Genomic DNA, 72,089 nt, shown 5'->3' on the forward strand with positions numbered 1-72,089 from the left:
AGCAACACGATAACGATCGGTCGTTGCGCCGGTGATGATGTCGAGCTGACCACGGCGGAATCGCCACCGGGCTGCTTCTGCACATCCTCGCGGCTATTATCGCCCACGTCCAGGTCGTCCTCTTCCGCAAGGCGTGAATCAGGCCGAGGCTCGTCAACGGTGGTATCTTCGTTGATGTAACCCATGAAGGGATCGTCGTGGACTAGCTCGATCTGGGGATCATTCAATCGCATAATATCGATCGACGAAAGCTCGGTCTACAAGCTGCTGGTCGCCGGGTTCGACGAGGACGACACGATCGGGATGCCAGTGAGATCGTCATGCGCGAGCAGGTGATGCGCGTGCAGTCCCGGATGTCCTGCGTGGTGACCGAGCTGATGGTGATGTTGCTGCTGCTGCTGCTGCTGCTGGTGATGCTGCTGTTGCTGCTGTTGCTGCTGCTGAGCATGGTGGGTGTGGTTCGACGAGCCACTACCGCTTGCGTTCTTTTCTTTCTTGATGCGCTGTTTCAGGTGTACCTTGGCGTGGCGCTTCTTCTCATCCGAGCGGGCGAACTTGCGGCCGCAGATATCGCACGAGAACGGCTTCTCGCCGGTGTGCGTACGAATGTGCGTCGTCAGGTGGTCCGAGCGGCTAAACGAGCGCATGCAGATCCGGCACTGGAACGGCTTCTGGCCCGTATGGATCCTGATATGTCGCGTCAGCTCGTCCGAGCGCGAAAACCGCCGATCGCAGTTTTCCACCGGGCAGGCGTACGGTCGCTCGTGAACGGGCGTCTTGCTCGGTCGGTTCGGGTACTTGCGTGGTTTCACCGGCACCAGCTTCAATGGCATCGTGCTCTGTTGGTACACCTGCGAGAGGATCTCGTGGCCCTTGCTGGTCGCTTGATTGTACTCGGCCAGCTGCACGGCGTACTGTGCCTGTTGAGCGGCCTGAGCTGGCGTAAGTCCGCTGCCGAGCTGACTCGAGTCGGACGTGCATGGGTTGGGCGTTGAATAGGGCTCCTGTTTGGGCACGATCGGACCTACTGAGATAGGTGTAGATGATGGTCCCGGCAGGACGACTGAACCATGCTGTGGACTGCCACCGTACGGATCGACTGGTGAGTCTAGCCACTGATACTTCTGGCTCATTCCGAGCTGGCCTTGTCGCCCATACGGGTGCATATCCTGGCTTTGCTGCATGTCTAGTGAACCAACACAGCTGTTATAGCTCGGCGGTTGCTTCAGGATAATGCTCGCACAGTCCATGTTCAGGCCGAGCAGCTCAGCACCAGCCCCGTGGCCGTGTCCGTGTTGGCTTCGTTCGTCGACAGCACCACCAGCACCATAGTGATGCTGATGGTGTTGCCCGATCGGTGGTGATGTTGCCGACACGCCACCACCCTGAGCTGCAGTGGTAGCTTGCGGTCCAAGCAACCCAAACATGGGCGCTTGGAAGAGACTCTTGTCGGGACTCGGAAGACCCCAGCTGGCCGGACCAAGCCCGCCCGTTGGTGACATCTGACCCGATCCCGGCATGACGCCGGCAGCCTGCAAACCCATGCTGGGACTGGCGCTGGTCGCAAAAATGCCCCGATACGAGATCTTGTTCTCGATCGCGTCCGACGACTGGACACCATCGCTGCCGGCGTGCTGCATGTCGGCGCCACCCGTGACGCTAGCCAGCCCGGCAACGCGGATCTGACCGTGCAGCGAGTGTTGCTGCTGTTGCTGCTGATGATGCTGCTGCTGTTGCTGCTGTTGCTGCTGCTGCTGTTGCTGCTGGGAGCCGGACGATGGGTACATCGTGTTGGTACTGCTGGTATTGCTAGCCTCTTCCTCGTTGGCGATCGATTGCGGCGTGCTACGCTCCTGCTTCGTTGGACTGCTGAGGCTGACGCACGGGCTGGACACGGTTTGTGGTTCCAGCGAGAGATCGTCCGATTCGATCGAGCCTGCGATGCGAAAGAGAAAGAGAAGGAAAAACATTGCGTTAAATGTGTTGCGTGTAAGGAAGGAAAGAGTTCGCTTGCTTTTGGCAGAGAAGGAGTAGAGTCCCCAACCAACAGAAGGGGTCAGTATGGTCAAGCGTTCCGATGACGTTCAAGGTGGTCCCGAGGTTTTATCCTTACCACGATCAACCGGACGCTGGTTCCGAAAACAAATAAAAAAAATCTATTGCTTTTCCACACCCTGTGTTTCGAAAAATGCATCGCTCCTTGCCGTAGGAATTCACTCGTCAGAATTTCCGCCACATCCGCAAACATTAAACGATTCCTTCCAAACACCCAGGTCCAGTTCGGATCGAGTCGATCCGATTGTTGTGTTGTAGAGCACGCGGTTGTCCTCTCCTGTGCTCCGATTTCCCTCGATCGATCCCTCGTTCCGTAAGCTTCAGGCACGCTTCTCTTTCCCTATCGTGGTTTGCATAAATTAACCATAAATTTTAATCGCACCCGCGATCGTTATTGGTGTTGCTGGCGCGTTCGTTTGTGGGGGGTTTCTTTTTATATTGTTTTTCCCTTCACTGATCGCGCTGCTGCCGCTCGAAATCCGGTCGCTCTCGCGGGTTGACTTTTGTTTTAGTGCCGTGGTTTAGGTTGTTCGTCGTTGTCGAAATCTTTAAGGGATATGCTTTCACGGTTTCGTTTGCGTTTCGGCAATCTGTCGCCACAAACTGGAACGCGATCGGTTACCGGTACTGGTGGAAAGGAAATGATTCGCGTGCTTTAGCGGGCAGGTGTAAAATGGCCAAGTAAGGGATGGCAAACAAAAAAAGCTTTGGTTCTGCTCGGTCGGAATGAGGTTTTTTTTATTTCGATCAAAAATATATTGTCTTCGTGCATTTGTTGCTTCAACAAAACTGCCAACAAAAGAACGATGGTTGAGCAAAAAAGATAACAAAATACCACCTCCAAAATGTGTTACAAACTCAGCTCCTCACGCGCCACGAGCGATCTACGCGTCGATCAGTTGGGGTGTTTTAAAAACTTTAAGGCCTTTGCTTAAAGGCCTCCAAAGCGAGCGCCAAAAGATTCTGGTTTCATTCCACCTCGGGTGAGGGTAAATTTTATGATTATGCTTGAGTGGTGTGGTGTGGATTTTATTTTTCTCGAGAATCCAATTTCGCACATTCGCCAGAACTGTGCCAAACGATCGCGTACCGCTGGAACGGGCCGGGCTACCGTATTAACATAAATCAGCCGAAATTGCTAATTAACGCTGGAAGGCTCTAATTAATATTTGCTGCCTTTTTTCTCCGCAGCTCGTTGATTTTTTCTTGTTTTCGTTTAATCTTCTTTTGACCCTACCCGGCCAGTTGCTTTTCGAGCTCTCGGCGATCGCATGCACCCATCGGCATGTAAACCTGCACACGCTGCACTCGAGAGAAAAACGACCGATAAATCGAAAGAACGGTTTCAACGTCCTGCTAGCGGTGGCTCGCCAGCTCGTGGCCCGCTTTCCAGCGCCATCAGGTAACCGTTCATCGAGACCAGGAAGCTTATGACGAGCTTTTCCTGTCGATGAGCATGTGAGCCCACGGCGCGATGATCCAGATGCACGCTCTACTAGCCCGGGCTGATCTACAGCCTCCGATCTCGGATCTCGCGCGATCGAAGCTGGCCTGCAATCAGCCACATCACCATCGACCGAGGCGACGGTTAATTTATGCTGATAGCGTAATTTATGTTTTCGATACTTTCGCCTCAACCGGCACGCTCTCGATCGAAGGAGATCGGGCGGTCCGTGAGCTCGCGTTCCTTCGCGATCAAACTTCCACCCCCCGGGGGTTGCCCAACAGGGGGTGGATCTCCCGTCGATCGCGTCGAGCCCTGGCGTGCAGCCTGCCCGAGGGTCGCATAAGTCAATATTGTGATGATGATGTCGATTTAACGCACGCTCGCACGCACGCCTGCGGTCTCGAGCGCGTTAGCTGAATCCTCGTCCCGGCTCGACCGGAAATAGTGATTAGCGGGATGATTTCGATTTTTTTCCCCTCGAGTTGATCACCTTTGAACTGTGATCGCGATGGGGGCCCGATTTGGGCGTTTGGGCGGTTGGAATCTCACCCCCGGTGTTTGGGGTGCGAGTCACCCTCGTCACGAGGCGTACCGCTAGGGTGTGAGTTTGGTTTCCAGGCGACAGACACACGGGACCGTCGTTAGCGTTTGTTGGGTGGAATTAGTGTCAAATCGAGGCGTGCTTAGCATCGCTGACATGCTCATCGTGAAGCCTCCTGTCAGGGTCCGTGTTCGAGCTGGTGTTTGATCGGCATTTAGGTCGTTTTCTTTTGGCTCGTTTTCTCGGCCTTGCATCCCAGCTCGAAGTTCATTCCGTACGGTGCGTCAATGTCATAGGTGTTGCTATCGCTGATGAACGAAGCGCGGACCCAAAATCGTCTCGAATTGCTGTCAACGGTTCTTTCCACCGTCCAGCGGTAAGGATTGTTCGCCAGCAAATTAATAACAGCACTCACCAGTGGCTTTCCCGTTCCGTAGGTTTCAAAATTTTCATTTCATAAAAGCCCCCGATCGAAGGCGAAAACGTTCAACCCGTTACCCGGTCACGCTGGCCAAACCAAGCCTAGCGATCTGACATAATGCTGATTTATGCTGCCATCTTCGAATGTCGCCCAGCTACCCCCCAAAAAAGACGGTGGTTCGTCCTGACCGCAGCTTCGTTTCGTTTCCGGCGGATTATTATTTATCGCCCGGTGGCTCATCGGCATCGCACCGAACCGGGCGCTCTCCAACGGGCTACTCGCGTGATTGCCGGATTACCTGAAGCCTGCACAGCTCGACCATTCGCGCGGATCTAAACCGGTGAGCTTCGATGGCTTGGTGGGCTCTATTAATTCTCGCTGAAAAAACACAAGCCACAAAAGCGAAGCATGTGCGAAGAAACGCGCACACAAAACCGAGACCTGATCGTCATGGTGCGGATTCGGTCACTACCGTTTTCGGTAGTTCGGACATTTATATAAACGTCCGCTGATTAATCTTGGGCTGTTAATGAGCCTGCGCGCTGATCGAAGGACCACACAGGGCCGATGATGGCGTGGATCGGTCGATTTTCGGTGGACTTAGAATACCAGAGCGCGATACCAGGTGGCGTGTTCGGTGGTCTCGTACGTTGAGTCGGTTTCAGTCTGTTTTCTCTGGATCGCTGCCAATGTCTGCCTCTCTGGACGCTTGGATTTCGTTGAGCCTAGGGATGTGGACTTCTGAAACGAGCCTATCGCGATCGGGACGCTTCTCCTTCACCGTGGATCGATGACTCAAAGCAAAGACTGTGAATGGGTGCTTACCGGTAATGGGTGGCGGCTCCACGACCGTCGATGGTCCAAAGAACGACGGAATATCACCGGAGGTTGTCACGGGTGTGTTGAGATCGCCGGCTTGCGCGTCGGTCTGCGATTGCGAGTGATCGTCGCCAGTGCCGGAGTGCAGGGTCGAGCTGTCGTTCGAGTGATGTCCGGTGCCACCGGACGTACTGCCACCACCGGTTCCACCCGTGCTCAGCAGGCTCAGATGTGGGTGGTTGTGATGATGACCGTGGCCGTGAGGCGCGTGTGAAGCGGTCACACTCGTTGTGGCCGTCGTGTGCGTTGTGATCGCTGTTGAACTGGGAACACTGGCGATCGTCGCTCCGGTGGAAGCTGCTGACGATGAAACGATCGCGCTGGAGGATGAGTTGTGCTGATGTTGCTGCTGCTGTTGTTGCTGGGTTGTCGAATGATGATGATGATGATGTTGCTGATGATGCGCGAGAGCCGTCGCAGTGCTGACGGCCGTCTGATGGTGGTACGGGTGGTACAGGTGATGATGATGATTGTTGTTGGGTGTTGTCGTGCTGTTGTTGTTCAGCCCGAGCGAGGTGGTCGTGGTGCCCGTCTTAAACAGGCCGCACGTGTCGAAGCTCAGCACGTTGAAGTGAGCCGCCGCAGCCGACTCGGTCAGCAGGAATGTGTGATGCGATGGCGCAACCAACGTTTCTAGCCCTTCCATGATCATGGCAGCTGCTGGTGGTCCAGGGGCGACGCCACCTGAAAGCGGGAAAAAGGAACGAAATGAACAAATGAGCAGTGAGTTTGATAAGTTAGCGATCCTGTGCCTTGTGTGGCGTTCGACTGCTGCAGCGGGTTGATATTTTCCCAAACGTCAAATAGGTCAGTACACCGGCTCGGTTCTGAGGGGGGCTCAAAATAGAACACAAACAAGGCTTCCTCCCTTCCAGGGCCACGGTACCCATCCGCCGGCCCCAAACCAAACCCATACGATGGTCGCTTAGTGGAGAAAATTAATTAATTAAATGTCATTAAACAATTGACACCGTGACACTACGCGCAACAAATTCAACCGTGGCCGTGCTGTCTGCGTTGCATTTGTGGTCTCATGCGCAAACACGGACTGGTGATGGTCACCCGGCCACCCCTTTCACCCTGTTCCAAACCCCCTTTCAAACCACCCCCAAACGAGCATTATGATTCGCGCGATCGCGCAGCCAAAACCCATAAATGGGCACCCATTAGTGAGGGGTTGCGTGTGATCGGGAAGCGACATTTGTTTTGTTCATCTAAGGGGTGGTCACCCCCTTTTCTATGTGCCCCTTGCACCCGGCTCTACCCTTTTCCGGCTCTGGGAACCCGTGTCTGTCCTGCGGCATTGCCCGTGGGCTGTCAGAACTGTGGCATTAGGTGCCGTGCGGGTCGACTGGCTTAATCTGTGCCGGGCTAACGCGATCAAGCCGAACGGATGAGGTTGTGTTTTGTAAATCACCATTACAGCTGTCGTCGAGTGGAACGATGGGCTTGGGGTGTGCTAATCGACAAGATGCGCCTCTTCAGATGGGCGGAGGTCGTGGCTTCAGTGCCTTAAAATCGATAAAGCAGACGGGCTTTTTTCGGGGAAGGCGAGCGATCACACTCTCAGGCCCCTCTCGAATGAGCCCTTTTTTTCACACAATAAGAGTTGCTGGAGTGCCTGCTTTGAAGAGGAAAGTTTGCGTACCGAGCGTGTCGGTGGCCCAGCACAATGCGACGAGCGCGCGCTAGTGACCGGGTGATCAAGCGTGAAATTTATAGAAGATAAAGAAAATGTTTATATAATAAAAATAAAATACCTAACCGAATGGGTGACAGGGAGGAATGGGGCTAGCCAGCGAGAGAGAGAGAGAGAGAGAGAGAGGGAGGAATAAAATAGGAAGCTGGAACCAAGGAACAGCCAATAGTTCAAAACCCGACGCACAAAAGCAAACGGCGCGCACGACAACCCAACCAAACACGGGCCAGGGATCCAGAAACAAGCACCCAAGCAAAAGGTGTCCGCAGATAGGCAGAGAACGCAAGAAACAGCGGTCTCGAACAGCGCGTGCGCGCGCGCCCTCGCGCCATAGAAGTGTCAAAATAAACGTATTAAATTTATAGATTTTATTCCGCCTTGCGTTCACGAGCGCGCGCTCTCGCCCGTCTTGTCGAAGGACAACTCGACGATGATGGTGTTGATGCTGGAGACACCGGGATTCTCCTTGCTCGGAAGGGGGCCTAGGTGTGTTGCGACGCCCATCGGTTCTTTTTATCGGTCACTGCGACCCGCGGTGTTTGGTTCGCCGGCATCATTTCACCCTTGTCCCGGGGTTTCTGGTATTTCATATCCTCTCGCCTGGCATTCTTCGCCGGAAACCTCTGTGCGGTTGGGCCTGTGGCAAATGAAATCATCAACCCGCGTGTGGAGACCTGGTGGACCTCGAGCGTTCTTCCTGTTATTGTTTAATAATAGGTGACAGCCGCGAGCCGCGGTGCCAGGCGGGTGCGGCTTAAAGCCAGTCGGAATCGGCCTGCCAGACTCCGGGCCAGGGTTATGGATGAGATTTTCGACCCGAGATTAAGATAAGATTTAAGTGAAACAGATTGACTCACTTCTCGCCCGCTCGCTCTTGTGCCGCTTTCGTACGTGCCCTCACTTGAGCCCTCTCTTGGGAGGGTCCTGGCGGGACCGGGAAAACCGAGAAGGGTGAGTGTTTAGCCGCAGGTTACAATCAATATTCACACGTCGCGAGGCACCTTTCGTGGGAGACCTCCCTTCGTAGCATGTGATCGTAATCTTATCTGATCCTACGGCGAACCGGTTGAGGTTTTTCCTGGACGCTCATTGTCGGATGAGTTTTCTGAATTTTTCCTCGCATTAGTGCAGGTTTTCAATGGAGCTTATGAAGAGGCGTTCGGTATTGTCCGTAGGTACCTCGTACAGTACGCATTGTTTGTTGTACCAGCGTTGAATGAATTTCGCTGAATCAGCCAGCTACCAAGAGGCATCTAAATCAACCCGTACTGTCGTGTTTTAATACCGTTGATTAAAACAGATTAAAAAACTATTTGTTATAAGTTTTTTTTTTCAACTGCTTCTCCTCCGATTTTACTTAGAAAATTCGTCCATCGGTCAAGAATAACTCAAATTCAAAGTTCTTATTGAACAAAAAAAAATCCATCTTCCAAATGGCACCAAGCAACAGTGGCTGTGAACATGCGCAAAAGTGGCGGTCGGAAAAAAAACGAAGCTGCTACAATAATTGAAAGAGAGGCGCATAATGGCGTCTCCAAGGAGCGGATCTCATCGGATGGGAAGAAAAAGACGGAAAAAAGGCGTACTAAACCATCCTCAGCTACCGACTTGCAGCATTCCAGTGGGCTTCCGATGACGGATGATGGCAGGCTTGGGTTGGGTACAGTACGGAAACCTGTTGCTTCAGGAGGCAACGTGCGGACCGGAAGTTGAATGAAAAACTAAAGACACCAGCAGCAGGAAGAAAAGGAAAACACGTCACCGATAGAGTCAGGGCGCTGGTTGGCGGCATCGGCATCAGAGACCTTCTTATTCTCCTTACCCGGTGATTACTTGCCGGATGGAAATTGAAAGTGCAAACAGGACGGATCTCACGATACGGCGCACAAACAGCGATCAAAGGGAGCATTCCCACTCTGGCCTCAACCGCAACTCTGTCCAACTGCCGGCAAAAAAAGGGTTCCGTCCAATGCGTTTGTTGTTATCCGCCCGCGGAAGGCAAGTGCTCTACCGGCGGCACTTTTCCAGCCCCAACCGTGTCGTTAGTGTTTGTTAATTATCATTAACACGTTCGTTCCAGTGGCTTCCGATGCCGCTTTTCTATGAGGCCTTCTCGGTCGGGACTAAATCAAGCACGGTCTCAAGCACGGCGTGAGAAACGGCGACCGTCGGGAGCGATTCTTAGAGCTGTAAACACCTATGGAAGGTGCGGTTTTTGGCGAATGATGCAAAGTAGTGTGGAGTGTTTACTCATTTTACGAAATCACTCTGTTGGTTTAGCATACGAAATTGAGTTATATCGATGATGGTGTTACAAGGAAGTGGTTTAGAATTTGACACTTTCCCATTGGCTCTTCTTAATATGATTTTCTTTTAAATAAAGCGATAGCACGTGATCTTGTGATTTAGCATCTATGTAAAGGTGTTCACACAAAATAGTATCAGAAACTGAAATTAGCATTCTAAATCCCAAACAATCAACAAAAACCAGCTCTGCCGAAAGAGTATATTCACCAAATAAGCAACTCCACGCACGAATACCAAACGAAACTGCAAAAGAGTTGCGTTTATCGCACAAATCGCGTGCGTTTTCCCGTTCCAACACCACATGATTCATCGTGCGGACGTTTGGCTGTGATTTATTTAGCGTACCCCCGGGAAGGGTTGTTGTGATGCGCCGGGAAGGTGTTGTGAAATTTTCCACCAACACAAACACACGGCGGGGTGAGTTCAGAGGTTACGAACTGGTGGAAAAGCGACGGAAAAGTCGGTGGTTGGCACCGGTCACAGATCCATTCTATTCTTGGACGCCGATGAGGGACGCGAGTTAGCAGAGAGAGATGGGGCCAGAGCCGGGGACGTGGAAAACTTAATCGTTTGTCCAACCACCTCGGCTTTCCGTCAGAAAACGCACACGACCACCGGCAGGGGAATCCGGTTCATTGGCATTTCCTCGCCGGCTGGAACATTCATCTCTGACGTTTCACGGTGGACGTATGTATCCGCCAAAGAAAGGCCGCTCATTTCTCGCGGTTTGCAAATAGAACGCGCCCCGGGCGGGCGTGTACCGCAGGACGTAATATTACCGGCATAAAACAAGCGTCTAATGAGCTGCCAAAAAGGCCTACTCAGCGTTTATGGCCGAGGGCGCATTCCATTATTCCCACCGGGGCCGGCCACTTGATGGCAGGTTGCACGCAAGAACGTTGGGTGGAATATTTTTAGATCATTCCATCTTGGGGCGCAAATATGTCGTGTCTTATTACGTGCAAGTCATCTCCGGACCGGCTGCTGCTAGCAGTATGGGAATAGTGTCATGCTCATTTTTATCTCGGGACTATTGTGCTCTTTTAGACACCAGAAAAAATAATACAAATCCGATGGCACAATTTTCGAGATAATTTTGTTGCAAGAAATCATCGCAACTTATGAATGGAAAAGAGAGCCTATCGTTTCTTCTTACTTTTCCCATCCATTTGTACGATTCGGTGAAACCCCCTATTTCGCATGTCCTTCACAGAAAGGCCTTCCTGGAAAAATTTCTCAAATCCCCTAAGAGAATAGAAAATCGATGCGGGTTCATTTCTTTCTCATTTTTCTTCTTTTTCTTCTGCGAAAAACCCCTTTCGAGAAGGTTGCTTCGTGCAGGCGAGCAGACATCACCGGAACTGAGGAAAATCGAGAGAGAGAAAAAAAAAACCGAAACTGTGACGGCATCCTCCAGGACGTGGAATTGCCGTTTTTCAGCGATGAATGGAACAGCATCACTCCTTTCTGCAAGTCCCACCATAAGCGATAGGTGGGCATTTTCCGGGCTGCCGGTCCCGAGCACGGGAGTGTGTGCGTGGGCGTTTGCACGGGTGTGCGAAAAATGGCGTGAATGCGCAGAACGGTCGACCTTGAGGTTATGTCACGAGCGTCGCTCTCCGTTCGTGGTAAAAATTTTCACCCGAACCTGGCCTCCCATGGACGCCCCTGCGGCTGCGTGCGCTGCGCGTTTTCCAGTGTGCTGGAAAAGCGCACAACAACAAAAAAAGCGATTCGGAACCTTCTGCTCCCCCCCCCCTTGCCAACTCCCCTCCTCAGTTTCGTCCGCCACCCACGCCCAGCGCTCGGATGGGGTGGCTTCACGGTTCGCCAACTCGGCTCAATTTCATTCATAAAGTTCGGTTTCATTCATCGTCCTGCCGGCCTCGAGCCTCGGCTGTGGTTGTGACCGGTTGCTAAGGGCAACCATCGCACCATCATCGTGCGGTTTTCTGGCCGCTTATCCACACACAACGTACCGCCCTAGCAACGGTTCCGGTAGAACGCAGCATGAAGGCATGAAGAGCGAAAGCTCCGAGCCCCACGGGGTGTTGGTGAGGCTCGCAGGAAAATGATTTTTCCCCCTCCTCGAAATGGGTGTGGTGAGATGAGCGCGTTTCGGTGGAGGCGCAATCGATTTACCAGTGGGTAAAAATTTGCCAAAACGTTTTTCCATTACACACTGAAGTTATATCGCTAGCGAGTGCGTGACGTTTGAGAGAATGATTTCAAGCACCATCACAAATTAATGCTTCTCGCAGCGACAAACAAAAAAAGAAACGTGAACAAAATTAACGATGGTTTTTCTTTTTTTCAAACGGCAAATCACAGGCAACTTTGATTCCGCACAAATCCTCTTCGGGAAAAAGGCGTAACGCACTCCGAGCCCTACCTGGAGACGGATCCGGAACGAGAAGAAAATTAGAAACGGATATCCGTTTCAACGTGGAAGCCTGTAGCTTCCGGAGGGAGGATTTCTGATGGTAGCTTTCCTGTTCACTACACGAATCGCACTACACTTTGCGTTGTGGGTCGAAGGCTCTTGTCTGTGGGTGTGTGCGTGTGTGTTTTTTTTGCGTTAGCTTCACTTTCGCCCCAAACTATTCTCACTCACTAGTCTCACTCGATTCAGCTAGCACAAAACTTCTTCGTCACACGGTTGTCTCGCACTGGGTCGCACCATTGCTTCCACGAAGCTTAGGAAATATTGTTTTGAGCTGTTTTTGTGTCGTGCCTTTGGGTTTTCATCTCCTTCAGCCACTTGCGACCAGGTACTGGGAGCAACGAGCACTCTGCTGGGGCACCGGAAAAATGTTTGACAAAATGCTACACCTTCCCGTTCGTTTTGTACTTCACGTAATCAACGCACTTTTTGTACTTCACGTAACCGATTCCGCAAGGGCTTTGCGCTACTGCAAGGTTTTCGGTTTCGTGTTCACTTGCGAAATTTTCGCAGGAATTGTTTTCTTCACGCGGAAGGTTAGTCTCACGAGCACGGACACTCACTTTTCCGACGGGATTGCTTCACGTTCGAGCCACGGCACGCACCTTACGGGCAGCGGGATTTTAGCGCCGATCGCTGCACTTGTATTTTCACCACCCCTAAAAGGGCACGAGGCTACGGTTCACCACGGAACGGCGTCCGATTTCACGAGCCACTATGCACTGGGCCACCGTTGCGAGTGGACTGACGAGCACACGGCGACAACCGCCACGGCGGAGGCACGACAAATCGCGTTTTTCCGCACACGCTTTTCCAGCACGCGACACGGTGCGTTTTCCTCGTCGGTCGGTGGGTGGTGGAGCACGAGAGCGAGAAAGGCGACACGGAACGAAGCGGTCCCTGTTGGCTACACGCGTGTCTGTCTCGAGTTGTTGCGTCTTTGCGTCCTAGCGCGCGGAACGATCGGAAAATACTGAAGCGCGCTGGGCGGCCGCCAGTCGGTTTTATGAATGAAATGCATCGCGCGGCATCAACCCCCTACACACACATACACGCGTGCGCGCAGGCAGGCGGCCATCCGGGTGGAACGTGCGTGTGCGTGTGCCGTGTAGGGCGGGTGGCCCCAGCGCACCAATCGAGGGCGAGCTTTTGGTTCGCTCGCTACTGCGCCGGCTCGCAATTGGTCGGCACGGTATGAATGAACGCTCAAGTGTGTGTCGCTCGCTAAGGGTGCGCGAAGGGTGCAACAATTGGGTAGGGGGTGGCTGTGAGGCGCCAAAACCCACCCTTGCAAACAAACACACATACACACGCGCGCACGATTGCCGCAGAGCAGCGAGGCGTGCTTACACGCGACTCGCACTTGGAGAGTTGTGGAGACTTCTCGGGAGGCTATGTGTGTGTGTGGCTGCGTTCAACCCCTCAACCCCGGGCAACCAACGCACCCCTTTCTGGTGCTTTTCCACTTTCCACGCTTCGTACAGCCCGGGAACGGAGAGCTGTGGTTCTGCAAACCCCCGCTAACAAGCGGCCTCCTGCTGCTCTGGCACAACAAGCTTCGAGTGTATCGGTACGCGCGTGTATGTTTTGTTCGTCTTTCGCTTCTCTCTCTCTCTCTCCGTGGGTCTCTTTCTTTGCTCGCATCCCCCTTTTCGCTGGCCCCCCACTCGTACGTTTGAGGTCATCATCGTCAACACACCAATGACACTCGGCACGCGTCTCCTTTTTGTGTGTGCCCTGTTGTGTTTTGTTTATTATTTCCCTCGTTTTTTTTTTCTTTCTTTTTCTTTCGTTCACCCTTTGCGCTTCGGGCGGCTCTTCCGCGATCGATGCTCGCACTCGGTTTTCCGCCGGTGGGGTTGATGCGTATTGGGGGAAGAAACCGGAACGCTCGTTGGGGGTGAGTTTCTTTTGCCGCAGCCTGTTGCTTTTTCCACCGAATTATTAGCCCTGATGTGGGCACTTTTTTTGCTTCATTTGCTCATGCTAATAAAGCTACTGCAGGTTTATATCATGCTCAAACGATTGCGCTGTGAAAACATAAACCAAAAGGTACGCTTTGTGGAATTGTTGCAATAAAAGCGCAGGCACCATTTACGAAGCTCAACCCACGAACGTAGGGCCACCATAGCCCGAACACATTAAAAACCGCTGTAAAATGCTCAACAGCGTCACATGTAAATCGACCCATGTAGCCGGGCTTGTAAACAGGTAACAGAGGGAGGAAGGATAAAAAAAACACCTCAAACCCGGCACACGAGGCTCAAAACTTTGGAGACCCTAAAGCGAGCGATCAAAAGAAATGCCCGACAATGTTGTCGCGGTGCAGGAATGATCAAAGGAAAGCGGACTCGATGTCCCATTCTTCATGACATAATCGGAAACGGCTCTCGGGGGTGCGTTAGGCGGGCGAGTGTCCGAACCGATGGGAAGGCAGCATAAAGTATCGATCGACGAGTTGATGGTCGGTGTTTTAATTGCCCTTTTTTTCTTCTTCTTTTGGAAACGTTAGAATTAAACGTTCGAGAAAATTAAACAGCGCAGTACTTGCCAACGTCGTGTACCTTTTGTCTCGCTTACTTTAATGTCTCGTTAGTTTTCATTTTAATAAATTGCATGGAAAAATCGCTCCCAAACCTACTGCAGCTTCCACACAAGACAGCTTGTGAGCTGGAAAGCGAGAGTGACATTGACACAACTAGCTAGAGCATCGGCTAGCCTTCGAAGCTCATCTCCGACCGATCGGCTTCCGCGATCGGGAATGCCGTCCCTTTTTGGAACGACCCAAACGCTGCCCAGTTGCTGCAACTCTGCCGGGAACTTCGAGCCGCAAGTGTCCCTTGAAGCGAACCAGCCGGAACCGATCGGTCCAAGGGAGCGATCGAGACGGCGACAATCTCACAACCGGCTTAATCAACCCGGTCCCTCTATCTCTCGTTCGCTCGCTCACGCTCATTCCCCAGCCCATTCGCTAACGGAACGCACCCGGTGCCGGTGGTTTGGCACCAGATGGTACCAAAAAGTGGCAAATTGGATCCTTCCCGTGGGCTTCCGTGCGTTGCGACCACTCCAGATGGGGGCACGTGCGGCAAACAATCGATCCTGTGCCGGTTCAGGACCGTCGGGACGGCCACTCACGCCCAAAAGGACATCGAAAGGACGGCCGGTAGTTTGGCAGTGGTGGCGTTTGAGAGACCGGACTGGCCGGATGCTGAGCTGGCAGACCGATGGCCAACGAACGGGGTGGTTGGACACGGTTGCGGGGAAGGCGATCGCGGGAGGATTTATGCCACGGTGGGGAGAAAAATGGTGCGCTGTTATGTAGATTGGCTTTTGGATCCCGGCGGGTCTCCGCGACGCTGGTGATGGGCGCGAGCGAGCGACGCAACAGCGATTGCTTTTTATCATGCATGGAAAACGATCTGCTTTACTGGGGTCGGAAGGGGTGAGAAGATGAAGAAGGAGGTGGTGGTGGCGAAGGAGGTGTGCATATGAGCACCAGGCCAGCAGCAACATATGGTCCGTGGGGCTTTATTTTTCAGAACGAAGCGAATGGCAAATGTGATTGGATTAATGCCGGGACCATTTTGCGCTTGTGAAACCGTAAAGGTGGCTTCTATTTCGGCGTCCGCTTTATCAGTGCTGCTCTAGGGAGATTAATAAGTGCTTCTAAGCTGGGTGGACCTTTCGGATGGTGTTTTCTTTATTTTTTAATTTCCAAGCATCCTTATAGCCCCATTCACGCCAGACGTGCGCGCTGTCGTGTGTGTGTTTTGAGCTTTTCCGACGCTTTTAAGGCTTGCAACGATATTTGTTTTCTCGAGGCATTATGGCGAATGTGCGACGACTTACAACAGAGGACACAAAAAAAAAACAGGGCAGGATCGATGAAAATAATGATAATTTACTTCCCAATGGATTCGCAACGGGCCACATTATCTGATGCTAACGCTATGCAACAACGGCAGATGGAAAGCGAACAGCCCTTAAAGGGTGGCAACTTTTGCTGCAACCCCATCGCCCGATTGCCGTTGATTTTTATCCCTTCACATATCTTTCCCGTGTGGCCCGAGCGAACTCTACGCGTCGATCGCGGGTGGATCGTGGCCTGGCCGATGGCAGATTTCTTGCTGCAAAATCGCTTCTTTCCGTGGGCTTCGATCGCCGGCTCGCGCACCACATAATGTATGAACTGCAGACCGCAGATAGGAGATGCATTTCCAAGGGCCAACGGACACGCGCGCGTATTCATGCGTGTGCCTTGCGCGAACGAGCCTTATGCGCTTATGCGCCCGGTAAGATATGGAAGTGCGGTGCGATATTTATTGGGGATAGTAATATCATTACCGTAATTGTTGGTGCTTTAAAATATTTGAGCGATAATAGATTTAATGATTTTCCTCGATGCGGCGTTCGATAGCAGGGAACTGGGCGTCCCGTCGTTCGTGCGACTCATTTTTCTCCCCAACTCCCAGCCCGACATGGGCCCGGCTCGGTCACGGGGCGACAGGATTATGAGGTGATAAAATTGGTTGTTTGTTTTCTTACTTTTGCTCCCCACGGCACGCTCTCTCTCTCGCTCTTTCTCACGCGTCTTCCCACCCGTTAGGGGTTGTTCCACCCGCGTTGGTCACCCCAAACGCCCGCCCCTAATTGATCGTTTCCTTCCTCGAATGACAGCGATTGATAAATCTTTTAACACATTTGCGTACAGTGTTGCGCCAGCGGGTTCCATCTCACGCGCGCGATCGGGAATCTGCGCCCGATGCGTGATGTTGGCTTTGCGGTGCGGGGTTTGGTTTTTGATTTTCGGTCAGATTTTGGAGCAGCGTTCGTGAAAAGCGGCGTTTTCGATTGTTTCGAACTCGAGTGTGTGTATGGTTTTTTGCTTTCTTTTTCATTTTTTCCATGGCTCGCAACCTCACAACGTTGGCTCTTTCAGGGACAGCTCTACGATATCGCTCCGGTGCCGGGATTGGCAACGCATTTCTCGCCCTCATCTGGCCCCTTGCGCGACATCCGTGGTTCGGCAGGTTCCATACGGTCGGTTGTAAATAAATATGTTTACTTTTGACACAATGCATTAATTATGCTGGATAGTTTTGGGGGCAGGAGTCGGATCGATATTTTAATGTGGCTGCTACTCGGTCGCCGGTATTTCGAAACTCACGCCTTTTTCCGAGGCCGAGGCGCTAGCGGTCGCGTGAGTGTTGATGTTATCATAATTTAACCGATTTCTCATTCTTCTATCGGTGGCTAGTCCAACGAGAAAGCGTGAGGAAATTATTTATCTGCAAACCGGTACGAGCGCAAGGTCTGGTGCAGCCTAAATGGGCGCGATTGTTTCGAATTCTATCCAATTCTGGGAGACATGTTTTAGGTCATACAGGAGTAATTAAAACTATTGCAAGCGATATGCTCGAAACAATAGCTACTGCTTGCGAACTGATGTTTACTAAGGACGTATGCCGAATGCCCCATTCTCTCTAATAAGAACGAAACTCCTCAACAATGAGACATGCGATCTGAATGGGCCCCCATTTCACGCCAAGTACAGAAGCACGGATTCTGCATAGCCCTACGCGCGTGTATTAGTGCCTATGTCCACTAAACAAACTGCCCACCCCATTGACCTAGCGGGTGGTGATTATGGAAGCACGGAATTAAGCGCTAAAAATAACCCACCAACGTTGTAGGTCGCGATTGCGATGTTCGCTAAATATAAGCCGCATGTGCAACGCCACCGATGTTGCTGTTGTTGCGCCCGGAGTTAATCACCCGTCCACAAACACCGGCCAGGACCGGTCGGTCAATTGCGGACCCCTTTCGTGGAGCCTAAAGTACGCGAGACGCTCGTCCACGCGGGATTCCACTTGATTATGCGTAATCGGGCACGAGCCACTACAGGGAGCTCCAAAATTAACAGAGCACTGACCTGAACAAGGCCCGTGTCGGACGTCAAAAAAAAAAAACAATGGCAGTAATTTTCCACAATTAGCCACTTCCTACTTAAGGGCGTTACTCGACGCACGACCATCGTGGACTCTCGCACGAGTGTGACGTGCTTGCGAAAAATGTGGGGTGTGTGCCAAAATAGGTGGGAAACTTTTCTTGGGAGAGTGAGAGAGAGAGAGAAAAGAAGGAAGCCCTTAGAAGCGAAAAACCGAGGATTGTGGTGTAGTAAACTATGGTTCAGAGAGACGCATCACTCATCAGCAACCTGCTGCTGGCTGGAACAATTTCTAGCCGCTTCTTCACGACGTTCCAGCTGTTTCATCGAGACGACGACGCGCCAACAACGCTGCTGGTATAATTTCGCCAGCCCGAAGTGAATCATGTCCCATACTCGCACAACGCTTCATTTTTGCCGGTTTGTTTACTAAACTGTGGTGGGGTTTTTTTCTTTTCTTCCTAACCCCCGGCTCGAACCCGGCGAACAATTACGTCGGGTGCCGCGTTATAAATAGCCCCCGGTAGTGTTGGAAAGCGCCAGCACCGCGACGCGATCCTCCCGTTATATCCTTTAATGTGCCTTAGTCACGCCACCCAAAACGTACCGATTACGTCCTTCGCCAGCCAAATTCCCATGGGCAACCGTGGGGCAGCTGGTGCTTTTGCCGGTGACGTTTTTGGTGTCGGCGAAACAAAAAAATGCGATCGATGTTTGATTTTATATCTGACGCGCGCCGTGACGTAAACGTTGAACTCGGAACCATTCATTCGGGAGGCGTGCGGCTAATTAGGGAGGCCCGGAAAGCGTAAACGTAAACACTTGCCGTGGTGGTTTGGCCGGGTTTGGTCCATTAAAAGGACCGTGTTTTGTTTTAGCACAACCAACATATGACGTTATTTACGGAATGAGGAAGCCAATTTTGGACCCAGCGCATTTGTTCGGTATGTACGTGCGCGTAAGAGAGGCCAACGCGCGCTGGAATGTTAGTAGCGGTCGCGTGTAATCGTTTCCTGGAGGAGCTAAAATACCCATAGGGCTAAGAAATTCGTGCTAAATGGAATAGCTAGCTAGCTTGCGGTCGATAAGCAACGCCGTCATGCAGATGCCACAGTTTATCGCAGGCGAAGAAACATGCGTCTTGTTGCACGAAATCAGTGACAACCGTTGCCCCATTTATCATTACGAGTTTCCATCAAAACAGCAGCACCCGTAAGGTCCCGCGTGTGCATCTGCTCTGGTTCAGTTCGTTTTACATTCCACCGACCAGCCTTCGCTGAAACGTCCTGCTAGACAACGGTGGCGCGTGCAGTCGAGCCCCCTGGCAGCCAGGGAATTAATCTAAATTGATCAGCTGTTGTTTCAATCTGAAAGCTGCAAGCAAACTAACAAACTAACTCCCACCCATCTTGTGACGGCCGAGCTGTTGGTGGGGTGGGGGAATGTTTTTGGAATTGGAAGTGGAGAATGGCGCGTGAAATGGGGGTGACGGTGCGTGAAGCTATGTTGAGCTGCGACGCGGGTTGCATTTTCCCGCCGGTGCATTCCGGTGGCGCATTTTCCCGGGGCACTGTACCCGATGGAAACGCAACCGACGGATGATTTGTTCAGCCTGCCGAGGATCGGTGGGATGTCACCGCGGGATGCAAGTGAAAAAGAAACACTTTCCGCGGGATGTGTTCAGGTTTAGGTTGTTGTGTATTTGTTTCCCGATCCATTGCGTCGGCTCGCGAACCAAATCGCGCCTATTTGTTGCCGTTGGTGTTTTTATTTATTTTCTCACCGCGCGCGCGCGCGCGCGTCTCGGAATGAAAAAAAAAACACACACTCAAATGGGTCGCACGGGCGCATTCAATAATCCATTTACGTGCCATTTTTTGTCACACCGCGCTGTGGCTGTGTGTTTTTTCCGCTTGAGCAACACGATAATGCGTTTGTTGTAAGCGCGAAAAACAATCGCCCTGGGCCCTCTCTCTTACCGGCGGCTTACCGGCTGTCGGGCAAAGTTGGGAAAGAATTACAAATTCCACCCTGCGACGAGGGAGTTCACTTTTTTTTTCTGTTCGCTTCTTCTCTCTTACTCCCGAACCGTCCCTTTCAATGCCGTGTCACGGAGGACTTTTCTTACGCCGTGCAAGACAAATCGTAGTTTGCTTTCGGTGGCCCCACACAGGCGGATAGTTACGCGCTCGGTTGCGATGAAAAATGGCACACGGCAGTCCTAACGACGGATGCGGGTGGGTTTGAGCACGTTGATGGATTCACCGGCCCCAGATCGAGGTGCGTTCGTGTGTGTGTATGAGTCTGTTAAACGTGAAGTCCTATTAATTGATGATGTGTCAGGATGGAAATGAACTGTGAAGCTGCCGCACACTACATGGCCGTTCCTTGGGCGCGTACAGCCGACCGAGAATAGTTCCCGCGGTTTGAGGACCCGTTAAGCCTCTGTTTGTAGAACAAAACTATTCTGGGACTGATTGAGCTCGCCGAGCGCTTCGTGTGCATGGGCTGCTGGCTTATGAGGTGCTTAATAATAACGCAGCACTGGCTGTGAGCTGGAAAAGGGTTTATAACTCTCTTCCCAGACCGTAAAGGCCGCCATTCTCTCGAGGGATAATTGCCCTCTTTAGACGCGCGTTTGTCGAGCGTTGGTCGAGCGGTTTACTCGAAGGACATGTCGTGTACTAAAAACCCGTCGTAACATTACCGACGAGTTCAGCCGGCGCGAGTCGACAAGATGGCCACCCGCAGGACGCCCGCCGGTGTGAGTGGCCGCTCTGTTAAAAATTATTAATGTGGTGAATAAAGATTTTAATGTATCATGTAATTGCCCCGTCCGGCGCGACTCAACCAGTCGACGGACACCACCGGTCCGAATGCGGGAACGTTCTCGCGAAGGTTTTTCCCATTTTCACGACACGCCGCGTGACAGACGACAGCGGGAATCGCTGTGTTCTCGCTTTACGCGCCGCGATTTCATCGAAGCAACCCGGGAAACAGGAACCACGCGGCAATTAAATGACATTAGCGCCAAGTAGCCGTACGGTTTCTAGTAGCAACGGCCCCTGGGATGGGAAGCGTTTCGTCGGTGTGCGGTTGGGTTTTGCTTGATGGCGCGCTGGGTCGACATTCCGAACGCTAGAGGGTGTGAATTAAATTGGAGCCACTTTACGACAGCGTGCCGTCAGCGTGAGTAGCGCTGCTTTTTAAAAAGCACCCAACGGAAGAAAATGCTAATATTTTCTGCTCGCTTCATCCGATCCACACGCCGTTCACGCACATTACCGTCTCGTTATCGGATGACTTGTGTGTGCGATCCGTGCCGGTTCGGGATGGGGGTGATGAATTTGTGCCCATGCGAACCGGAGAAAATGGAGGAAATTTCGACTGACACCGCAGACGGGTCGCCACCGGCGAAGGTCAATGGTTTGTTAACTTTGCGCTCGTTGCAGTGAAAGGGAGTGAAAGGAGAAATAAATTTTTTAAAACCGCGTCCACCGTTTCCGATGGTCACCCGGTGCGGTTACCGAGTTCGAGGATGGTTTGCTCTCTTCGCGCTAGATCAAAGCGCGGGGAAATTAAGTCCAAGGAGAATGAAATTTATATGTACGAGAATTTATGGAACCGTTACACGGGCGAGAGAAAGAGAGCATGCTCATTAGCGATGTTGGTCCGCTTGCCCAGTCGAGGCTAAGGGAACGTGTATTTTGTCCAAAATCTTTTCCATCTCTATGGTCCTTGAAACATCCTTAGCTTGCTTGGTTTTGCCACCGAATAAGGGCCCCCAATCGGATCGCTCAACAGGTGCTTTCCGGTGGGATTTCTAGCAATGTTTTATTTTGTGTTTTTTTGAATCAAAATGTAACTGTCCCAAAGCTTTCCACCCGAAATGATCACGATTGGCAATGAGTCCGGCCCCAAATGAGCACCTTATGGCTTTGCTCTTACGTAACGCGTTGGGCACAAACAAGCGTCACTTCCGGTGGTTCCAGTCGTTCGGGAGATTAGATTGTGAAATCGTGTTTCCGCACCACTGACGTGTGCTGAGTCGGGACGGCAACGTAGATAAGATCGATGTTTGATAAATTACCCGCGAAATGTGCTGCCAACGAAAACGCCACAGACGGCAGCATAAAAAAAAGCTTGCCCGAGAATCGATTGGGCAGTTGGTTGCTGGAAAATCAGCCTGCCTGGTGCCGGGTGCGGAAAAATCGATACTGCCTCACCGGGGCCCGAAAGAAATAAGAATTGCAACGTCACAAAATGACCCCGTCAGGCAGGCGGCAGCTCGTTAGGGCAGCTGACTGAGGTGGACGCCTGGTGCCTGGTACGGGAGGTGTATTATTGATTTTCTCCAGCACTTCACCACGCACCGGTTGGCCTGGGTTCGACGGGTATGCGCCAGCGCTTTCCCGATTGACGTCATTTCATTCATGAAATTTTTACGCCTCAGGCACACGGGCCAAGCGGACGGTGGCGCGGTACTGCAACGAAACCAGCCGGGGAGACAATTTTCAGGGATTGTACCTTCCACAGGGCGCTAGGAGAAGAAGTCAGAGTCGCTTCGGAAGCGGTCGAAGTGCGCATGAGTACGCTATCGGTTCTCGTTACCCCCATGTTTGGTGAGAGGGTAGTGAGCTAGGGTGCAATCGACAGCATGCCAGTGTTGCCAGCTGGGGTGTGGCAATTGAAAGAACGCGAAAAAAAAACACAACATAAGTCAGGCTTGTACCAGATGCACCACATTGAATGGAAGAATCTTTCTCCCTTTCAAAGAATTCGAGCATAAATGGGTCCAAAAGGGCCTAGACCTTTGAGGAAAAGGATTCCAAGCAATGACCTTGAGCAAGCGAGTACTTGTCACGCATTGTGTTGGCAACCGGGCCAGAAAGCAACAGTTCAGCAAGGGTTGATGGGGTAGCTGGGTGCGATGGGTTCATTCATAACTTTCGGTTCCAATGCTGCTACGGTGCTAGCAGGCTTCATTTCCTTTTTTTTCATGCGCCGTATGCGGTGGTGTGAGTAAGTGAGCCCATGCTAGGTCCTGCGTGTTTTGCGACGCCCGATACGACGGACACGATTCGAGGAGAAATGTTTTCCGCACTGCCACATTTGTGTGCGGTGCGTATTTGCTTGTGGGGAAGCATTTATCAATATTCCAGGAATCGGCTCTCTTGCCAGAGCCTGCGAAGAGCCTTACAAATTTTCTTATCCTATTTGTAGCCACCTAATCGTATCGCTGAAAGGCATGTTTCGTGCGTAGGTTGCACGGTTGCCAACATTTATGATGAATGAAACCCTGCTGCACACCTGCTGGAACGGTTTCGACATCCAGACGGGCGTTCTCATGACGGGATATTTGCAAAAATAAACATTCTTTTGGTGTCCCGCTGCGCTACCAGTCGTCACAGAGCCCGCACATTATCGCGATACTTTCTCCATTGTCCCTGCTCGGTTTCAGTGGGCGCCGGAATTCTACCGTCCCGGCCTTGGGTCACGAGTTTCCCTGTTCTTTTACGGGTAAATTCAAGAGCCTGCGGGCGTAGGAGTCGCTTTGATCTCGTTCCATTTCGACACCCACCAACGTGATGGCTGGGCGGGAAAATCGCCGTCAATGAACATTTGATACACTCCGCTGGTTGGCGTTCGAGATGATTCGTTCGTCGGCATGCTGCTATCGTTTGAAGAAGAGCGTTACGCAATATTATGGTCAGGTTCGATTCGAGGCACCCACAGGCACGTGAGAACGAAGCGTATCGAACCGTTGCGGGATGGGAAATAAATCCCATCCTATCGAACAATGGGTTGTGGACCATTTTCCAGCCTTTTCGAGAATTCCAAACAGAAGTTCGACAGCCACGCAGATCTTCACGGGGCTTAAGCTGAAAGTTGAACGTGTGCAAAAAGTTCAAAGAAAAGAGTGTGCCGAATATTTTTCCTCTGTTTATGTTGGTGCATTTGGTGCATTTCGGTAGCGTGTGGGATCGATTCGATTGACGACGGCATTGGACCACCGGCGTGATGCATGCACTTTTCATGCATTGAGTTTTTCCTCATTTTACAGAGTCTGGCCGTAGGAGTGTAGGTGCACATACATAGCGCTCGCCTGAAATTAGGAAAACAATGCCCAGATTTTCAGATGCTAGCGTGCGGTAGGTCGTGTAGGTGATGCATTCTTGCAACGGTCTAGTTACGCCAATAATGTCAATACCGTCTCGTCTCGGTTAGCTGTTTTGATCCTGGGCAAATGGGTGTACGAGCGATACCACCCAGTAACCGCATGAAATAACATCTATGAGCCGCGGTTTGATCAAGTCGACGAGACGACTGAGGGAGTTTCCCGAAATACATTTGCATTGTGGAATGCAATTCGTCGCCGGTGGTCGAAAATATCCCACAATATCCATCGAAGTCGGGTGAAACGCTGACACTTTACCAAGCCTTTGACTCAGTTCTTGAAGGAATAAGCTAAATCAATAGGCGTTTTTGAACTATTTTAGGAGTACATCATAGGAAGCAAAGGAAAGCGGATAGTAGGCGTTGGATCTTCTATTTTTCTTCGAACAATGCAAAAACCGGTACAACTCAAGTGACTTGTTTTGAGTGATCTTGGACATTTGCCTGTACAAGATTCCTTTTACAACTGTCCGTACATTTTCACGCCTCGAAGCACTAGAGAGATATTGAAAAAAAAAACGTTTAATTTCTGTCCCCGAAACCCAAACCAACGCGAACCACGTTCACGGTAGCCAAGCCGCCCTTAATCCGGCGGATAATTAATTGGTCCTTTTTATGCGGCCTGTTATGACACCGCTATGAGCGTCGGGGCCGTAACTGGAGACATTCGTGTCCTCAAACACGGACGCACTCGCACGCGTCGTTCGCGGTAGGGGTTTCGTGGAATTAAGAAAAACAAATCCTATTATATTTCACCGGTTCAGCGGCACCGCGATTACGGGCGCATCAGTCGTGGCCGGGCGCATCATAAATTAGTGTTGTTTTCATTTCGCGCATAGCCGACCGAAAGCACGGCGGGGTCCTGGGGTCCTGGGATGGGCGGTCAGACAGAAAAAAAAGGCCATCGGAAGATGAAGTACCCGCAGGTTCACGCCGCACCGCGAGATGCTCGCGAGATGAAAGGGAACGTGTGCGCGATGCCCCATGACAGATGCCTTTATCGCACATAAATTTCCAAGATATTTTGTTTTTTGTTCTCCACCTTTCCCTGCGGTCGGTTACGCCAGCACGATCGGTAGCATTGTGTTGGGCCGACCGGGACGGCGTGTCACGCGTGTCACGAGAATATTATTGCACGATCAGGCGACAAATCTAGCGCGGCGGGCCGTTTTGGAGGAGGGTGCGTTTTTCCGAGCGATTAGAACCGAGGGGCCCGGGGCCTTGTCGGGGCCATATTTTAGGGGATTTTGTTTATTGTTTGAAAGCTCTAAATTCTGGAAGCGCTCTAGTACCCGCGTGACCCTTGCGGGCAGTCGATCGTGGCCTCGAGGTGCGTCCGCTCGAGGACGTCGTCGATCAACGGGCCACGACAGCCGGTGGACGATTGTCTATACTTTTCCGAAATTTATCGGCAACATAACCGCCAACCAGAAGCCGCCACAACAGCCCCAAGGGTTCGGGTGCAAGGTGTCACGCACTGGTCACCCGTTTGTTGGCCGGGGTGGCGTATTGTTCGACGACGCGTGCCCAACATTTGGCCACCGAGCGGGTCGAGAGTTTTCACTCCCTCCGGAACCGGCGGATTGAGGATCGTTTTCCCTCAAGCCGAAACCGAAGTCTGGTAAATTATGGGCCGATTATTGGTTTTAATCGTTCCATTTCGCCCGCTACTAATTATACCGGCTCACGGGCCATTTCCTCAAACTCGGCGCAGCTGATTTACGGACCGGGAGACATAAATAGGAAAGCAATTTTTCGTTCCCGTTCGTTTCTGCTTCACCCCATTGCTGGTTGGTTGAACAACACCTCCGGGAGCTCTAAAGGACTAAGCTTTCGTCCGGGCGTGTTCCTTTGATTAAGCATTACCCAACGGGCTGAGCTGCTAGAAAATGGATCATAATTTCTGCCTCTGCCCGTTTAGATGCCCGCGTTTATAGATCAAACAGTGGAACTTTATTATCTTCCCATATATCATGTAACACTTTTATCTGCGACGTTGTCCCTCGCTGTCCGCGGCTACCGAGGGTAAGCACGGGAGCATAAATTGTTGCTACATGCTAAATCATTCCCGATCGGTTGCGGTGTTCACTTTCAAAGCGAACGCGACCGCTCGAACATCGTTTTGCTTCCCTTGCCCCGTTTGGGAGATGGGAACCGATTTTGGGGTTTGTTTATTGCCTTCTACCGGCGTGGCTGGTGAAAACGTTAATAATCTAGCATCGTGTTGTCGTAAATCTTTTAGGAACCGTGTATCAATTAGAACAATTTCGTACGGGACGATATACGGGGCATACGGTTTGTTGCATTCAGGGAGCGAGAAAAGAGTTATGGTACTGACTGCATGTAAGGTGACGTCGTACAAAACAAGGGACTGCGCTGTCAATAGAGATGTAACGGATAGCACAACGGCTCTTAAACGGGAATTTGGCAACTCTAAACAGCTTCCACGTGTATGAGCTGAGAGTTATATACTGAAAGAACATGAAATAAATTCACACCATAGAATCTGCTGAGGATCATGTGTTGGCTTTTTAGTTTTTTGTGCATTCTTTGGTGTGTGGGATCGATATGATAGACGTGTAGGAGCCATCGGTAAAATGTCTGTACACACACTTTTCATGGGCGAGTTTGTACGGAATCGGTAAAAACCATCCCAAGGTGGTTGGAAATATTACAAAAAATGCATAAGTTCATTGCCTTGGGTGCAGTCGTAGATGCAAGCCTTCAGCCATAAATGAAAGGCGTGTGGAAGTTAACAATCTTTTTGAAGTTTTGTGTGTCCAAATGAAGTATCAATCAGAAAAATGTAAGCTATAAAGTTGTACGCAAAATGTAGAAAGTAGCGGTTGATCGTCAAAAACTTGTATATGATACTAACATTTCAGAAAGTGAAAAATAGAAAAATATAAAGCCAAAGAAGAAAATTTGACTTACGTGTTGACGATGTGGCCTTGTCCCTACCTGAAATGAAAATGCAGACAGAAAGAAAACACCAGTTAGCCGAGTTTGTAGCGCTGCTTGATATACGCCTGATAAATGATGCTAATTATGTTGCTCTTATATACCCATTGCGCAATCTAAGCGTGACAGTTTGCAAGTGGCGAGAACTAGAAAATAATCCACCTCAAACGCATCTTCACCGCGCTTCTACGAGGCGTTGTATACGAGGTCTCCGATCAGCGCGTGCGTTTCATCCGTTACAGAAAATTAACAATTTCACACATTAAAATCTCTTAATTAAATAACGCACCGGGTGTCAGGTTTGGCTTGGCGGCGAGAAAGCAGCAAGAGGACCTATTTTTATGCTTCGCACCCTATGTTGCATTTGCTGCAATGTTGTTGCGCCATCGCCAGCATCGGCGCGCGCTAGGCGGGCTCTAACCCAGGGGACCCTCATGACATGGTGCTTGGCCAAAAGTCGAAGAAAATTCTCCCCATCCCGAACCGTCGCGCTGATGGACGTGTCAATTACGGTGGCCGATGAATTTCCCTCACCGGCCGGTGCACGGTGCCGAAGCGCCGAGATGAAGGGTGCAGATATATAAATATATGTGCGTATAAAAACTCCACCTTCATCAACTTGCACACGCAGCTGTGCCGCCGCGGGTCGATGGTGTGGAAAATTTAATTTTTAGTTTTTCCATCACTTGCTATCAGTTCGAGTTTGAGGTTTCACATGTCTCGCAGGCCAGAACGCCGGCTCGCGTGTGGCGCGTGCCTATTTCCGTGTGCGATCGATGCCGAGGAACCCAGGAACCTGACGCCCTGACAGCGACCTGTCAGATGGTTGACATACGAGCGGGAAAGAAATCATCACCGACAACCCGGCCGGCAGGAGCTGGGCCTCGAGCTCATAAATGTCAATCAGAGCTAAACCGTCTACTTTAACTTGTCGTCGTGGAAGTTTCACCCTGCTGCTTTATTTGTGTCCGAGCCACCGCGAGCCAGCGCTATCCAACGGTCGCGATCGCTGAAGAATGCCAACTGTTGTTCTGTTGTCCCGAACGTGCGATCCCGCGTGTGAAGGAAATGTCGATTGTTTCTTTACCCGCAGTCGTGGTCCCGCTGCCGATACGAAAGCGGTAAAGCAGGCCGCGTCTCGCGAGCGGAAATTAATTATTCAACAGCGTCTTTTCTTTGTGCGGCGTGGTTGCGATGGAGACGCCGCGGTGATCGTGCTTCATCGCACTAATAATTCTTCATTTCCCCATCGCGAGCCGCCGACCAATCGTCACTTTTCTTTTCCCCAACCGGTAAGAGCGGCTCTCAGCTGGCCGTGTAATAAATTTCTAAAATTAAATGATTTTCTAATTTTAGTCATCACCGCAAAACAAGCCACGGTTCTGTGGCGGTTTTAGACCCGCGTGTGTCGCATGTGCTCGCGTGCTAGGCATCGACAACACGGGTACAGGTTTATGGGACCGACTATCGAAGAACAAACAAACTCTTCTTTGGTTGGAAAGATTTTCTAGGAAGAGAGAAAAAATCCTTGCGAACTTATAAAATGATATAGCATGGAATAGTCACTGTTTCATAAAAAGAAAAGCGGTTCTTTTTGCCCCATGGACATTTTTCTTTCGCGTTTTAAACAAAAATAATAAAATGCTACAAGAAATCCTGCTTGGATTGGGAATTTTTAGTTCATGCCTTCTCTCAACCGACCATCATTAAAACACCCTCCATCAAGCGGCCCGTTGCGTGCCAGCACAGTTTAAATCGTTTTCATCTCCTTCACACCACTTTCACTGACAATCAAAAATTTCAATCATCTCCTCTTAAGACAGCGACCAACCAGACCCGTGTGTGAATAAGTAAGTGGTTGATCACGCTGCGAGAAGAACCTTTCGCCCGTCTCTGGCATCTCTTCTACGCAATCGAATCGCAACCCCCAACTCGCGACGACGACTGACGGTTGCAGGACGTGGACGTGTGCTGGTGCCTGTGTTCACTTGTTGATCGTACGCCTCGGACAAGATTAATGTTCCGCAACACTTGTTGATTTTCATTGAGTGCAGGAAAACGCGCCACCACCCGTGCGCCATTGTGCCCGGGCGCGATGGGTTCATATTTTAGCGATGAAGTGCTACAACATTGCGAGCTATTTTTATGGCACGCTTCGGCGGGTTGATTCGCGGCCACAACGCGAACGGTTCTAATCCACCGGCCGTACGATCTCGATGCGGGACGATTTGTGGTGCTGCGTGAGAACCTTCCCGCCAATTGTTTGATCTCAACCACCAACCAGCACGCAGGCGAAGGGGATAAGAGCCGTAATTAACATCACCGGGAGATTAGCTTTTATTTCATCTGAAACGCATCGCGCGCACGATTTATGCGCCAAAAACAGCTCATTCGGGAGTTCAATTTGTCAGCATAATTCACCCTTTTGCCGTGAATCCCGTGGTGCGGTCGTGACATAAAGCGTTATTTATTCGACAGGTCCTCACCCCAGTGAGGATGAGTCACCCGCACCCTCGCCCGCAGGATCATCGGGGGCTTAGGTGGTACGCGAAAAGCAAAGGCGCTAAATTCCACAACCATTCGACTCGACGCCACACGCCCAGGCCACACCCGAATCCAATGACGATGGGTAGTATTTTTATCGCGCCGAAAATTAAACCCGTCAAATTTCACTTCTATTTTCGTGCAATATTTATAAACAACGGTTCACCCTCCCCCCTCCCCACGGTATGGTGAAGCGTTTTTTGTTCGAGCGACGTCACACGGAAGAAATGGCTCCTTTTCCCATCCTGGTCTGCCTGGCGGAAAACCCAGGTGCTTCGTCCAATCCATCCGATCGACAGGCATTTTCGAGGTGGATCGTCACACCGACCCCCCCCATCCTCTGCCACTTCTTCCGCAAACCCCATCACGATCACCACCGAATGTCCTGCAACAAATTCAGCAGTTCCGCTTGGCACCGGCATGCATGGATGATTAATTCGAAAATAATAGACAGACGAAGCAGCGTCCCAGTAAAGGGCGGCGAGTGACCAACGGTACACCGGGACATCATAAACATTCCACCTCCCCTTCATACAGTCCCGCCAGACACTCCCATCGTAGCGTCACGGTCACGGTGACGAAAGGTGGCTGACATTTTCCGATTGCGCGCGGCAGCAGCGAGCCGCGAGTTTGCCATCGATGGATTGCTCGCTGTCACTTCCCTAATTATAGCGCGATGATGCTTCCCGGAGCGGATCGAGCCAGGAAGGTAGGGAATGGTTTGGCTACCGTGACGCTGCTGGTGAATAAATAAACCATCCCGAACGTGTTCCGTGACGTGGCCGTCTGGTGGAAAACCGGTGGTGGTGGTGGTGGTAACGCAACGCTTCCGATTTCCAACCCAATTGCGCAATAGTTTATAAACACGCGTGTTGCGCGAGGGCGCACGTGAGCCGGTGTCAGTACCGGCCGTTCGACAGCTCCAAATCGAGTCCGAGTTCCGGTGTCCATTTTTGGGGGCCTTCGGTTGGTGAAGACGCGCGCCATGGGTATTTTTGGATCGCTCCACAAACGAACGTTGGTTTTTTGCACGGGTGTGTACGTGTGTGTAATTAGCAAGCATCGCGCCCCAAAATCCTCGGTTCGCCAGGAAGCAGCAGCGTTGTTTGTGTTCGCGAATGGGTGTATATATAAATTTTCAGGGTTAAAAATAAGCCGCTTCCATCATATGATCGACATCTGTAAACATTGGCCACCATGCGGTGGCGCATGCCCCACGTGAGCCGCACGGTGTGCCGTTGGAGCATTTTTTAGTTCGGGATCAAGTTGTTTTGGAGGCATGTCTGTGGCCGCGTGACTCACGGATACGGTACGTCCTGGTGGGGCAGCAAGAAAAAAAGAAAAGAAGCACACACAATGTCGGCTCCCGGTTGGGGATCAAAGTATCAAAAATAGAGCTGGCCTCCACCGGGCAACAGGTGAGGCAACGGCCCGGTAACTTCTGGACGTCGTGGACACGCGTGAACTAACACAAACTGACCGTGTCCAGTGCAGGGCGGCATAGGCCGCAACAGCTTGTGCGTTGACGGATGACATCAAAACAACTGTCAAATGGTGATAAATTAGTGGGTTGGTTTCGATCTTCGCCTTTCGCACTCGCGTACCAACGTGCGGTTGCCGATTGATGAACTGATTGAACCAAACGAAAGGTCGCATCGATGGTCTAGACGTGGTTTCATCCGCTTGAAATGCTCACGAAGCTCTCGCGTGTCCCTGGCGTGTCGTGAAGTTGACAGCCAAAGGCCCTAGCAGCATTGGCGGTGCAGCATCAGGATTACCTATTTTTGAGGTACTAATTATACCGGGTCGCCGGGTGGCAGTTTTTGGCGCAGGACGATTATAGGCGTCCTTCGCGAAATGGTGCGATTCCGTGCGCGGGAGGTGCCATTTTTTAGCAATTAGTTGTTCCGTCGCCGGATGTTGAGCGGCTTTATGAAGTGTCAAACTATCGAGCTATCTATAAAGAGTTCATTAGGATCTGCTTAGGAGGCGATCGCGAAAGATCGTGTGGGCGTGGATTGCTATTTTGGGTTGATGGCGAGCCTTAAAGCTCAATGATCGAGATGTATCACTTTCTACAATAATTTTAACAACCGTTTTGCAGCTAATTTCGATGCAAGGGATGAGGATTAAATGCAGCAATTTTCTTTTCTTCCAACGAAAGGGCATAAAGGATAAACGGTTGCAAACGTTACATGACCTATTTGGTTTGCTCCCCATTAGAAAAAATGAACGGCAGTTTAATGTATCCAAAATCGCGCAGTATTGCATCGAATGCGTAACTTGTACTTTACTGACACTCGCATTTCCCCGTCAATTAGTGCAGGGCTATTTTTCTACAGGCTCAGTTTCCAAAGTAGATCACCTCACCGACCGATGGGAGCAGCACAAAACCCTGAGTGTGGAGTCCTATCGGCTTCGGTTTCGAGTCACGCGTAATTTTGCACGCTCCTCACAATCACCGTGCGTCGTCTGGTGCGCGTGGCAATGATCATAAATTTCGATCCCTGTCCGATTTGTCAACGAACGGCTTACGCCACCGTTGTGTTCGGGGTCGAAACGATGGATGGTTGAATTTATTTTAATGGCTTTCTTGGGTTTAGAACCCCATCCTAGACCATCTCACCCTCGGTCTATCTCTCTCTCTTTCTCTCTCTTTCTTTCGCTCGGTGACAAGCAGCGTCAGACGGTGGCGCTGGATGGCAGGATGTATCTAGAGCCTCCACAAATCGGATCTGGCATTTGTCCGGCCGTCCAGTGGCGTTTCGTTCGGTCAGGTCGGCGCCTCCGACCACCACGACGGATGACAGGACGAACAGCTTGTCGCTGTCATTAACGGTGGCCATTTGCTCATGTCGCACGCGGCTTCCCTTTTTCGCTCTTCGCACGACGGGTTTCATTTTTAATGCCGCTTTCCACTCATCAGGTCAACCATTTTTCCGCACTCATGCGGATGCTCGAAGCATTTGCGCTGCGAACACAACAAAAAAAAACAGAATCTACCTTAAGCTTGAGCAAACAACGGACGAAATGGTCCATCCACGGTGCCATGTTCCGTTGGGTCGTGCCGTAAGACCTAGTCCAGGTTGAAAGGGTATTTTTTACCAATACCCGTGCCCTGTTTTGCCGTCCGGGAAGTGATGCCAAAGTTTAAGAACACGTTCCGTCTGCGGGCACACGCTCGCCAGTGATTTATGGATGCAATGGAGACTCCCGTTTATGGTTCCCACCGGCTTATGCCATACGTCTCGATCGTTCGCCAGCCGGGTACTTTCGAAATATTGTCCCCATTTCCATCGTCCCAGCGTCGGTGCACTCGGGAGGCGGAAGATTCGACCTGCACCTTCAGACACACCCTGTTTTGATTTCGAATGGATGTCACCACGGTGCACCGGTGCGGGTGTCATTCGGTAGCTTGGCAGCTTCATTTGGTCGGCTAATTAATGCTCTCGTGCAGTTAGAACAACAGCCGAAATGGAGCACGCTGGCATCGCAAGAGTGTTCCACTGGCTTGGGGTCTGAAATTGGGCCATTCGAGAGGTCTTTCGCCCATCACTCGAATCCGACTGTGGGAGAAGCTCGATCTCGATTTGGAAATAAAAAGTGATCTGCCGGAAACGGACCGGCCTAGAATCACTCCATCATATCAGCGCCCTCGTCAGGACACTGGTGTAGTTCTCGCACCACGCTGAATCGTAATGGAAAGGAAGCGAGAAGATCGGTACGATCGGTCTGCCAGTGTTAATTAACGTGCAGCGCAGTGGCATAGACGCACCCTCGGAAGAATGATCGACGGTTCTCGTTTGAGTTTGGAACGAATGAACGAACGCCCGGTGAACGGTGAACCCAGCGACAAAATCAGGTGCGAGGCCGAGAATGAGAACCTTGAGCCTGGCAGCCCGTATTCGCTCCGAGCCAATCCATTAATCATAATTAATTGTCATTCGAAGATCAAACGATCGGAGCTAACGAAATGAGCGCGCTGGAAGCGTGTAGAATCGCCGGAATAGCCGCAGAACCGGACCCAGAGCCTAGTCGAAGTACCTTGCAGCTTTACGATCGCTAGGTCTGGTTCGGTGACGCACTTAGTATCCACATCGGAACGAATCGTGTTCTCCAGCTTTGACCGCGAGCAAGCGACACTCCAGTTTAATAGCCGTTAATGATGTTCAGGCCTGCTGCCGTGCTTTTCAATTACACTGAGGCACGATTTTTGACCCAAGTCGAATCGTAGTGGAGCTGATTGCAGTACTGATCATCAAAATACACCGACTAAACTGTCGGTAAGCGTTTGCGCAATGATGCGCAAAGTGTACTTTGGCGTCACAATGATGTAAACGATAAGCTTAATGGAAAAGGTGGCATTTAAGAAGCCTCATTTAATAGCGCGAAGCTGTAAAATAATACCGATTACGATTCGTTTCGCCTAAAGGAGCGAAAATGAATGCTTCATTCAAAGATACTTCGTCATTTGATCCCACCGGAATGAACAAATAATTTGCCATTTCGGATCGCAAAACGTCACGTCGGTGAACCATTGTTTTTCTACACCGAAGCGAATGCATTGCCACGGCGTATGGCTTATAAAATCACCACCAAATGAAGTTTTTTTGTGTCACATCCAATGGCCTGCGCAAATTGAATTGTCTTCCACCGATGAGCTAATTTCTAATTCTCCACCAACCTGTGGCTGAACGTCAACCGGTGGCGAGCTTTAGCGAGGGATGATTTAAAAGCTCAACGATTTATACCTCCTCCTATCGCTCGCTCTAAGCCTTCGATACCGAGAATAGATGGGTGATGGGCCACAGCCGTGCACGCCACCATCGAAGACATTCGGTCGAAGTTTTGCTTTCGCTTTCATTCCCTCCGCCAGGCTGCCGATGGGCAGGAGTTCGAAATCAATCGAAGCGCAGCCGAAAGCCTGATGCCATCGCCCAAGGGCTGCGCCCATTAGCCGCGCTTATCAGCCGCGTGTGCACGCAAGCGAGCCGGAATTAAGAAATCCACCATCCACGGTCAGCGGAGGGCACATTTTGGGAAGCTGGCCAGCGGCGTTCCGAGCGGTGCATTAAAATGCCAACGGTTGGTTTACCCAAAATGGTTGGTCGTGGTCCTGCGCTTACCGATAAAGCAAAAAGTAAATCGTTCGCGTCCCGAAGTGTGTCCCTGCAGCGGCAACGGCATTTGTCATATCTGCTGACCCGTTGCAGCAGAAGTTAAACACTTCCCGGACCGGTCGCGGAAGGATGGCTGGCGGTGTTTTAATTATTCAAATGCGCTTGCACATGCGCGCTCAGACGTCCTTTCTCCCCAGCGGTGCTCGCAGCGATGCAGCCGCTTAAGATAAGCGCAGGCAATGGCAGGCTGCGGACACACACTGGACTGGTTTTCGAGTTGGTGCAGTTCAGGTGTTTCGAGCTGATTACCGGGGTGGAAATGGTTGCGCGACACGAGCACGCAAGTGTGCCCGGGAATCTGTTAGAAAAATTGTTTCTCACTTTGGGCGATGCTTTGGCGAAAGCACGACCCAGTCACCGTAATCGCCCGGTGAGCCATTAGTGTCAAGTATCACGTCGGTCAGTGATACGGGCTTTTAGACCGCAGCTGATGGTTACGGTTACAACGTTCCAATGAAGTGTTTTTAATGCCTCAAAGAGCCATGTGGTCGAGAGAAGGTAAAAATTTGGCACCAAGGGTGGAATGCACGTTCTGGTTACGGCTTGAAAAGGACGAGGATTTTGGTAGAGTTGAACAATTCAGAACCTTCTCTGGAAACCTCAAAGGACTGTTAACGCTCTGCAATTGAACAAGCTCATGCCAGTGTCATCGCCTGGCCCAAACGAAAGTATGCCTTAATGCGAATAAATGTAGCTTTGCCTCATTTACAATCGATTAGTGCTATTGAAGCGTCCTAACGCGAAACGCTGCTAGCAGCTGTTCAGGCGAACTGGGCCGACAAACATTCTTCTCACAGACCACACTCTCACCGGCCGACTTTTGGTCGGTTCCCAAGGTGGAGTTGCTCGTAAAAAATACAACCATGAGCTGCGGATGATTGCAACAGGCTGGTCGCGAAACCGAGAGACGGGTACGGTTTATCGCAGCTTCACGGTGATTCCGAGTGGTCCTGCGCTTTGCCAACAGCAACGGGCGGACGGTCTAGGATGGGAACGTTGAAATACGACACCAGTTTACGGGTTGCAACGGTGCATGGCACTCGCATTTTGCACCGCATGTCGGTTTGGGATGGATTAACGACACTTCGCTGGGTCGCGGTCGTACGCCAGCCTAGCCTGAGGTTATTGGAAAGGAGTCGGTGTCCGACCGAACAGCGTTAAAGCTGAGTAACCGGCATGTAAAAAGCAACTAATATCGTAATACCACTCAAATTATGCTATACGATCCGCTTACATGGTCTCGGGCACGGCCTCAGCATAGCTCAATAGAGCCGATGATTATGGTAATGCTTCAATTTCCAGCCACGCTAATGCTCATTCAACCAACTCATTAACAGAACGCCTGCGGTTTTGACATTACATTGATTGAATGTTTACCTTCCTTGCGTTCGGAATGAAAAGTGATTGAATTTTAAAGCATCACCTCCAGCTGACGCTTTTCTCGATCGCATCATTAAGCGCGATGAGATTGTTACACCTAGACACTTTTGTTCACATGTGCGTTCACATAGAACACCCCGTTGGCATTCAGGATGTTATGCTCATTTCTTCTACTTCAAGTGTTTCTTTCGGGTAAAAAGGAGCACATTCGCATACATAATGCTGAGCAAACGAATCGAAGCGTGTCGATTCCAGTCGAATATTGAATGAACCGTTACGATATTCTACCGCGCACCAGGGAAATTTAATGAATATTTAATGTAACATTTGTTTTCCAATCCGCCTCAATCGCCATCAACGCCTGCAGCGAAAGAGCTCCACATTTTGAAGGGAAATTAAGGCAAAGTTGCGTTCCCTTGCGAAAAGCAACCCCTCGAGTGGGAGACATTCATTTCTGCGGTTTTCTTTTTCGGCCGGAAACGGGCAGAAAAACAATCACCCACAAGGCCGCAGGGATCCGCTAGAAACACGGTCGAACTTCACGAACGTCCTGTGTGTGACACTAGACTCAATGTCAAACCGCTTCCAGGCCAGCCTAATCGAATATGAAGGTCAAAGGAAGACCACCAATTGTTTCGCCATGATTTCGCCTCGCTTTCGGTGGAGTCGTCCTGACGGATGTCCTTTCGTTCAACATGTTGCAGCGCTTTGACAAGGGCAATCAAGATATGTTGCTCGGTGGTTTTTCCTTCGCCCGTCGTCAACCTCGGGCACGCTCTAAACGATTTTCCAATCTCGATCCCGCTCACCGGATCTACCCCAGCCTCAGTCAACTGGCCATCGAGATTGTTTCTCGTTAATTTAATAAACTTCCTCGAGCATCCTCGCGTTGCCTGGTGTGTCCGTGGCCCAAAACTCGAAGCCACCGGTCAACCCACGCTCACGAGCTCGGTGTTATTTTGCTCGTTTCGCAGCATCCAACCGGCTGCGAGTGTTAGAGACCGAATACGCGTTAGCTCGCGTTCAGCGAAAGCCACCATCACCTTCGCCTGGTGCCCACGGGCTGTGGGTTTCATTCATAAACACCCAGCACCCCACCACCCCGCTTTTCGGCTAGCTCTCTTGCGTCCCCCGTCCCTCCATAGATCAACGTTAGTACAACTTCATCTCGCTCAGGCATCATTCTCGGGCACGCTCACCCCGTGCCGAGCCGTCTCGATTTGAGTAGGTGGCTCTGGGTGGCCGCGTGGGCCTCGAGCAGGGCGAGCGTAGGGCGAGGTCGTAGAGGCGTAGGGGGTTGGAGAATTTGTGAATGAAATCCAACCCCAACCGCGTCCTCGTCAGTGTGGTGGTGGTGTAGTAAACAGGTCCCCGTGTTGGGAAAAAAAAAGCTCTCCCACCGCGCACAAACAACGATCACACGGCACGTGCACACCTACACGCGCGAATCGTGTGTGTGTGTGTGTGTGTGTGTGTGCTTGGGGCTTTGGGGGTGAGTGCGCAGGCGCACGGACACGACGGTACGAGAGCACACATACAGCAACACGGACGAGCCGCTACCGTTTGGGGCAACGCCTGGGAAGGTTAGCTTCCTGAGTTCCACCGCTGAGGATGCCATTTTCGAGCGTTGACAAACGCGACCCTAGTGATGGAGGAAGGGGATGGCCAACCGGGGTGTGTGTGTGTGTGAAGGGAGCAGCTGGTAAGTGGTGCGTAGGAGTAGTAGCCTCCGGCGCTAGCCGATTTCCCGGTGGTGGAAGACCAGAAGGACGGTTCTACCGGTTTAATCCTTACGATCGCGCTGGCAAACGCATTAGCATACGTGGCGTTTAGCGCGGTGGCAGCTGCTGGTGGGTAGTAATTAAAACATTACCCTAAAAAGCTCACCAAATTCGGACCGCAACGTATCGTTGCGCGTTTTGTCAGCCTTTGCTGGAGGGCTCGCTGGCCAACTGGCAAAGAGAGCTTTTTTTTCGCTGTGGGAGGTTGAGTTATCGACTCAGGTCGGCTAACGCGTGTGGCGTTTCTTTGAATTAAGCCGTACGGTAGGAGAATTCCCCGAAGTAGTCTAACTGGCATTCGATCTGTACAAAGGAAAGGCTTTCATTTTCCACGAATGGGCGTACAATTTCTACGTCCTTTCGAAGAGGGTTTTACCCTTGGTCGTACTTCAGAGTCTTCTAAAACATCCTTGAATCAATGCTCGCTTCGATGCTTCGGAACGATTTCAAATCGATTTTCGCTCCACTTCCCGGTACGATTGCACTAGACCTGGTTGGTTGTGTCGCCGTTAGCCGCCGCGTACGATGACGGCATCCATTTCCGGTGTACGGTTTGAATCGGGTTATGAGGAAATCATCATCATCAGCATCACAGGCCCCGCTTGGGACGGCACGAAATGGGAAACCGATGATCGCGATCGATAGTTTGCGGAGGTGTTGCGGCTTTCAGTAACGTTACGGGTGGATTTGACAAACGACCGGCCCATTTAGGGCAAGCCCGGTTGATGGTGGCTGATTCGAGCGCCGTATTATTGCGTCCTAGCTCCCTAGAGATCACAAATTTGATGGCGCGTTGGAAAGGGCTTAGAGAGGTTGCTTTTTTACATCATTGTAAAACTTTGAATACCCTAAGGAGTGTTATATTTTTTGTTGGTTATTTTGTATTACAAATGCTCGTCTACTAGCCAAGCGCGCGGTCATACGATCCGAACAATATGAGAGTATTCTTTTCCACATCAAGCTCTGATGGTTAATTCAGTTGATGAGTATCGAGTGGTTTTGCTACAAAATATCGCAAGATTAATGACACACGACCGATTAGGCTTGAAATAAAAATCGTATTTAACGCTTGCCCGGAACCCCGGCAATGGCTTGCGATCGTTAGAAAAAGAAACACCTCCTATCCGTGGATCTATCCACCCGTCAGGCCGTCAAGCCGATCGAGCGATCTAGCGCTCTTCCACGCCATGACGAAACACGAAACCGTTGTCGTCTGTGAGGTGAATTTGAATATTTCATTCACCACCTGACAACGGCATGCGGCAATAAAGCCCTGCGTGTTGTGGCCATTGAACGCCAGCAGCCCATACGGTACGCGAGGCTGCCATTTGTCCTCGCGCGGCTCGATCGACGATTTGATACCGATGAATGAATATTTTTCATGAATGAAATCAACCCACCCGTGCATCGTTACGGTCGCCCGGGCGTAGGAGGTCTAACGCGATGCACATTTTAGTGCGGCAAAGTGTCCGGAAGCGTCAGCAGGGATGGTGAGGGTGATTTAATAAATTACACAACGGTACTCGGGCGGATTCGAAGGGCTCTCGGTTAACGCTCGGTTTGTAGGAAATTCACTCCCCGAGGGCTACACAGCGTCTGCCGAATGCAATCAGCTGCAACGGTGCCGTTTATGGTGACACTCTAGGATTCGCTTTGTGGCGGGACCTAAACGAGACCTTCAAGTGTTCGCGTACGTGGGTGCATTTGCTCATTCGAAAAGGGCTCGATGGTTGGCCTGAATTTCCTGCTCGTGCATAAGCACCCAGTCCTTGTGTTTGCTCACGCACATATGCAGATATGCAACGACCGATTGGGGGTTGAAACTTTCATCGGACATTCGATCAAGCATTTTTTGTGCGTGCGGACTCTAACGTGCCACGTGCGTAAACCCTTCGCCCGACGGGCGCCGGTTCATTGACGAGCCTCGAAGGTCTCGATGTAAATGAGCGGTTCGCTCGCTGGCGGCAGGTCGATTTCATTCACCAAAACGGGCTCCGATGGCTCCTCAACTGACACAACGGGTGACAGACAGGCAGCGGGCCCTTTCGCCGTTACGCAAGGCTTACGCGCGACGTATTGCGGCGCTGTTGCGTATGGTGTTTTTCATTCATAAAAACCACGGTGCGTCTGCAGGGCCGATGGTTGCGTGGGCGCCGGCGTAAGGGCTGCCGAGCAGCGAGACCTTAATACGACGCCTACGAGATAAAAGTAACGGCTAAATACATTGCAGCGGGAGGCTTGGTTTAGGCTCGACGGCCCGACTCACCTGACCACCGCCGGGGGTTGGTGCTTTTGCTTGGTGTTTTGATCAATGAACGGGTGCTTCTCGGTGTGTGTGTAAACGTTCTTCCACGCTTAATAACAACATTCGATGACATGCATTTGATGTCCTTGAATTCGACGTGCCGCCTACCTGCATGCAGCCGAGCCGTTCGAAACACCGAGGCCCTAAATCGGCGTGTTAGTACTCGCACGAATCGTTCGGGTTGATGGTGGAAAGTTTAAGCGTCGAGATGCAGATGGATCGAGCTCTGTGTTAACGTGGCAGTTCATTTACTGCACAAGACACTGGTGAACGGAGCCGCTCAAGGCAGGGAACTGGTTCGAGCCACTAGCCTGACTCGAATTGAGCAATGGAACCATAAATCTACGCCCGTTCCCGGTGCACGCTAATGAAGGAAATAGAAACCGCCAAGGGCTGCCTCGTGTTTTGAATGCGGATGGTGAGAGACCTTCATTTGTCAACCGTTCTTGGTGGCGCGTTTGATTGGTTCTTCGAGCGACTTAATGCGCATATCGCGTTCGAACCGATCGCGGTAATTAATCGAACACTTCGTCCTGTCGATGCTGTTGCAAGTACTGCAGCACGATGTATCATTGATTCTGACGGTTTTATCTCGCGTAATGGGCTACGTAATTGTTGCAGCCGTTTATTGCATGTCGATCATTCGACTTAAGGGCTTTAAGTATGGTTATTGATTCATGGCTGTTGATTTTGTGATTTATTGCCATTTGTTGACCATGTAACTCTATTTTGACGGAGCTTTCAAGTTCTAAAGAGACACTGCATTTGTTTCCGTAACTTTATGGCTTTTTGTCGCCATCAAGAGACTCATGTACGTAGTACTTTTTTGAAATTTTCCAAATGTAGTAGCTCAAAAATTACTTCTCAGGGATAATTTGTCCTGACATCGATACAACCCAATAAGCGATGAAAATTTACATTTTACAGAAACCATTTTGACTACAAAGTTTGCAGATCCAATCAAATCTTCGACATTATTCCCCGGTATGGCGCCAATCAACCGATGAAAGCAAGAAATTCGATTCCACGTGCTTGCTTTTCGTTTGGTCGACGACTTTTACCACGCACTTGGTGCACTGGAGAGAAACTTGTGCCTCAGAAATATGCCTCATTATAACCCGCTCTTTCGTGGCCGTCTTGCCACCAACCGCACCCATCTCCACCATTTCACAACGCGATCGGTAATTTAGGAAAGAAGTTCAACCTCACCGAAAATGGTCCGGATGATCCGGGCCTCGCTGTTTTTGGACGGAACCGCTTTCGGCCAACCGTCCAAGACTGCGCGGGCGTACGACGCCGTGCGTGTTTTTCGTCCGTGTTTCGAAAAGTGGCGTCGTGCAGACGCGTGCCTTAATCCACCATCCCGTGGTTTTTTGGCCGGTGGCGGCCATTTGCTTTTTTGCTCGCTGGCTCGTTCGAAAAGATGGCCACCGGAGCTGACCGGAAGGGCGCGCGCGTTCGGTGGTGGGAAAACAAAAAAAAAGGCACCATTTTCACCCAGGCCACGATCAATGGGAACCCTCTGTTGGGGTGTTTGCGTTGTTGGTTGTGCTACTGCGTGTGCGAGACGCGTGGCGCAACCGAACAGCGTCCCTTCGAACAATCGTAGCCCTTCCTACGCACTGGCGCTCGTTTTCGCTTCGACCTCGATGGAGCTTGGGGTTGAATCGAGCTGGGGAACGATTTCCATCTTGGTTGAGCCGTGTTTTACGTCCGCTCGGTGATGCTGGGCTGCCGGAGCCGACGGGTGACGTTGAATGACAAAACCCACGCGCTTCCGGCCGGAACGGCATCAATCGGATGCCAGAAATCCAGCAGCTAGTTGATCTACGGGCGCCAGTATTTTACGTAACGTTGGCTTGCTGTTGGGCCACTTCAATATGGAATCGATGTTCATTCGACGGTTTTGGCGGCGGTGCATGAATTTGAATTGTCGTTAGCATTGTAGCAAAATACTGTCACTTCGAAAGGCAACAGAGTGTCAACGGTGGACTGAGACATTCTTTCTTTTGTTTTACAACCATTGCCCATTGGAAGCTCATAAATGATGTCCTACGAACATCGTTTTGCCATAAACAGCTGCGCCTTCGTGTCAATTTTTAAACGACAGAGTGTATTAAACACTGTTTTGTATCCAAACCGCGCACACAGGAAGGATTCCGAAGCACTGCCCACAAGTGTGTTGCATTAATGGGGCGCTAAAATGGGCCAAGTTCCTAGGCAAGGCTTGCATTCGACGCACGTCCCGGTGCAGTGTAGCGCACCACGGAAAAGCGCGCAACGCGAAAGAAGCGATGCAATTTTAATGAGATTTGTAGTATGAATAAACTTTAATCCAATATGTACGTATCGGGTTGCACGCTCGAACGGGTGTGCAAAAAGGGGGCCGATGTTGGGTAAGGCAACGCGAAAGACCTCACACCGGCTTGCCGGTTCGAGGCGCAGAAAGTAGAAAACATATGTACTTACACGACCACGACCTGCTGGCGGACGGTCGATCGATCGAGTGATCGGAAATTAATACGCTCCACCAGATAACCTCACAACCGCCATCTCCATCGTAAAGGGGTAAAGTAAAACGAGAGACCAATACGTTTAGTGGGCACGCTGTTTGTATTGAAATTAATTGAATCAAAATTAAAATGTTTCCCGATAGTGCTCGTATGACCCGCAGATCGCGCGCTACATCGAAAGCCAATATAATGTGGGATTTGCGGGGTTTTTTTAAATAAATCGTTCCCCTTTCTGGGGTGTGCTGCACATACTCAAATGAGGTGTTGGTGCTTTTGTGTGTCTCCGAAGCGACGAGGCCTTGTTGCAGGACCTGCATGGCAAGCAAAGGTGTGATTTAATTGCACCTCGGTTTGTGGATACTTATTGAAACGTTACTGTAGTCGAGCGTAGGCATTAATTGATTCTAAATTATTTGCTCCGTTCCGTTTTATTAAGTTATGCACCTTTTTAGGGGAGAACATGTCAGATTCGCTATTTCATGCCGACTAATAGCTCGAATTGAGCGGTGTGCCTCGAAGAAAAATGCTTAAATACTTCATATTTGTAGCTCTGTGCGAAAAGCTGAAAATAGCTACTTTTCTGAACAAAACCCAAACTCAAATGGTTGAAAAAGCGACAACTTGCTCTTGTCACATGATGTCACCCACTCACACCGGCTCGGGAGTCGTAAAATGATATTTCGATTTCTTCCATAATTCCATTCAAATGAACGCTCTCCAACGAACCTCATGGCTATGGTTTTGAAAAGCCTTTGGCGAGGAGGGTAGAATGATAATTTGGATAGAAAACAACGCGAGGAGGATAACAAAACAAACAAACGCAACGCAGATGATCATCATCTTCATTAGTCAAGTGCAAGATCCGTGCGGCAGGCAAGGTCCCGAAGTGCGTGCGCATTTGAAGGAGTGCTTCAGCCAGTGCACCAGGCGCGCTTGGACGTCTATAAAACCGACTCCACGTCGCAGGGGCAGAGGCGAGCCCGGGACGCGAATAATTAATCTATAAAAACAATTCTTCCTCGTTTTGTTTATTTTTTCAATCAGCCGCTCATAAATATACTGTATCATTAGCATAATCTTGAGGACTTTATCGCCTTTATAATGCGATTAATACGTAGTTCCCATTTGATTTTACGGCCGTCGGATGTGGCGCTCGGCCAGGCTTCGCTAGCCATCGGCCGGATGCTTCGTGAACTGGTCGATGAAGGGGACATTTTGTGCTATTAACTATTTATCACTAGCTGAACATAAATATGGATCGAACTGTGCGCGTCTAGTGTGATGAATCTTTGCAAGGGGACCAGTAAACCTAGCAGAACGCTCGTGATTGTTGCTGATAAACGTGGCGAACATGTATTATTCAACCCTGCGCTCGATTCCGGACAAGCAAGCCTCCACACGGTCGGTTGTTTGTTAATTTATGTTTGTCCTAGTAATACTGGCTATTATTTCGGTCCGAGGATCACCTTTACGATCCGTCATAAACCTGATCATCGCGTAAATTTTTGACACTTTAGGGGCATCTTTCCTTTAACAACCGGCCCATTTTTGGGGATTGAATATTTTTCCAACCCGTCGGTACATCGGTACGGCCGACAAGCGATGCTCTCAAAGCGACCCAGTATTGCGGCAATAAATGTTGAACTGATAAATCTCGGGGTCGGCGACAAGTTTCGAAGCGAGGCGAGAAGGGGAATTCAATTTGACAAAAAAAAAAGCGTATAAAAATACACCGTGCAGCAGATTGCTACATCGTACCATTTTTGGTGTGATGAATAATATGATCCACTTAAGAGGAACGGCCGGATTTGTGACTTATACGCATGCTGGTAAAAATCCTTGTAATGATGAAACATTGGACATATTTATAGAGACTTAGTCCTACGCACCGAAACTCGCTCACTGCGGCCGTGCGCGCTAGGTATGGTCAAATTTGGTTTCAATGTTTCCCAGCCGGAAGAAACATGACTGAATGCGTGATGCACAACAACTGCGGTTCAAGCGAGAGCTGGCGCTCGTTGGTAATGAGTGCAGCGAAGAAGATGGCTGGGTCTTAGCGTGTGCGGGCTCATCCTTTGTGCGACCCGTTCGCTAATGGGACACTACACGACTCGGCCGTCACTTTCTTCTGCGCCTTGGCTTGGCTGTGTAACGTCAGGTACGCCAGTGTGGCGCCCCATCTGTTCGTTTGTGCCGTCATATCCGATCGGAAAATTAATCATATTCCACAAATTTCGGCTCATCTCACGCAGACGAGTGGAAAGTAGATGGATTACTTGGAATAAAGCTTTGAAAGCTCCGGGAATGGCTGCAAAACAGCTCACAATTATGGTGGATAATTTCTCTTCACACGTTGGCGGCTAATGCACGCACGTACGGATCGCAGGAACCTGCCGAGCCCCAGACGCGATCCACGCGAGCTAGGAAGCTCCAGCGTGCCTGGAACGGGACCGGTGGCGATCCGCGAACGGCTTGGGGGTTGAGGGAGCAAATTTATTCCCATTTTAATTTATGGTCGTTGACATTTGCCTTCAAATTTGTTCGACGTCGGATTGGAATCGGAATAGATAATCCTCCTTCGATACGGCTCACCCGCGGTCGGTTGGAACCTAATCTCTGCTTGCTTCACCTTCTCACATTTTCCTCTCGATTTGTGCCAGTTTCAGTGGGCCCGTTTGGCATCTAATCCATGCGAGCAACGATGACGGTTGCGCTTTCTAACGACACACACTCACACGGCCATCTTGGAATGGGAGCTTTGGAAACAGAATCTGTCGATTCTGGGTGTTGATAACTTTAACAACAAAAGTAGACCAATTTTATTTCGCTGTGTTGTGATTACATTTGCACTACCTGGGCGGATGTTTTTTTCCGTTTATCCATGATCGTAAACAGGGGCTGAGAAATTGTGGGAAAATTCCTAACCCAGCCCTGGCCGCGCCTCGGTCGTGCCCATTATGTGCATAAATCAATGCGTCTAAGATTTCATCAATACGCTTCATTTTGATTGTTTTATGCCCTCGGCTTTGCAGGTGATGTGTGACGACGTGCTAAGGCTGGGTGTGCGGGAATTATTCATGCTTACGTGTGAACGTCCGGCTATCGCGGTCGGTTGGCCGGATAGGACGATGAATTTTTAATAAGACATGATCATTATCACTCACTCCGAGAAGCCAATAAAGTCAGCCTATTGGTTTATTATTTCATTCATAAAACAAGCGTCATTTTCGTTCGGTGCCGGTGGAGCTTATCACCTGAAATGTGACCGAAACGGGGCTTAGTTTTGATGGCCGTTTGTGCCGTTGCCTTTGTTTTTGTTGATTTTTAGCAGCGAATGAGTCACGGTATCGTTTGCACTTCCAAACGATGTGATAAATTGAAGCTGTGAGGTTTGATGCGATTTTGAGAATAAGTAGTTAGTAGCTTTTTTTAAAATTCCAGCAAACTTTTCGATACATTTGTGCTGGCAAATAAACAAAACTGCATTAAAATTTTATGATCACAAATTGCCTTGATTGCGTATACATTCAACCGTTCCTGCAGCGTCTCCACACACAAAACGTAGTCGGTGGCGGGAAGAGTTTTATGATATTCACCCCACGCATTGATGTCTGCGCCCTCGCTCCAACCGGACCATTACGCTCAACGTTTGGCGCGCAAAAATCACTGCCTTTGCTGGGGATCATGTTGCCCCGGCTCGGGCATGACAGAATCTCCCATACAGCTCCAGCATCACCGTGTAACCGACAGAACCAACGCCGGTTTTGGCCATCAACCCGTCGTCAACCGGCTCGCGTTTCACCCGCGGTGCATCCTTGCAATCTCGGCGTTGCAGTTCCTAACGAACGGACGAGCAGACGGGCGCGAAAAAAAAACCCCTGATCAACGTCGTCTCGGGACGCAACCAAAACAGACCCACGAGGAGCCCCCAATCGGCCCAGGGACCCGACGGGAGCCCGGGCATGTTGCTACTGTTTGGGCGCAAAATGCGAGCTGGACGCCAACGCAGCTGGTCCTGATGCCCGGGGCGGTGCTAGTTTGCAACACAAAACCCCACGGGTGGACCCATAGGGTGCTCATTATGGGACGACGACTTCTCGTCCAGCTATCACACTTTGCGCCATCCGCCGTGGCTCGGTGGCGTATATTTACACTTTATTATTTTTATTCTTTGCAGTGAGCTTTTGAGCCAATCAAGCTGCCGGTTGCGTAGGGGCGAGGTCCGCGTCGGGATGATCCCTAACGAGCAGCAACATAACGCGCCGTTATGCTCGATGCGGCTCGGAACGTACCGGAAGTAGTTCAGTACGGTGGCGATGGTAGGAGACGAAAAAAAAATAAATAAAACGTGCAACACAACAACGTACATCCAGTCACTCGCCGAAGGAGACGATTTTCCCGCGTCATTCGCGCGTTTGGAAACGGCAGCGAGTACGTCGCGGGACAAGATTTATCCATTCATAAATCTCCTCTTTCCGTGAGGACCGCGGTTCTGGTGCGCCACTAAAACGGAACCGAGCATGACACGGCTGTGTCGGGCTGGTGGTTTAATAAAGTATCACCGTGCCCAGCCGTGAGGTGCGCGCGTAATTGGAAGCGCGGATTGTTTTGGCATCCAGTTGCGGCCCAGAACACGCGAGGGCACTTTGGCGCGAACCACCGGAGCGCATCCTTTTATTTTCGTAAGCGCGCGCGCGGAAAACAGTGGTTGCATTTTGCGCAGGATCACGCTACACCGCACAATGCTACTACATGTTTACATCTTTCCACGGGCCTGGTAGCGCGGGAACGGCGTCCGTGTCAACAGCGGATATTCTAGGTTCCGCTCCCGGGCTCGGTTTACGTTTTCGGACGATGGCAAGTGCCCGGCGTCGGGTATGGCGATGGCGTTTAATTAGCATATCAAATGGAAAATTCTTCAACCATGGTAAGGTGTACCATTTTTACGACCCCATCATAACAGTGACCCGACCGGTGGGGTGACGATTATTTACGATCCGATGAGCGATGCCGCGAGCGTCGGTGCGACGTTGAGCAGTGCAGCGCGAAAATGTGCACTTTCCGTCTCATTTGAAACTGCGTTCGCTAACCGCGGGAAATTGCCACGATGTGGCGGTAAAACTGCCGACGGTGAGTTTTGCTGACCGATCGGTCAGGGATACGTGATGGTTGAGATCGCTCAAGATCGGTTGGTTGTGAACGATTGCGAGCTTGCAAAATGATGCCGGTAGTGTGACTAATTTCAGTCATTTATTGCTTCTGGCTGCAAACTCGATTCGTTCTAGCATTTTTAAATGCTATAAAATAATGTGCACATTAGCTACTTCAAAAAGCTAACATCATTTGCATGTTGTTATATTGTTGAAGTTGTAAAAAAATGACTCTAGCGTGTAGAGTTTGATTACAAATTGCTCGAAAATAATCTTCTCAAAATGCCTGCTATCGCAACAAATTGTCGAATACTCGCGCGCAATATCAACTATTTGTGCGTTAAAGTGCTATATCTCCAGTTCGAAACATGATTCAAGCGCATCAGAGATCAATATTCTTCTGTTTGTTTATGTCGCCTCAAATGTCATTCATAACCAAACAAACATGGCGCTCAATGGAGGCGCATTGTACTTGACTTTTTGCATGAAGTGTCTTGCACAATTTCACGCAATCGGCGGGCTAAATTGAATAATTTGCCTGCAAAACTGACATATTTTTGTCAGAAGATTATTTTTCGCCAGAAAAGAAGCACTTTTTCTCTTCTTCGCTGCCTCTCTCGCGCAAATCAGCAGAACGTAACAGGCGTCATGGCGCGTCAGCCAGCGTGGCAGAGTCTGTTATTGTCGCCATCGCACAAAATGGCGCCCGCGAGTGTAATGGGTTCGCACTAACCTGTTCCGTTACTTCCAAACCACAAAGCGACCAGATCGTCACTCGGCGACGGATGATAATTACCATACAAATATGGGCTCGGGTAATCAAAGAGAAGCCGTTTGGAGGGTGACTCGCCTGCAAGAAGAAAGAAGGAGACGGGAGAGATGAGCGAGCGTTTGTGTGTGTGTGTACATGTGCGTGCGTATGTCGACCCTCGAAGCGCAATCGATGGTCACATTTGCGGCTTTTCGCGTCTCGGGTTTGTTTGTTTGCCCGAACCAAACATGTATCGAACGTGGCCAAATCGGGGACGATAAGCTGGGTTCGAAGAGACCGAACCGAAAATAAATAAACATGGCCGCTGCGAGCAGGGTCCTTCCTTCATTTTGTTTTCGCTGGCTGACGGATACGGCGCTTTCTTTCATGGCCAGAGGGAAATTAAGGTACATTCAACTCGCGTCCATGTCAAACGGGCCATGGTTCGTCGTTGGCCGAGCTCGAAAAAGGCCAGTTTGGCTAGATTACAATCCCGAATCGAAAATAAAACGTTCCCATCCAGAACGAACCCGGGGTGGAATAGATTTTCTTAATCATTCCGCGTCATTAAGAATCGCGTCCGGGTATTAAGAGCCATTGGCCTCCGGCTCCGGGCGGGTGGTTCGTTCCCGAATTTGGCTCGGTCGCCCGTGGCAACTTTTGGAGTCACCCCTGGACTAGCGATCCTCCATCAGGGCCCCGAGAAAGATGCCCTGTTGCGCGATAGGACGAAGACGGAGACCCGAGAAGGTACAGGAGGATTTCGAAGAAATACTTGTCTTTTCCAAATACAGCGAGCGTGGGTTTTCCGAGATGTTTTCAGACGTTTCCGATCGTTTACTGCTGCTTCGTATTGTTTCCCGTTTTTTTCTGTACTTTTTTTTTCGAAAGGAACGGCCATTTCTTCCACCGGCCATCGTTAACCATGACGGGCTGAAATCCGGCATCGCCTTTACACTTCGTGTGTGCGTGAGCGTTGTTTATAGTGCTCAATTTGACCAAGGTTCCGTTTTAGGAAGTGGTCGCTAATAATGCGCTACACTAATTCTATTTAGTGCTATTTCGAGCGTATTTGAGTCGCACGGGATCGCTTTCGGCCTGCGGGATGATGGATTTATTCTGTTTGCCCGCCAGGCCGGCGTCGACGGTCCTCCTTAAGTGGGCAAGGTTTTCCAGATTGACGAGGTGGATCAACTATTTTAAGCTCGACAAAAAACGAGTCTAAGGATGTTGTGTAATGAATACTACTACGTTGATGAACGTGTTTTTGGGAGATTTTTGAGCAGTTTTATACCAAACAAACTTAACGAAACATCGTAACCCAATGCTAAAGGATAAACATTCAGTTAAACTTCATGCCGACAAATCTTCAAAACGCCAAGTTTACTTTCCCTTAATCGAAACAGGCACACATCATAACCCGACCCAGACTTAAAAGCATCGAAATGGCATCTGTCCAGTGTCTTCGCGCCAGAACTGGCCGAGTAGCGTATCTGCGCTTTTAAAACGATCTCCCATTTCGTGGCTCGTGGCACAACCGAGCGCAGGCGGCAAGGTCAACCCTCGGCGCACCGATAATTCGCAATAAATAAATTAAAACACACTTAAGCAATCGGCGCGGCCTTCCCGCAGGCCCACGATTATCCTAATTAATACACTTGTTCGCTGTATTAATTTATTAGTGCCATCGTGCTGATTGCCGTCAGCTTAATGGTGCCTGTTTGGCGCCCATTCCCAGGGCGCCTGGTACGGCGCATTGTGCACCGCTCAGCGCATCCAGCGATATGATGGAAATCCCATTCCGCGCTATCAGTACATTTTCGCCAGGCGCGCCACGGCCAGTGATGGCGACGCCATCGCGACATCATCATCGCGACGTCATCCAACGCCGGACGGCCGTCGTCCGAGCGCGAAAGCCTTGACACCTTACCGCGAATCGACACGACGCGAAGGATAAGCAAGTGATCGCATGCAGCCCTGTCGTGTGACCGGGAAGCCCACAACTCGACGGACTCGAGCGCTCGATTTCCTTACCGCTGATCGAATTTCGTTTCAAATTTTCATTTACGCCACGCGGACAAGGTTCCACGCCATTATCGCGGTTGCGTCGCGCATCAAGCCCCATGAAGGCGAGTCCGGGTTATCCCTGGACCGCATTAAGTGGTGTGGTTGTGACGATGGCGAAACGCCATCGCCAAGTCGAGTCGCCGCAGCAAACGACCAGACGACAGGCAATCAAAATCGGAGCAAAATTCCTCTCGCTCGTCCGTTCGCACGCTCTACCCTTTTCACCCTTTTTCTCAGCCAAGACATAGCGAGACGCGAGCGAAGATTTGAGCGCAAAAAAAAGGGACACACAGAAACAAAATACGCATAAAATAAGTGCAAACGCGAAGCCATTGGCCCTGGGTAGAAACCACATCGTTGGCCGTCGTAGTCGGTGCGTTCGTCGTTACGCGACCAGGATCGATCAGGATCGCGTGGCCCCGGTCGAGGGAAATGTGCAGCTCGTTTGGTGATCGATCACTGGGCAGCAAGGGCAGCAAAGGGCACCCGAATGGCGGCTGGTTGGCGAAAGTGCGAAGCTCCGGACGCGAGACGGCGAAAAAGGGTTTGAGTTTGCGCGACGTCGCACGAGTCGCCCATGCCGGCGGCACGCCACGTTATTTGTATTTAAAATTTATTAACATTTATTTGTCACTTTTCTTGTCGTCGCACGAGCCGATGCCGTTGTCGTGCGTTGTCGCCAATAATTTAAAATCACGGCAGCTACGGCCAGGGTAGCTGAAATGCGAAAAACACTCGCGCAGACACGCCGCAATGCCATGCAATGCCACTGCTCGCAATATATTGCGAATCGTTGTACGGTGTTCTTGCGCTCGTTCGGTGGTTTGCTTCCGTACCCTAGTCTGCTGTTGGACTTTAGTGATGGGTGTAATTAATTTTACGGGATCTATAGCACTTAAGGGCATATGCATTTCTGCCTCCTAAAAAAGATCCATGCTATCTTTCACGATTATATATTCGTTTGATCAACATTACGATTGCAATTGTCATTTCCAAAAATTAGCAAATATTCCCCGATAACTAGGGGAACCTTTTTTTGTGCAAGAAGGCGTTCAAATTACGGCCTTTTCGTTTTACTGCTAGTGATTAATATGCACTCGTTAGCTCCCATCGAGACAAAGACAATTCAGAAGCCCAACCACCAATGCCGCCGTAGAACAGATCATTACCAGCAGCAACAGCAAAAACCCCGGCAAATGCCATTCCTACCCCGGGGAGTGTTTGTTTTTCCCGCTTTCCCCGATCCCATCCTCGTGCGCGATCGTCGCCTTTCGCCCGCCGTTTGCATCAATTTATACTTTATAGCCTTTTAAACCGCTGCTGTTTTACGAGACCAATTGACAAACAAGGAAGACAGTTTAACGTGCGTGAAAATAAATTACCCCGACATCTTTCGGGCTGACGTCGCTCGTCCGTCCCTCGGTCGCCCTTCCCCACGGGCGGAAGTGGATTCCACGTCAGGAACGGAACGGGGTGCGGAGGGACTCGCGTATTTATCGCTTTTACTGCACTTCCCGCAACCGGACGTCCCGAAGGTGGCCGTCATGGTGGGTGAAGGAAGCGAAATAGAAGGAGAAATTAAACCCTTCGGATTCTTGCGGGGTTCTTTTATTTGTCACTCTTGATTTCGATTGCCTGCAGACGACCGGGGGGAGGATGCGTTTTTTTTCGGTCTCTCTCTCTCTCTCTCTCTTCGCACTTACGGATGAATATTTTTGGTACAAGATTTCGGTCGGACCGTGCATAATTTATGGTCGCGTTGCTACGAAACTCGCCGGAACGAAGTGAGCTCGGCGCAAACGTTCGTGACATTGGACGCCGTTGGGCTGCAGTTTTGATGCACCAAAGTGCATTCGGGTGGACAACGGGACGGATTTAATGGATCAGCCGCTTGAGTAGGTTTCAAGGTTCGCAAACTTTTCGTAAGCCCTCGCTAGGCGCAGATATAAGCATCTCTTCATCGTCATTGCATTGTGCAACCCATTCCGAGGGTAAGCTAGTTAATCCCCGCAGTGGCACTGCTTATTCTAAACTTCGCTGCCGACACGTCAAGGGTTGCTTTGGAGCAGAAAAAGGACAAGCTGCTGCTGCTCAGCCGAGCCATTCCGGTTATCGGACAGTGTTCCTACACGAACTCTTTTGACGTTGGCAAGGCTGGCTGACTGGCTTGTTGGCTTGGTGGCTGGCCTCGGAGCAATAAATCAAAACCCATCTATGAGCAATTCCTCGCGATATCGAGAAAGGCGGCACCCTATCAGGGGCTGGCCGGGTCGGGTCGGAAAATTCGCGCACCACCCGTCCAGCGCGAATGCGCGTGTATGTGTAGGCCGGTGATCCACGAGCCAAACGGTCCCCGTGCCCATGTCTGTGGTTGCTAATAAATAATAAAAATCGAACGTCACTCGGCCGAATCTCGGCACGGGCCCGTCCAGGGTGGCCGGTGCAGTGCCATCGATGCAGGTTGCACGCGCCCGAGTGCAAAGAGAAAGAGCGATCGCGGAGCGAGGAAGCAATCTGCGGACGGCAGGGCTTACGGCGTCTGTCTGTAAAGCCCTTGCGGAGCCGGCGAAGGAGCCGAAACGTGTGTAAAATAAATAAAATAAAAAAAAAACGTGCCCCACGAAGAAATAAAACATTCGACGCGACATGCAATCAGCGCCAAGGATGCCAACGCATTCAACAGGTGACGAGTGTCTGGCGTGGCGTCTCCTGGCTGGCTGCGGTGTCCCCGCGAGTTGGCACGCGGGTCTCTGGCAGCAACAGGAAGCAGCAGGTCTCGCTGGTTGCCCGACAGTGCTCCCACCGGTGGAGGGGCATGAGTCGAAAAACATTGAAATTACATTAAATTATATAGACAAAATCGTGGGCAGCGATAATGCATTTCTTCAGCCTAGCGGCAGGCTGGCCATGGGTACTCGCCTGACTTGTGGCCCTACGCTACGCCCGGCAGCTTAGATAATGGCCGTGTCTCTTGTGCCCAAGCGAAAGGGCACAAATGCCATCCTGAGCTGGTGGAGCAGAAAAAAGAAACACACGCGCGCCAAATGGATCGCCTCTCAACGTGGGGCAAAGCAATCGCACCTGAGCGACTCGTGAAGATGCGAACACGCGACCAAACTCGATCCGTAGGTCGTGGAGACAAATCACTTAACCCCTTGTCCATTTGGTGTCGAAAAACGTCTGGACTCGCTCGAGACACCGACCACGTGCATCGTAGTTGCAGTGCAACAAATTGCCGGGCGTCTCGACGGTTCAATTAGACGCACGCTAATCGATCTCGATTTGGGATCGACCGCAGGGTGGCGATCTAACGAATCGCGAACACTCTTGGGGCGTTTGCCGTCGTCTAGTACCATCATCGTCACACGATCATCGACCCAGTTTCTGGCGCAGTGTTGGTGAAAAATTGTACCAACGGTTGGCTCGGACAAGTCTAAGCGAGAAGCGAGTTGGACGAGAAGCAAGACCAGCGTGGCTGAACAGCTGACAATCCGAGGGAGATCAACCCCCAAAGTGCAAGAGAGAGAGAGCGAGAGAGAGAGAGAAAGATAGCCAGAAGCGAACCAAGACGAGCGAGGCTTTAATTAAACGATAACGCTAATGGACTTAATGATAAAAGTGTCTAGTTTTATTAATAAATTTAGCGCAAATTGACGTGACGAAACGGCGCGAGCCCCATCCGAAAAGGCCGCAACCATCGTCGGAAGGCAACGCAGCGCACAATCAGAGAGCGATTTTAGCTCGCGTGCGGAAACTACGACACGCAGCCAAATCCCGACCCAGGAATGCCGCCGGCGGCACGCAAACCCTCGAACCCAATGGGTCTGTTGGAACCCACTTACCCTGGAGCTGGTTCGCTGCCGTTGTCGCCGCCGCTGTCGAGTATTCGGACGCCTTCTGGAGGTTCACCTTTGGTCGGGTTTTGGAGGATGTGGAAGAAGCGACCGAACCGTGGAAGGGAACCGCGAAGGATGCGGCACTATGTGCCTGGGAGTGGGACGAGGAAGCGATCGAGGTGGTGGTGGTGGTTTGGGAGGTGATGGAGGGAGAGGCCGTCGTTTGGTTCGCCACCGTGGACGCGGACGTAGACGACGAGTTCTCGAGCAATAGCTGCTGAACCTGCAGGATGTCGACGTACTCGTCGAGGCTGGCCGCTGGATGTGTCGCTCGTCCAGATGAGCTTTGGCCGGTGTTGGACGCTGTGAAGGATCGATGAGGATGGGTTGAGACTGAGCCTGAGACTGGAGAGAATCGTCATCCGAGACTTACGGCTCACTCCGAAGTTGTTGAACCCGGACGCGTACGTGCCACTGGACGATCCGTTGCAAAGCCCGGGAAATGACCCGTGACCGATGGTTCCGGTCGTTGTCGATGGTGACGGTACGGTACGGTTTTGGTGGTGTGGATGCTGAAGCTGTTGGTGATGTTGCTCCTGCAGCTGTTGCTGGTGTTGATGCGCGTGTAAATGCCCTTGGAATGCGCCCTGACCGGCGTCTAGGGCCGGAGAGCCGCCAAGCGTACCGTTGGACGTTGGTGGACGAGTTTCCACGGGGCCACCGACCGGCGAATGCACCTGGTGATGGTGCGCGTGATGATGCAGCGCGTTGAGACTGGCCGTTGCACTTGCACTTCCGTAGATGGGTTCGCTTTCGCGGCGCATAGCTAACATTTTTCTCTGCCGCCGTCGCACGGGACCGTACGGCGCGGGGAACACGAACACTGGGAGCGGGAAAAACTAAAAGAAACCAAACAAGGACAACGCGCGGAAACTGATAAACACTCCATTAGCACGTCGGACAATTAAATGATCCGGCACTGATCACCATGACGAAACTGGAAAGGAAGCGACCGGAACGCGAATTAAACCCTTTTCGAGGTTGGCTCAAGGAGCGACCGAGCCACATGCCATGGTTCACACTTTTTCACTGTTTTTTCAACCACACACACACACGCACATACACACACAATGCACGGTAGTGGCACTTTATCGGTTTCGTTAGGACACTGGAAGACTCGAATGCTTATTATACTTTAAGACGGTTAAACGGACTGGATTGGGCAAAATTAACTGCGATTGGCGTGAGCAGCGATTTCGGGAGATTGTTTCGCTCATCGGGCACATGCACACACGCATTCACGTACTCTGCTCTTCGTATTGCTAACCACACCTAAACGCACAGGCAGCACGTGAAACACAATCGTGGAAATTCACACTCAAATTACACGCCCGTACACCTGCAGCACTCGGAAAAGTCGTTAAGCAAAGAAATGGACGCACACTTAGCTAACAATGCAGCGGGATGTGGGGTGAGTTTACTGCAACGAGAAACAGGATAAAATTGTTAGCAAAAAGAAAAAAAAGAAACATTGAAATCCAAACATAGTTGCACGCTTTCGCATATAGTGAAGGTATTTTTATCGCAACAAACAACAGGTGTACGGATGTCGTCGTTGCCGACGGTACTTTCAGATCTCTGCACGTTCACCACTCTTCTTTCAGAGGGCTGCATTGCGCTGCAGTCGATATTTTGCAGCACTTTTGCTATGTTGCCCTTACCACACGTTGCGATATGAAGTGAAGGATATGAAGTTGTTAATAAAGTCTTTCACCAGAACAGATAGCTAAATTGTAATTCGAACGCGAACAGCTTCACCACACTCAACGCTTAGTGATCGCGTCGTCGTCGTAAGGGTCGTCAGAATTTGGCCTCAACTCGAGTAGGCCGCTCGGAAATCGCACACTCTCGGCAAACTTTTCGGCACCTCACTTTAATTCGAACCGGAGCCGGGCACGGAACCGCACCGGATTCAGGTGTTTCAAATCGTTGATCGTTTCGCAAACTGAACCTGCGATCGAGCGCGCCGAATGGAAGTGTGGCAACTTCCCGGACACGTTGCGGTTGTCGCGAGCGCGAAAGCAGCTGCGCACCGTTTGCGCATCATCGCGCCGGTCAGCGGCGGAAAACGCCTCGTCCGTGGGGGTGGACAGAAGGCAAGGGCTGGGTGGCGATCGACCAGTGAAATGTACGAAATCGTCCACACGAGGCGATGACGAATTTTCCGACCGCATCCGAAGGTGCGGTGTTTTCGTTGCCACCGGAAGAGCGAAGGCGATCGACGCTAGGGGGTGGTCATCCCCGGCAGACCAATCGGGCAGATTGTTGCGGGGGTGCCGATCATCACCGTCACTAACACACAGCCGGCTGGGCCGCGAAGTGGTGAGTGAGAGCTGCCAACTAGCAAATGTCAGGCCAGTAGGTGATCGTGAAGGTGTAGCAAGCGTCTTTGATCTCCGGTAGCGGGAAGAAAAGCAAGATGAGCAGGGAAATGTTTACCACACAAACTCACTCACACACACACACACACGGCTCATCGTCGACTGCCTTGTGGAGGTGGAGAAGATCGAGCCAGCGATGCAGGTGGGTGGGAAAAATGAAAACGCTTATTCACGATCATAATTTTGCAAAATTACACAAGCCGCGCACGAGGGTGATCTTGCGCCGCACTAACACAATACGTGGTGATGACGTTAGGGGGTGTTTTCACGCATCCGGCGATAGTTTAAGATGCCTTTGGTGTGTCCCGTGTGGTCGAAATAATTTCGTCACCAAATTTCATCGTTTCCATGTTCACCGCAGGTTTGAGATGGTATTCAAGATAAAATGCACTCAAACAGATGCGCACATCAGCGTCCTGATCGTGTACAATAACGGTTCACCCGTTTTAACAAAGACTTACGTTCAGGAAACAATATACGGAACGATCGCTGTGTTAACATGAATGTTAGTGACACTTACTCTATGAGGTATGCATTATGACTACAAGTATTTTTGCTGCAAATTTTGTTACTAGTTGCATCAGCACACTATCCACTACATCGAAAGGGTTCACTACCAAGCCTTTAGCCGTTGAAACAACATGAAAACCTACACGCTAAACTCCTTCCGGCAGCTCACTCACGACAAAATCCGTCCTGCCGGCGGGAAGGCAACCGAACGATTGATGGATGAAACGCCAACTATCCTCAATACGATGGCGACAAATCGGCAACCCCGGATCGAGTACGATATCGATGCGCTTCCATTAGGCCCTGACGCTTCCGAGCAACGATACCATTCCACAAATTGTCCCGTATGCGTGCGAGCGAACGAGTGCGTGCCGGAGCGAAAGAGAACGGCAGCTAGTGATAAGGGAAAAGTAAGAAAGGAAACACAAACCTGCAGCGAAGGTGGATTCCGAAAGGCTTCGATGCGGTAAAACCAGCAGCAAGCATGCATGTGTGCGAGCGGATGGAAAAAGTAAGCAACAGGTGCTTCCGCTCGAAGACGCTTGTGAGCAACCCAATTCGCCAATACTAAGTAAGAATTAGTGAAGGACGACGCGTTGGTGGAGGGAACGCGAAAAATGAAAAAAAAAGTGAACAAATCTACTGGGAGCTTCTCTCTTATCATGTAAGTAGGCATCACCAGCTCTGTTTCAGGACGCGTGTGGGAGACTCGGAGAAAGAGCGAAAGAAAGCGAAATGGAGGATGCATTCATACCGAGAGCTGGAAAGTGAGAGAAAAGGATCCTTCGCCGAAAACGCCGGCACAATGGAAGCGTTGATTCCATCGAGCACGTGGGCGCACGTGTTTCCCCTAGCTACGCCTGCCACTTGTTGGTTCTGTGATGGATGAATGAATTTTACGCGGGAGTAGGTTCAACGCTGCCCAATGATAAGAAGAGCCGAATTTTGCGAACACGGTAGGCTCGAAAGCCTACGCGACGTGGCACCTGGAGGCGCCTGGTGGCTCGTAAAAGCTCACTCGGTCGTTTTGCAAATAAAATATTCATTTTCTTGTTTTGGTGTTTTTTTTTTCGATGGGACGATAATGAACCGCTTAAGGAACGGTATATTGGTGAGGGATACATTATGCATAAAAAAAATATACCATTGTATGTTGTGTATTTTTCGGGAAAAAAATGTCATACTCACCGTACTAAGTTTACTCACACTTTACCCGTGCGTTTTCTCCGGTTTCTCGACAAAAGCTCACTAAAATACCACGTGTTCAATTCCTGCACTATACCACCACACACTCACAAAGCGGCATGGAAATTACGATCCCTCCACCGAACTAACAGCAGCGCGAAAAATGGACTCTTAATTGCCAGAGGAAAACGCGGCGTGGAGCGAGATTTTCCCGCACCATTATCAGGACACGAACGCACCGCAACGAAAAACGAGGCCGAGCGGACGTACGAAAAAATTGTGAATGAAGCCGCGTGCCGCCGGTGGAAAAACGTGCTGCTTCGCGTACCGGGTTCCGGGGAAGAAATTTTGCGTGAAGAAAGCGTGAGCGGAGCACCGGCCGGAGAGTTGGTGCTCGAAGGATAGCCTGCCAGGCGGAGTGAGTGCAAAAGCATTACAAATGAGCGAGAGCGTGAAGCAATGAGTGAGAGAGAAAGAGAGCATTAAAGACTTTGTGCGTAGGCTGTAATACAAGTGTACTAATGGTGAGTAGGCCTGGAGTCGAAGCGTTCGTGTGTGTGTGTGTGTGAGTACGTGGGGAGGCTTAGGAAGAAACAGGACCCGGAACCGAGGCAAGCTACTACCAAAAGCCGGCGACAACCGAACGGTAGAGTGAGAAAACAAGAGCACAAAAGAGAGAGAGAGGCAACCATCCGTGGGGAGCCAATGCGAGTGGGAAGCTGCGTTGGAAAACGCAAGGATGTGTAGGCGGCCAATAAAAGGGGCGGGCGGCAAGCTTACGCCAGTGACACGGAACGAACAAGGAAGGCGGGAGCCGTTGCGAGTGAGCGGCACCCATTTGCGTGAGCGAAAGGTGCGAAGGAAAGGCGAATGGTAGGTGGAAGCAACAAAAAAAAAAACCTCCAAGTCAACTACCATAAAATAAGGTAAAGAACCCAGCGACAAAAGATCGGCACCGGTGGTTTTAAGGTTGCGATCGTACAAGTGTGGGTGGCTGTGCCGGAGGGTGTGGGAGTGCGATGGTGCAAGTGGGCCGAAATTGGGTGGGTCGTGGCAAACAGCCACACGTACCACCCGATACTAGCCGCCCACACACGGGTTGCAGTGGTCGACTCGTGTGTGGATTTGCCTACACACGTACGATGCGGGAATTGCACCTCGAAGTAAACACCTTGCAGTACTGAGCCGCGCTGAAAGGGTTGAAAAGGATAAGGCAGCTTGAATGAGGGCTTTAAAGTGCTTGGTCCTTTCCTGGAAAGGATTCAACAGGAGTAAATGGATCTCGATTTTGTGGAGAAAAAAAATTACATCCTATCCTTTTTCAAAACAATTTTGCATTGATATAACAAAATAAAATGTTTTGAAATTTAATCTTTGGTTCCTTGTTTTTTTTTCTGAGAATTTCTTTTCCTAAAAAACTGTCAACATTTAACCGGGTTGGTGCGCCATCCAAAAGCCGATACTTCTCGATCCATCGTACCATCCCTGTATGAAAGATCCCCGATGAAGGAGCATCACCCTCGATTGAGGCAACCCACGGTAGGATAAAATAAGGACAAACGGAATACAACAGCAAAATCGCCACATGAACGAGCCACCGACGGCAAAAGCCCCATAAAAACATTCATTTTCACGCATCCTTATCGCGTCCCGTACGAGCACCGGGGCGGCAATCGCTCGAAACGAGATGGGTGCGATTATTGGCGTGTTATTGTTGTATTTACTTCTGCCCTCCCAGCAGACCACGCAAGTGGGCGAAATTTCGGTGCACGGTTGCGTGGGCTGCTGCGAGCGCGTGCTACAAGCTTTTGGTGCGTAGGAGTTCGGCCGTTTATCTGCCCGGCATCGGTGTCGCATTACTGCAGTTTGTTGCAGTTTAAACAAAACGGCACGGGGACTTGTTAAGCGACACAGAGAGAGAGAGAGAGAGAGAGAGAGAGAGAAAGAGAGAGAGTTATGATTTTAGCAGACATCATTAGACACAGTGCTGTAACGAACTGAAGCCCTGTAAAAGAAGCACACTGATGGATTTGAGAAAAATTGACGAGCCTTTCGAACGGTTGCATGCAGGCGTTGTACTAGAAGCTTCCGAAGGGTTTCGAAGAAGGGTTGAACTGCCCCATAGGCGTTTAGGGATATCCCAAACACACCCTACACGATACGCACACCTACGTGCGGGAAAAGAAAAGTTTCCATACCGAGTGCCGAATCTCCTCGGAATACAGGAACGTAAACAGGCTGGCTATGCACGGCTTTTTCCACGAAAGGATATGGGGTTGGCGGGTTAACCTGAAAAGATTAGCGTAATATGACACTCAAGCGAAGCAGCGCCAGTGTGTAAGTCATTCGCCCACTGGCTAAAACTTGAAAATTTTCATCATTTCCAATACAAATTACACGTGGGAGTACATTTTGAAAGCAGTTTTTCCCGCCTTATGTTCGGGCTCACTTAAGGTTTACATTTTGTTGCTTTTTTTTGAAAATGAAAATGAATTTTAGAGAACATTATGGTTCCAAAAGTAACGTAAGCAATTTCTGTAGAATTTAAATCATATGTAAACCGTTAATGGAAGCGAAAGTCTACGTACCATACAAAGCGCTACCTTTTTAATGCATGGAGGTTTCTTTCGATCGGTTCTACAGACGAGGGATTTCAAATGCCCTTTCCATTAGTTAGCATAACTGTGTACTGCAGCACTGACTCACAAGTTTTCACCTTTTTTTCGCCACTCACAGGCTTTTCCCGCGTCTGTGGAAAATCGCAATAGCTGCACCGGTTAATCACTTACACAGAATCTCCAATCGCCGGCAAAGGAAACTAAGCCCCACCATCACACCAAAACCGCAAGCTGCATGCAAATTGCTCGTGATCACTTGGGCCAAGCTCGCGTGCTTAGAACTGCGGGAGAATAATCGCATCGCCACGAAACTGCGACGGCGTACGCGTCGACCGGATGTGCGACTATGATTAACTGCCACCGCGCGCGCACACGCTCCGGCACAATTTGTGACAGCTTGTCGCGGCAGCACGGACGCGAAAGAGCGAGCTAACGAAACGAATAAACTTCGAGCTGGCTACGAACACTAGAGGCGGTAACCATCGCGGGCGATAGCAACCGTAAGCAAACCGGACGGCGAAACGTACTGCCCCAAAAGGGCGCGAACCATTTTTTTGCGAGGATCCGTGCACGCTTTCCACGCCAATAGCACTACAGGCGCATCCTTGCCACGTCGGACGAATCTCGGGCTACTGCGATGAGATCCTTGGTAACGGTCGAAATCATCACTTCTTGCTGCGGTGATTGGCTCATTTGATCAGCAGCAATCGCGGCATGCTCTGAATGAACATCGAAGCGACGGCCATTGTTGGCTTTCGAACACGTTCACGAGACACTTTCACCGGTACGTGCGAGAAAACACGTCTGCGGCTCAACCAACGAACGTGTACTATTCAAACGCCACCAAAAACGGCACAATTCGGTGGTCGCGTGTACGCCGCACGGATCACTGGAACTCCGCTTCACTTTCGTTGCTTATCACTACGATTCCAACGCGACTTCCACGAGCACGAAACGGGCACGATTAATTGCGCACGCCAAGGAAGATATCGTGACCTCAAGAACAGCTGACCGCGGAACCAGGCGCGCGCCCAATTACACGCAATCGCTCGGCAAGCGGGCTCGGAATGTCAGCTGCAACTTCGGCCATCTGCCTGCTGCAGCACCAGCCCGTCTACGAGATTGACCGCGTCTGTCGGCGCGGTTCCGAGCCGCACTGACGCGCCTACCAGACGACATCACGGTGACGACGGATCGCGTACCATGGCACGGCCCGCGCACTGTCTCCTCTGGGGCGGAAACCGGGCCAGACGCACGAAATCCTCCACCAACGGACGCTCCAAATTTGATCACGGTGGAGGCTGGAACCGCTCCCACCTCGGCCGGTCGGCTATCGCACGCGCCAAAGGTGGCCTCCGGGATGCTTGTTTTTTTCTTTCCTTCCTTATTTTGGGGCCAGCATTTCACGGCCTACACTATCAGCCGGTTGAGGCCGGCCTACGGTGTTCCGTGTGAGTCGATCGACTCTGTTCGTGCGCCTGGGAAGCGCCATCCACCGGGTTGCGTGGTGTTTCGTGTGGTTGCGCGCAAATTTCTTACTAACGGCTCGTAGAAGCCGGCAGTGGGTCTAGATGCCAGGCGGAGAAATTGGAGAATATTATCAGCCCGCTAGAGGCCGCTTCGACGATGGTGTTGACACAGAAACACACAATCTGCTGGTGGATACGTCACGGTTTGCTTTTTTGCCCCTTTCGCGGGTTGACATTGCGTCAGTTCGTGGCAAATGCTGTCTGATTGCTGCCTGCAACAGCTCGATAAGGTGCCGCTGCAGTTGCTGGTGGGCAGTATTTATCAACCCTCACGATGGGAAGTGGTTTTCTGCTTCCCCGAATTAGATGGCTTTAAATTCCGGGTTTTGGAAGGTATAAAAAGACGAATTTATAGGTCAAGGGCTTCATTTTTATCATGAAATCGAAAAAAATGGCTGACTGGAAATGGTGTAGAAACGTCCCACCAAGTCGTGCGTACGGTGATATTTTTATAACTATGGTGAATGAAATTAAACCACCCATTATGTCCCAGAAAAAGACACACGTTGCTGTGGTGTGTCGTTCGTTTCGGGCGTTTTCTAATTGCGTGCCATTGACGAAGAACGAGCCACAATTGCTGAACTATACTGATCAGCGTACGTTTAAGTTGCTCTTTTTGTTCCTCACTGGATCTTTGCCTGGCCGGAATCGATGACAATCGTGCACGAGAACAGGTGCGCGTGGTTACGCACACGATGCTCGTGAGTTTTCCCATGCGATTTTCCACCACCCCATCCAACCGAGCACGAGACCAATCCGGAATTGCAAGGAGTTCCACTGAACTCGCAACGTGGTATTTCCCAAGCGGCCTGCGTGACTCGCTTCTCGAACGTCATCGGCGTGACGTTTAAGGATTGTACTCGCAGCCCTCAGTTATCCCGTCAATGGGGCGCATTGGATGGTGTATCCGGAAATAGCACCATTTATCCGGTATTCGTGAGGCTGCCTGGTGCTTTTGCTAAAAATACCACCCGCCTATTGAGCCCGCCAATGTTTCCACATTGTTTTTGTTTCGACTTTCAACATGCGGCCGTCGTAGCAGCACGTGACACGCCAGGTTCGCCCGTGTAAGTGGTTTTCCAGCGCGTCCCATGCTGCGTGAGATGAATGTTTTGCTTGTGCTTTTCTGGACGCCGATGGGAGGCTTTTAATAGCTCTGCCGTGGCGGCATTTTAGTGGTATTTAGTAGATTGAATTGAAATTCCGTCTTGACGTCATCCGGATGCTTCCGGCATCTACATGTGCCCGTGGATCATATTTCGCGAATTACAAAAATATATCTCGTATGACGAGTGCGGAGCACGTGAATGATTGGTTGATTTTGTCGCGATGAAACTCTAACCAAACCTTGCATTGTGTTTTAAAGGTTATTATTTAGAGTTCCGTCCACACACGCTGAAAATGCAGAACATAAAACTTTTGTTGAACAAATTGTATACGCTTTATTGCATTGTGCAATAAATAATCGCTTGAAAAAATCAAACACATTCAAGCTAAATCCTTAACTATGCAACTGTATTACTACCGCTTAAAAAGGAACAAACACTGAAAATCGCTGTTGTCTCGTTCCTTTACCGTACAAGACAGCGATAGTAAGTTGATCCTTTGCTTTGCAACACCATTTTCGATGGAAAACGCTGAAGCTCCTTAAAGGATCAATGAACTGTTTGTTGACAATTGATTCTAACAAATCTCGTAAATGTGTCGAAAGAGAAATTGATACCTACCAGGGCATGGTTATTTACTGTGCTTGTGGTGTTTTTCTTCGTGAATGAAAAAGAAAAAAAACGACCTTTAAGAAGGAGGAGTTTATCAATGGTTTGCCCCCAAAAGCACCAAGCCATGCCTTCTCGTTGTAGATAGGAACAATTAAGGCAAAAAAAAATAGTAGATCTGCCCAATTAACCCACACACAAATGCATTCCACCGAGACGAGATCGTGGAAATGGAATAGTACCTGTCTGCACATGAGACAGATAGATGAAGCTAATAACAAAAAAAAAACACATTGCGCCATCGTTAAGGATGCAATCATTCATAAAAGCTCCTCGAAATGGACAAACCTACTTCGCCCAGCTTCGATGGCGATAGATCCGGAATGAGTTTCTGCGTTCCGATTGGCCGTAATGTGCTGGTGCCACACAACTACACCGGTCGGGGTTTGCCAGCTCGCAGGGCAACACCTCTTTGAGGAGGCATTTCAATAATATTAACAACTGTGAGCATAACTCGTCGGCTAGAACGTCCATTTAAGGCAGCACAACCGCCCAACCAACCGTCGGCGAGCAACAGGGCTTTGCCTTTTTCGGTGGATCGAACTAATTATCGGCCCAGATCGATTCCACCCACAGCCGAGGTGAAATCCGCACTGCGATTGGGGTTCGGAAACTGCACGTGGGTGGGCACGGTGTTAGACGATCGGCATATGCAAACACGATGAAACCGATGGAAACGATGCAAACAGAACAAATGCTCATTCGAACACTCCGCAATTTGAGCTTCAATCGTTCGTTGTCGAGTGGTTGGTGGAAAAGTAGGAAATTCTTGTGAGGCAAACTTTACCACAACGAACAAAAAAGAAAACCGACACAAATGAAAAGGGGTTCATAAATCTGTTAACACACCCACGGGCCAGTGCAGGCGCATGTGCACCAACAGTTGGTTGTTATTTCAATTCCATCTCGGACCTGGGCACACGATTTTTGATCTGAGTGAGTGAATGATGGCGGGATTTTCGCAGAATGCACCAAATCCGTCTGGTGTCCAAAGATCTTTGAACTCTTTAACAATGTTCAAAAACAGCGTCCTTGTTTACATATAAGCGCTTTTCTGCACGCCATAACAATATTCACAAATTTAAACATATGTTTCATAGCCATCATGTGACTCTAATGCTGCTTATTTGAAGCTTAAACGAAGCGTAATTACTTTGTGCAACAAGCAAAAAATTTGTCGTAAACTCGTATCTACCAGTCGTCTAGCATCTGGAGGAGTATAATGAAAGAAAAAAAAGTCTTCCAACACCGCCAGACCTCAGACACATTCGAAACGAAGGCCCACCGATCGGAAACCGAAAAGAGTTTAATGAAACTAAATATTACAAAAGCTTTCTTGCCAATAAATTAATCATTGATTAATAAATCATTATGATTTATGGCTTTTTATTCGATCGGCTCTCGCGCTCTCGCCACCAACCGCCGCCAACACGATATCTTCTGCAAAAAAAGGGAGGGATATGACCCGGCCTCGTTCCGTTCGTTCGAGGTTTGACAGTCAACGATCTCGAACGCAACGGACCAGCAGAAGCCGTTCCTGCATTTGCGCCTGTTTTTTTTCTTGTTGTATCCTGAACCGCTGAACGTTTCGTTTTTTTTTTTACATTTCATTTCGTCGCCACGGTCCCCATCGACGACGTCGGCGATTGCGCAGGGTCCCGGTGCAACGGCTGCAGCAAACACCTCGCCCTGCGACGGCCCCGGGAGTGTCCAGGGGTGCACATTTCATGGCTTCTTTGCATGGTTGGTTTTCAATAAAACTCGAAATGACAGGTAAATTTATAAATAATTACATAGTTGTTACACGCGTGCATACAACGCTTTTAGCGGAGATTTCTTGGGTTCGCTTCAGTCTTGGGACCTTCGCGCACCCGAGGCCCTTCAGGTGCACATTAGGCGCAAATGAGGGCGGGTGAGGAGATGGCCTCCAAGCGGAGCATAAATAGAGACACTAAAGCGAGAAAGAGGAAACGAGCGAGAGCACTGGGAAACTGGGGGGGAGGGAAAAAAGGTGGTGCCGAATGCCGCAGCGTCTGAGAGGTGTTAAATGCGGGTCAGTTCGGGAACAGCCCCATTTCGAGCGTAGCATTCCCGTAGGACCTCCGGGCGGTTGACCAGCTACGGGGGAGGTCGCGAGATGTTCGCAAGGCGATGGTAAAAACGCGTTTCACTTCTGTTTGCCGGGTCGCATGTTCCCTCCAAAGGGTTGAGATGCTGCACGGTTGTGACCTGTTTCTTACTTACACGAAGACGATGTGGCTAAAGATTCCTTTTTTTTTTGGAGTATAATTCGAGAACTATTATTTCCTTGATTTAAGAAACCGTTTGTGATGCATTTTTGATCAACTTAGTTGCGAAATCCAATGCATCATTATGTAAAAGGGAAAAGTGCATTTCGCATGCATTCAAACACAGATCTTAATTCATCCGTTGAAAATGCTTCTTGTCAGTTGTGCAAAACCCAGCAATGAATTAGATTTAACTCTGCAACCTGACGCACGTACACGTGGACCCCTCCCGACAGGATCGTACCGCCAGTAGCGCGCAACAGTGCCCTCACGGTGCCAGCGGATGGATCGCCAACATGTCCATTACAAGCAATTAAATTCCACGAAATCAGCCACTGCATGCAAATTGCAATCAACATATTTCCGCCTGCCATGCAGCCGGTCCGTCCCGTGCCACGGTCAATATTGTCGACAATCTTGCGGACAGCGCTACTGCGCCCAGCTGGCAAGGCCAAACGGCGTGCTTGCAAGGCTGCTTCCGCTGGCAAACGTGCAACCGGGAGCCTGAGGAAGCAGAAAGCCGCACATACTTGACCGTCTGGGCGAACGCACCCGGATTTCACCCCGACCGGAGCATGAGCATGTTTACATGCGCGCGGTATCATGCCCGAGTCCATTTCGGGGTAAGTTATTAGACTCAAAATCAGATAACAGTTTCCAGCGTGCTCCGGGAAAGCGGGCGCATCTGGACTGGAAAGCTCCGGTGGGGTTGGCAGAGAGATCTATCCGCGGATAGGCGATAGGCTTGCGAAGGTGCGTTGAGCAGCGAGCCCCGCGAAGGAGCGCAATAAAATCTTTAATAATTTGCATAATTTCGCCCGAGGGCACTAAATCAATAATGAACGTGTAAGTGCCAGACCGCTTTTCTAGCCTGTCCAGCAGAAATAGCCAGCGAGCCCGCACGAAACCCTCAGGGATGTGGTTTCTATTTTTACGTGTTTTAAAAATTCCACCACACCGGCGGCCCGGGACGCAGAAAACAAATGAAATGCGGCCGGCTGCAGACGGATCGCGAAGGGGATAGATGGGTTTTGGATCGTAAGCGAATTTCCGCAACCAACTACAATCGCTGCGAGCGTCTCTGGGTTGTAGGAAAGCCAACGTTCGTTATGGTGCTCTCCGTTGGCTGGCCACCCTAAGAATGCCCCACGGGTAGTAGGATGGCCGATGGAAAGGGTTGAACCGCGAAAAAGAATGATCATGCGAGAAAATGTGGCACGAAATTAACGCGCGTTGCATACGATAGCGGCGCTTATTTATGCTCGCACTCGACACCTATTTTAGCATATCGTACCGGAGGGCTGTAACGCTGAGCTGGGACGATATTTTTCAACGACCCATTGCGATGGGATCTTTTAGTTCGATGGTGGAAGACATCTGCGAGGTTAAAATAACAGATGATCCTGTTGCAGATTTTAAACTGTGCGAAATTGAAATATGCTCACCTCCACGGCAGAGAGAAAACAACAGAACGGTAATAGTCCGTTGCAATCGCCGGCAATGATATTGTGGAGATTTGTTTTATTCCGCTTACTATTGCAATCTCCCTCATCGGGTTTACGCATAGCAGCGCTGAGCTTGTGACGGTGCTGGCATTAAAACACCGACGGCACTTTGTTCAATCGCAAAAAAATCTCGAGAGCGAGTGTTTTTCTTATGCCAACCCCAAGGATGTAAGCATTTGGTAGTGCAACATGAGACCAAAGATGGTCGATGGAATTCGAGCCATTCCTATCGACGTCTTCTTTTGGCGCATCGTGATGGCTGGCGAGGGATGTTTTTCGCACAAAAATGGAGTAAATGATGGAAAGAAAATCGAACAGCACAAAAACAGCTATTGCTTTGATCCTATCAGCGAATCAGTCGTTGGACCGTTCGATTGGTGCGCATCGTTGACATGGAGACGAATGGACCGGCCAGGTGTGATTAAGATAGCCAGTCACCGATTGGATCGTCCTGGTAGAGACGCGACCATGCCACGTGCTACGCTAGAGCTTGAAAGCTTTTTCTTGAAAAATGATGTCTTCGCTAGATATCGCTGACCTATTGGGATGGGCTAGCGATTCCTAATAGGTGCAAAAACCGATGCTCACTAGAGAGCCATAAACGCTGGTGCGAGATTTGCTAGTTGCTGTCAAGGATATTTTTAGCTTTTGCATCCTGTAAGCTGGACGGGATTTTCTTCCTAATCGTTCGTAATCACCTCAACCTAACGAGGCGTTCCTAAGCTTGCGACGGTTATTTACAGGCGCAGGTGCAATTATAAATTACTTCGAACAATTAAATCACGGTGATGACGTTAGAGGGATTTGTATTTCTAGCAATGGTTTTCAAGTTGGGTATAAATAGGTCAAGTTTAGCTATTTATAGGCGTTTCCTGTAGGATGTATGTGCTTTTCTGTGGAATAGTTCACTTCGTGATAAGCTTTCTCAAAGAGCTTGATTTTTTTTTCCGATTAGATAGATACATGAACGATTGCTTAACTTTTATTGGGGTATAATGTCTTTTATTCAGAACAAAACGACTGAGGTAAATAAATTATTGAATGTATTCAATTCAACAGCAATGACGACTTTATAACTACCTTAGTATCTATTAAAATCTATCAGCTGATTTGTGAATCTGCTCTTCGTTTTTTTATGTATTTGGCAACGAATGTTGCTGATATAAAAAAAATCTCCCCATTTTAAATTTTACCACCAACAATGTTCGTTCACAGCGCGAAAAATGAACAATTGCACCCACAGGCGAACACTCCACGCAATGCGCTTGTAGCATATTTGTTAGCTCAACACCGACCCTCTGCCCTGGTTGAGCCCGGCGGGAGTTTGAGCAAAGTGAACGTTAATTTGCTCCCGTTGCCAGCGTACCGCCTGTGCAGGATTGCGGGTTCCTCTGCAGGACCAAACCAGAAAGCAGGTCCCATGTGGCTAAGCAATTACTCAAAACCTAGCGAACCAATTGGCCGCCTGGTGTCCCGCCGAGCTGACGGCGCGGGTTCGATCGCGTAGCTTGCAGGCGAACAGGCCACGTTCCGGGAGCCTTTGGTATTAAGGCACGATTCTACTGCATTTCAGTGATGCATAATAAAGTGTATGAGCTTTTAGTTGTACAATAAATCGAAATTGTTTAGGATTTTCCCCTCGAGAATGTAACATCTTGACGACCCAGTTAAATCCACTTTACGCTTTATTAAAACACAATGGTTGTGTTAAAAACTCCAAAAATTTATCAATCCTTGTAGCATTCAGCCGACCTGATAGAGCAGCACCTTAGGCGCGTCTAGACACGCTTCAATGGTCAAACTAAGCACCCGATACTCGATCGGTACCGTAATTTCCAGTTTCAACAACTAATCAGCGAATCGACCGCGATCGCGCGGGACGACCAGACGCCGCTCGAGCTCGCGATCCTGTGCGAACAATTTGTATGTTTGGACAGCGTGCGCGGAACGTCGGCGTCCTTTGGCGTGCGGGCAAATATTTTAATCAGCGATCTTGAAAGCCCGCTGGAAGCCAACCGATCATTACCGAGCTAAAAGCTGAGAGCGCAACAGAGAGCATACAACAGAGAGCGAGAGAGAAAGGAAAAAAATGACGCACACGCTCCAGGAGCCCCCGGGCGATGGTTCGCGTTTCTGTGCAGAACCGATCACGGTTCAATAAATCACATTCATCGAAATTCCTCCAGCTCCGTCGGCTTTCCAACCGCGTGATCGCGTAGTCCCAAGATTGGAGCGAAATTCCAGTAGCACACCTCGACGGGCGGCCGACTATGGGCCCGCCGGAGCCGCCTCGCATTAATTGGCCGCAATCGAAGCCAAATCGAAATGCGAAATTTAACACCCCCATCGTTGGGTCACTCTCACCTCTCAAGCAGTGGAGCTTTCAAGCGGCCATAAAGCTCACCCGCACGGTGAAGCACAATCGATATTGTTCTTCCACAAAGACCGAAGCTCCGTTGGGGTTGGTTTTTCGCGGCTACCGTGGTTTATTATTTCCCATCCCACGGACACTCGACGCACGAGCTCGTGTTCCATTTCCGAGCACTCGAAGCAACGGATCGATGCCTTGTTTGGGAATGCGCCCGCGCTTTCCGGCATGCACCGACACGCTGTCATCTGCATTTTCGGGACGTGGGGCATCATTTTTGCATAAATCCTGCACCCGTCAGCGAGTTTGGGCACCGCTTTGACAGCGATCCGATGCGAACACGTAAACCGTGCAACCCCAAAAGCAAGCCGACCCGCGGACATAAAAGGAACCGCCCGGCCGATCATCCCTCCGCCGGGTCGCGTGGCGTTCCGAAACCGATCGAGCATCCGATCGATCGAACGCGAGTGAAAACGCACAAATCAAACGACCATCTGTGGTGGACTCCTGCGGTGGAGATTCTGCCAACATCTGCCCACCGCATGCACATGCGCACGCTCGATGCCCACTAATCGATAAATGCCTCCAAATGGTGGCGTTGGTGGGACATTAATTCGTCCCAATTAAAATGTTATCGAACCCATAAATAGATATTCGGTGCCCGGTTTCGGGGCGACCCGAGCGGTCAAGATGAAAGCGCACGGTTGGCCCCCTACACGCCCAGTCGCGCTTTGTTCCGGACCGCCTGTAGACCGTAGGACTTATGAGAAGTTCGTCGGAGTCTCGGAGCCTCGGAGCCTTCCAAATGCATCCCGGTGGGTAGGTTACGGGACACCTGGGCGCGCGTTATCGTTACCAAACGACCAATGTTCCACGTTTGCGCGAAGGATCGCGTAAAGCCTCGCGAAGGGTTGCGCCTTGCGGGAATGCATTTACATATGCTCATTACGGGGGGTAATGAGCGATCATTTTCTGCGTTGCACACGGTCGTTGCAAGTGCGCGAAGACACCGTTGCCGTGCGGTGCAATAAAGCGCTCATAATATTCATTAGTGGTTCGAAATTCTTTTTCCCCGCCGGGGTCGTCCGCAATCGCCGCGTGCTTCATTATCGGTGGGTTTATCTTAAATAATAATCTCATTAACAAGACATTAAACGAGAAATTATCAGAACGAGCGGTCTCGTGGGGTGTTTTGCGTTCCTCCGGGATGTGCGTTTGTTTCAGAGTAGAGATTATCAATGTATTCGTTTTGCTATCTTCGTCCTTTAATTTTTCCTAGCTATCTGCTCGCCCTGCGGTTTGTATCTCCTGTTCCTTTGTGAGCTCTTGCTTCTTGAAAAATATAGTTTGTTTTATGTTTATACTTTATTCATTCTCGCATAAAGCGCTAGTTTGCTAAATATTGATCTATCAACGTCCTAAAATGAGCAAAAAATGTGCTTCAAACACACTCAGTGGCTGTTTCTTCTTGCTTCAAAAACAG

The 72,089-nt window shown here is 50.4% G+C and overlaps 1 protein-coding gene across 1 annotated transcript; it reads right to left on the reverse strand.

The window, feature by feature from the left end:
• Nucleotides 1–257: 257 nt before the first annotated feature.
• On the reverse strand, nucleotides 258–55,220 carry LOC128730250 (methylcytosine dioxygenase TET). Its single transcript, XM_053823289.1, has 5 exons — nucleotides 54,821–55,220; nucleotides 54,394–54,750; nucleotides 48,467–48,583; nucleotides 5,290–6,027; nucleotides 258–1,936 (listed from the first exon to the last, which is right to left on the reverse strand). The coding sequence occupies exons 1-5, from the start codon at nucleotides 55,218–55,220 to the stop codon at nucleotides 258–260; spliced, it is 3,291 nt and encodes a 1,096-aa protein (XP_053679264.1).
• Between the last annotated feature and the right edge of the window lie 16,869 nt (nucleotides 55,221–72,089).

This window comes from Anopheles nili, chromosome 2 (assembly GCF_943737925.1).
Source record: "Anopheles nili chromosome 2, idAnoNiliSN_F5_01, whole genome shotgun sequence".
Lineage (NCBI taxonomy): Eukaryota > Metazoa > Arthropoda > Insecta > Diptera > Culicidae > Anopheles > Anopheles nili.

Coding starts and splice junctions, on each gene's coding strand:
- LOC128730250 (XM_053823289.1), bottom strand. CDS start 55,220: ATGTTAGCTATGCGCCGCGAAAGCGAACCCATCTACGGAAGTGCAAGT. Junction 6,028..48,466: donor GTTTGGAAGTAACGGAACAG/GTTAGTGCGAAC, acceptor TCCCGCTTTCAG/GTGGCGTCGCCCCTGGACCA. Junction 1,937..5,289: donor GGAGCCGCCACCCATTACCG/GTAAGCACCCAT, acceptor TTCGCATCGCAG/GCTCGATCGAATCGGACGAT.